Below are 72089 nucleotides of genomic sequence, written 5' to 3'. Positions count from 1 at the left end.
GTAGTTCATACTAAACAGTATTAATTTCATGAAATCCTTTTGTTTTATATGAAGAAATCCAAGGATATGAAATAATTGAGCTTGTTGATTTTTCATATTAGTGTTATGATTTGTTTAGAATCATATTTCCTGATTTTGAAAGGTATCCTTAGGCTCTTTGGCTTGGCATTGATTGCTTTCCCTCATTAATCAACCTTCCCTTTTTTTCAGCCCTTCATTGTTCTCCTGAAATTCCACATCCCTCCCTTTGTTTTAATTGTGTAGACCAGAGCTGGAATATGCCACTGCAATAGCACTATGTTGTTGTGTTCAAGGCCAAGTTCAGGCTCATACACTTAGCATTCCATGATGATCCTTCACCAACCTTTTTTTTTTTTTTAACCAGGGCTTGAACCCAGGGGCTCTCACATAGCATAGCTATATTTGAATATATCTATAGCCCTTTTTAGTTTGTTTTGAGACAGCATCTCGATAAGTTGCATAGGACTTCTCTAAATTGCTGAGGCTAGCCTTGAACTTGTGATCCTCTTGCCTTGGCCTCCTGAGCTGCTGGTATTATAGGCATGTGCCACTGTGTCCCATCCTTCACTAACTTTTAGTTTCTTTTCTTCCCTCAATAACAAATACTTGTTAAGTGAATAATAGAGGACAGACACCATTCTCAACCTTGGTAATATAGCAGTGAGCAAAACAAATTCATGTTCTCAAAGAGTCTTTATTTAAGTGTGGAATAGTAGTAAACAAACAAATAAATATCAGGTTGTTATAAATGTCAATAAAGAAAAATAGACCAGGGAAATGGGGACCAAACATGATGCTAAAAAGAGGAAGATATGCTATTTTATGCACGTGGTCATAGAAGGTCATATTGTAAGGTGACAATAAAGCACGTGTCCAAAAGAAGTACAGGAATCACAAAGAAAGTTTTGAGACAAAGTATTCCAGCTAAAGGTGTTAAGGCCTGTATTAACTATTTATTGCTGCAAAACAAATGATCGTAAAACTTAGTGGCATAATAAAAAATGCTCACATAGTTTTTGTGGGCCAAGAATTTGAAAATAACTTAGTCTCTGACTCATGTTTTTTGTTTTGTTGTGGTTTGTTTGTTTGTTTTTGTTACCAGCCATGCTTTACCCTGGAGCTACATCCCCAGACCTTTTATTTTTTTTTATTTTGAGACAGGACATTAAAATTCTATTAGCCATTAATACTTCAATAGTGAATGAACCCTCCCAATTTTTCCACATATGAAAGCTAGTTGAGATCACTTTGAATAAAGTTTGGTATCTGAATAGAAAAGTAAATCTAGCAGAGACATACAATGTGATGAGAGAAAGAAAAATGTGATTATTCCTACATTATTACCTATTGTTTTGGTGTTTGCTTCCAAATATCTAAATGACCCATAACAATCTTGGTCTTAGTCATAATATCAAAGCTAGTAATAATATGGGACAGGAAATAGAGCCTTTTAGCTGAACACATTGCCAATTTGGATAAAATCTTGGTTCTCTTGGAATGGAAGGAAAGAGTGCACATCAAGTAGGTGACCAGCATTCACTACCATGTCCTTATAATTAAAGGTATTTTTCTATTTTAAAAATTTTCTCCTCCTCCTCCTCCTCCTCCTCCTCCCTTTTTTTCCCCCTGATGTTGGGGATTGAACCCAAGGCTTCACACATGCTAACTGTGTGCTCTACAACTCAGCCACACCCCCAGCCTAAAACATTTAAAAAATATGTGTATAAACTACTACTTCTAATAATCTTACAGAAAACTATAAGGTTTTCAAAGTTGTTTCAGAGAATATTATACAAGTTGATGGTCCTAATAGTCTGGTGTAGTACATGTTATAATCTTTATTATATAGAGGATGAAATTAAGGCACAAAAAGAATAAGTATTTTCCTCAAGGTCACATGGCTATGAACTCTAATTAGTTCTCTAATATTCCTGCTTCAGCATTGTGTGGAAGCATTGTAGAAAGGAGAAAAGGAGACTCTTGCATGCAGGATTTTGGTAGTGCTGGGATAGAGAGAAGAATAAATACTTGCAAATAGGGTACCAATGTCAAAGCTATTTGCCTTCTCCCCAAACTGTTCTTTCTCTGAATCACTCTAAATTTGTCAAATAGGGCTGGAAGGGCCTGCCCCCTACCCCATACACACTGTTTGGGATCCCAGTCACTGTACTGTAGTAATAAATGTTTTCATCAAATGCTATTTGACAAGTATTGTGTGAATTTGTGAGCCTCAATAAGGGAAAGTACCAACTTGGTAGTTAGAACATTTGGTAATATTGTTAGTAATGTAAATGTTAGTAGACTAGTCTCCCCATCCATCTATCTACCTATCTCTCTATATTTATATTGCATAAAGAGAGCAACAAGAGTCAGGTTATTTAGAATTGCAGATTGTTCAATAATAAGTGATAGCTGGGTGTGGTGACATGTGCCTGTAATCCCAGCTACTCAGGAGTTTGAGGCAAGAGGATCACAAGTTTGAGCCTGTCTCAAAATTAAACATTTTAAAAGTGCTGTATGTATAACTCAATGTTAGTATGCTTGCCTAGTATGTGCAAGGACCTGGGTTCTATTTTAGTACAAAAAAATAAAAAATAGACAAAGTGAATATGAATGTAAGTGGTTACAATTATTGGGGAAAACTAAAATGCTATATACATCTTGAAAATTCAGATGTCTTGCAATTATGGCTTTTATTTATTCATTTGAGTTGTGCATGAATTAGAAACTTTGTTAGTGGCAGGTCTAACAAAAAGGAAAAAATTCAGTCAATGGTATTGTGCCTTAAGGGAAAATGTTATTAAAGCATGATAATTTTTAACTGAAACTTAACTATTTCCCTGGAAGGATTTGGCTAATAAAATTCTTTAAAACCTTTTGCACCACACTACCAAGTACCTAATCGAGGTCTGTACTATATAATCTTTAGTAAACAGTTAATAGACACTGAAGTAACTGACGGTATTTGAAATATAAGTTGTTTGTAAATTCAAACTCTCTCTCTATATAAAATATATCATTTAATGAATATATTAGTTGTATTTTATACATACATACATACATATTAAAATCACAAATAATCTCAGCTCATCATATATATATATATATATACATATATATATATACATATGTATATACACACACACACACACACACACACACACACACACACAGGTAATCTGAGGAAATGAAACTTTCTCCTTCAACCTCCAAATGTCTGAGAACCTATCCGTAGTAGTAACTTGTTTAGGTTCTCTCCAAGTTCAATATCAGTAAACATATATTTCATACCATATACATAGTACCAGAAGTATTTTGCTGACCTTGTCTTTCACATTATATAGCTTTTGGATAAAAGACAATTTAACATTTATTTTTTTGTAGCTTACTTTTAAAGGAAAATGTCAAGCATAATGAAAATAGAATAATGTGATGAACCCCCAGAGGTACCTATCATTCGGCCTCAGCTGTGATAAATTCTTGACTAATCCTGTTTCATATTTTTGTCTACTCTCTATTCCTTTACTACACTAAATAAATCCCAGATAACATAGCTTTCTATTAACTAAGGCTTTGGGGTACGTACATACCTCTAGAAGGTATCTACTTTTGAAAAACATCACCACTGTGGTGAATTGTAGATAGCATCCCATTGACACACTCCTGTCACTGGGAAGTGAAGTCTAATTCCCTTCACCTTGAATCTCAGCTCACCATAGAAAATTGCTTGATTAGTACAATGTGACAGAGTTGTATCATCCTGGCTCTTCAAAGTTAGGTCTTAAGAGACTCCAAGACCTTCCATTGGGCCTCTAAGACACATTCTCTGAGAATTCTGAGTTGCCATATAAAAATTCTGACAGCCCAGAAAGTGCCACACTGAAGAGGTAACTCTAGAGTGCTCTGGGCTAAAGTCTCGATTGAATCCAGTCATTCATTCTTTCTCTTCAAGGCACCAGACACGTAAGGCTATCCTTGGCCTTCTAGATCTGCCCTTCTGCTATGTGAATACCACCAAGTGATTTTAGTTGGTGCCCCACAAAGCAATGAATTGCTCATATGGACCCTCCTCAAAGTCCTGGTCCACAAAATTGTGAGATTTAATGAAATGGCTACTGTTTTAAGACACTAAATTTGGGGGCTTTTATTATGTTTCAGTATACAAAGAGTAACAACCACAAAACTATTATCACTCCTAAAATGATTGTCAATAACTCCCTAAAATATTTAATATCCAGTGTTAAAATCACAAATAATCTTTCTTATCGATTTTTTAAAATATTTTGTTTTAATTGGGATCTAAATAAAGTCCATACATGGTAATAGATTTTTATTATTCTTAAGTCTGTTTTAATTTATTGATTTCCTCTTCTCCTCACCCTTCAAATTGTTTAAGAAACTAGACTAGTTTTAAGAAACTGTACTTAGTTTTCCATAATCTAGATTTTAGTATTGTTTCATATATTCTTACCTCTCTTTCATATATTCTCACCTCTCTTTCCTGTAAATTGGTAATTAGATCTAGAGCCTTGATTTGTTTCAACTTGGATTTTTGGCAATATTGTTTCATAGGTGGTAATCATATCAAGTTGTCTCTTGTTCTGTGTTAACAGCCATTGATAATTATTGCCTAAATCCAACAACTAATTTAGGGTTGCAAAATGGAGATTGTGTCAGTTAGCTGTTGCAATGTAAGAAAGGATCAAAGAACCTTAGCAGCATACCAAAGTAAACATTTTTTTCATTTACCATCTCTCTCGCTTCATCTTGGCCAAAGCAATTGTACAGCCAAATACAAAGTCAAGAGGTGGTAAGGTAATCCTGCCTCCAGGGGGAGCTGAGCAGTCAGCCTTGACCCAAAATCCTACCTGTGATCTTTCAGACCTGAGCACAGGCCATGGCAAGCTTTAGCTGACAGGCCTCATTGGAAAGCTGCCAGTGTGTTGCAATTTCTGAAGGAAGTTATAGTAAAGGACTCTACCCTCTCCAGGCCAGCCATGTTCTTATGCATGTCTACATTCCTAACCCAGGGGCCTCCATTCAGAGCTCTCTTTACTCAGCTAAGGTAATTCCCAGGTGCAGCCCCCAAGACTCTCTTCTTGGTGGCTTTGGCTGAGGCATTTTTACACACTTTTATTCCATACTTTTACCTGTCTCTTCCACCCTTCTCCCAGTACCTGGGGTCATTAAAAAAAAAAGAAAAAAAAAAGGCAGGAGCCTTTTGCTTTTTGTTTCAAGAATCCTCAGCAACATGATAATTTTCGGTCTGCATTGCATTCATCCACCCATAATCCAGTGTTCTTTCATAGGAAAATTGGAATACCAAGGAGCTATTCCCTTTTACCTCTTGTGGGTATTGTCACAGTGAGTTTCAGTTTGCTTGTTAACCTAATTAACCACCTCAACACTAGTGGCTCAAAAGGATGGTATTGCAATGTTTCACAGAAAGAAAAATTATACCAGAAGGGGTGAAGAACTGGGTCAGTAACAAAGTCTATCAGAGTGAAAAACCATGATTGGTCTTCCTCTGTTAATTAGCTATAATACTTCTATAAAAAGAAGCTAACCAGTTTTTTTTTAAATAGTTAGCTGAAACTTAGAATTTTAGAAAATTCATAAATAACTTTTAAAGAGTTAAAAATAATTTATGGACTTCATATATATTTGATATATTTAAGTCCATTGTAATTACTATTCTGATTATTGCTTAAATAATTACTATTCTGATTATTGACCCATCTATTGATAGTGTGAGTTCGTGAAATTGCTCCTGGATTATTTTGATATGACCAGTCATCTTGGAAATCTTGCTTGTTTCTGGGAGGAAGGGTAGGATGTTTTAGGCTTGAGATTGAGCATTCAGCACTTATATTTATGTTATAGAAAGATCCAACAGTAGAGGAACAATTTATTTTTTAATATACCTAGAGAGAGTTTACTTTTAGTTGTTGAAAGATTAATGTTTTTACCAGGAAAAATGTGCTCTAAAAAATTCTAATAACTAGTGGACACAATTGTGCACACCTATAATCCCAGGTGAAGCAGGAAGATGGTACGTTTGAAGCCAACCTCGGCAATTTCGTGTGACCCTGTCTCAAAATAAAATTTAAAGAGGGTTGGGGATGTAGCTCAGTAGTAGAGTGCCTGAGTTCAATCCTAAGTACTATGGGGGGGAAAAAAATCAACTAATTTAGTATGGTGGTATAATTGTTTTCTTTCCCTCCCTCCCTCCCTGCTCCCCCCTCCCCCCGCCTTTCTTTCTTTCTCTTTCCTGTACTGGGGATAGAACTTAGGGCCTCTTGGATGCTAAGCAAGTGCTCTATCTCTGAGCAACATTTCCAGCACCGTCCTAGACCTCCTGGCTCTTTTTTAAACAAGAGTTTTACTAAGTTTTGCTAAGTTGCTGGGGGGCCTCAAACTTGTGATCCTGCTGGCTCAGCCTCCCTAGTAACTGGGATTCCAGGTGTGTACCACTGTGGCCATCTAATGTTTTCATGTATTTAAGAAGGAAACCCAAGCCATATTTGATGAGGGCTGACTTCAGAGACAGAAGATCACTGTCACGTTTCATGTCGGCCTTGGTTCCTCTATACTCTTGAAACAGGGATGTTCTGAGTGAAATCTTGCTCAATACCAAGGTCTAGACTTCATCTTTGGCTTTTTCAAGACCTTTGTGATAATAGCTACATCTGTCCTGTATTCAAGAGTACTTAATTCATTACTAAACTCAATTCAATAAGTACTAGTTGAATTTTAGCATTGAAAAAAGCAACTAGTTAGACTTCATATGAAATATAGAAGAAACAAATGAGAAGAATAAAATGTACTACTTTGAAGAGATAAATAAATTCAGAAGCAATTCAATTATGTCACAGAATAATATGTGTTCAAACAAGTAGTAAGTGATACTATTTAGTAATTAAATTGCTGTAGGATTTCAGAGGAGAAGGGAGAGAAATGAATTAGCTTAGATAGCGTGGTCAGAGGTAGATTTAGGGAGGAGCTATTTCTTGATCCAAATGCTGAAGAATGGGTTTCATCTCTGTGAGAACAAGAAACACATAAACATCCATAAAGGAGGTCGTAAAATGATATGGAGTCTAGTAGGAAAGCTAGACACCTTGGAATAGATGCCATCCACTTCTGGTTGGGAAGTTGGGCAGATACCTGTGGAACACATGGGCTGGAATCAGTTTCTTGGCAAGTTTAAATATTAATCTTAAGAGATTAGATTTCAGGACAGCATCTGTGCCCTTCATCTCAGCTGCCAAGGGCTTAACCAGTAGCTAGCATATTTATTTCTAGAAAAAATCCAGAAGTATAATTCAAGTTGGAAAAGAACTATTCGAGTTTGGTGTGATAAATGCAAGATATGCAGAATAGGAATTTAAATGAATGGCAAGAAAAAGGAAGTAGCAAATTCATAGAGGAGACTCATTTGTTCATTGAACAAATATTTATTTAGTGCCTCTATGTGTAAGGCACGTGGTAGGCACTGAGGATAGAGAACAACACTCTTCCTTAAAAACCTGTTAGTGGACTGAATAATTGAAGAAGAATCAATACCTTGAAGTAGATGGTTTAATAATTTAGTCCTTAAGAGTAGAATTTCAGCCAGGCGCGATGGCACATGCCTGTAATCCCAGTAGCTAGGGAGGCTGAGACAGGAGGATGGGGAGTCCAACGCCAGCCTCAGCAACATCGAGGCACTGAGCAACTCAGTGAAACCCTGTCTCTAAATAAAATACAAAATAGGGCTGGGGATGTGGTTCAGTGGTTGAGTGCCCCTGAGTTCAATCCCCGATACCTCCCCCCAAGCAAAAAAAAAAAAAAAAAAAAAAAAAAAGTAGAGTTTCAGATGAGGCCATAGTTCAGGAGAAAAGGAGAAGATATTTTTTGCCACAGTTGGTTTTCCTATCATCATAGATAATTCCATGTGTTCTAACGTGTAAAGCCAAAGCCAAAAAGTGAATGGATCCCCTTCAAACTCTGTCTCCCTCTCTCCTCTCTCTCTCTCTGTCTCTGTTTCTACTCTCCTCATATCATGGTCTTTAAAAGACTGTAGAAGGACAAGAAAGAAATGACAGCCAAAATTCTGGAAAGTTGAGAATATTAGCACCAACATATTAATTGTAGGCTAGCTTTGTGGAGTAGGGGTCTTCTTAAGAAATATTATCAGATAGCATGTGTCACACATTTGATTTGTCTTTAAATGTGATTCAGGTTCCACAAACACACAACACACAACAAATGTGTGTGATGGGAAGGTAAGGGCAATGATTTTAGATTGAGTAGCTTGGGGAAAACCTCTCTGAGGAAATAATGTTGACATGCATCAGAAATAGTGTAGGGAAAAGAATGGCAAATGCAAAGGACCTATGACAGGAAAGGCTAGAATGATGGAGCAAAAGCAAGAAGGTAGTGTGGCTGAAATGAAAAGTCAGTAGTGTGATACCTCCAGCTTTGTTGGTTTCACTCAAGTTTGCTTTGGCTACCTGGGGTCTTCTGTAGTTTCATACAAATTTTAAGATTGTTTTTTAAATTTCTGTGAAAAATGACCTTGGCATTTTGACAGGCATTTTATTGAATCTGTATATTGTTTTAGTTATTGTGGATGTTTTAACAATATTCATTCTTCCATTCCATGAACATGGGATGTCTTTCCATTTATTTGTGTTTTTCTCATTTTTTTTCATATAGATGTTTCATTGTTTTCAGTGTACAGGTCTTTAGCCTCCTCAGCTAAATTCATTTCTAATTTTTTTTTGGTAGATATTTTAAGTAGAGTTTTTTTCTTGACATCTTTTTTTGGTGTTTGCTGCTTTTGATACTTATGTCTTAGTGTATGCCAACTCTACAGATTTTTATACGTTGATTTTGTACCTTGCAAATTTACTGAATTTGTTTAGTAATTATTTTTCAGTGTCTATAATATTTTTTGTTTGTTTCTTTTGGTTTTGGTACCAGGGATTGAACCTAGGGGCTCTTTACCACTGAGCCATATCCCTAGCATTTTTTAATATTTTATTTTGAGACAGGGTCTTGCTAAGTTGCTTAGGGCCTTGCTAAATTGCTGAGGCAGGCTTTGAACTTGTGGTCCTCCTGCCTCAGCCTCCTGAGCCACTGGAATTATAGGCATGCACCACCATGCCCAGCTATAGTATTCTTTATAGCATTTTCCTTCAGACCCATTGCCTTGTTTTTACTTGTCATTTTGTGACATATTTCAAGCTCCTCATCTCTTCCTATCTCTGTGCCTTTATGAGCTTCTATGTTAAGATAGAAGTCTTATGTTAAGATACTGGTCTTTCATCCCTTATTTAAGTCACTAAGCATCAATTATTCAGCACATGTTATGTGGTTAACATTATATTAAGCTAGAGGAAGACAAAAAGAAATAGATATGAAATTTCCTACTGTATCATCTCTTAAAAAAACAATATTTCCATTTATGAAATTACTAGGTTATAGCTCCAGGGTAAACATAGACAAATGTGAAATCAGATGTAAATGCTCAAGGAATTGAGAGAGGGAAAGGATGGATGGAAGGAAGGAAAGAAGAAAGGCAGGCAGGCAGGCAGATACTGTAGGGTCACAATTAGCCTCTGGCTCTGTGTTGAGCATAGAGTTACTCTTCTTTACTAGAACTTTTGGTGTAACCTGGTCACCAAAAGTTTTTAAAATTCCCCTTATAATTCTATGGTGGCCCTTAGATTGAGAATCATTGTACTAAAACCTGAGAAACATTACTGTAAGCAAAACCAGCTGCTCATTTTTTTTTCATTTTTCTGACATTGGCTAACCTGTTTCGGTTTGTAATTTTGATATGTTTATATTAATCTCAAGCATTTAACTTTAAATGAGAGTTCCTAGGAAGTGAATTCCTTCAGAGAGGATTTAGTTTATTGTTCAGTAAATCTGTGAATACTGTAATTCCAGTCATGGACCAAGGAAACTCAGCCTTGGCCCTATTGACAGTGGATAATGCTTTGTTGTGGGAACTGTCTTATGTATTGTAGGATGTTTGCATCTTCTACTCCTCACTACTGCTAAATGTTAGTAGCACCTTCCTTTCTTGTTATGGCAACCAAATGTCTCCAGATATAGCCAAATGTCCTCTGAGAACTACCACATTAGTCTGAGCTCCTCAGAGACAAAGGTGATTTCTGATTTACTTATTGTATGTCACACACTGTATCTGGCACACAGTAGGTACTTGATAAAGAACTAATGAATCAAAACATGAAATTTATAACTTGCTTACTATGCCTACTGTATTTTCAGTGATTTGTATCTACTAGAAATTGTCCCAGGGATTGAATGAAGATGGGTTGGATTGGCCCATGTAATATTTATAATGAAACTGCATTTCAGTTAAAGTTCAAAGACCCAGTTGACCAATTATAAAGCATAGATATATCAGTATGCCATGCAACTAACTTTAGAGAGTTTATTCTTTCAATTTAAGGAAAAAGATAATTGACAGTTGTAAGTCTGGCAGGGAAGGTGGTGGGATGACAGCAACTGACATCCTATAAGTGAAAACTCATGTGATATTCAAAGGAGCTGGCCTTAGTGCCACTGGTGAAGTGATTGTCTTGCTCTGTGAAGAATGTTGAGGGTTCAGTCATGCTAAACTATTAGAGACCCTGTCTGAGCTGCAACTAATTTGCAATATGAAAAATAATATTTTAATTGGTTTATTTTTGTCAGACAAGGGAGTTGTGAAACTTTTTTCCTAAAATTACAAATTTTAGGAAAAAATTAAAAATTCTATCTTGACATGGTTTGGGATGTTATCATGGGATAGGCCCTTCTGGGAGTGGGGCAGGAGTAGCAAGGGACACATGGGAACTTTGGTTTTTCACTTGGGTTTTGTTATAATTTAAATTTGGTATCCCCCAAAAGCTCATGTGTGAGAAAATGCAAGAAGGTTTGGAGGAGAAATAATTGGGTTATAGCTTTAGCCTAATCAGTGAGTTAATCCAGATGGGATTAACTGAAGTGGTAGGGTGTGGCTAGAGGAAGTGGAACTTGGGGCGTGGTTTGGGTATATATGTATACCTGGCAAGTGGAGTCTCTCTCTGCTTCTTGATCACCATGATGTGGGCTGTTTCCCTCTGCCACCCTCTCCCACGATAATGTTCAGCCTCACCTTGAGCCCTGAGGAATGGATCCAGGCTTCTATGGAATAAGTCCTCTGAAACTGTGAGCCCTCAAATAAACTTTTCCTCCTCTATAGTTGTTCTGGCCAGATCCTTTAGACACAACAGAGAGAAAGCTGACTAAAACATGTTTGCTATGAACCTAAAACTGCTCTAAAAATAAAATATTTGAAAAAATATTATCTTAACACTTGCTAAATATTAATGCTAAGTTTGGTGGACTCTAAATGTACTTTTCCAGTTTTTCTATTTCATATGTCCTTCTCTTATAGTTAGTGACCTCAAAAATTATATTAATTCAGTGATAACAGCTGCTCCAAGAATATAATAATGAGGCAAATTTCTGGTAGGAGGAGAAGCTGAAGTTAAAGTCATTCTAAAATGAGGACTCTCTGAGAGATTTTTGTTGCCTGGTCTTCTGACCACTCACAGATTTCTAATTTTGAAAGTACTTATTTTATTTTATTATTTTAAATATACATGACAGTAGAGAGTATTTTTACATACTATACACAAATGGAGTATAACTTATTCTAATTAGGATCCCATTCTTGTGGTTTTACATGATACGGAGTTTCACTTCACTGGTGGTATATTCATATAGGAACATAGGAAAGATATGTCCAACTTATGTTGTCTATCCTATTCCCATCCTTCTCCCATCCCTTCATTCCCCTTTGTCTAGTCTAGTGAACTTCTATTCTTCCCTCCCTCCCTTATTTTGTATTAGCATCTTCATATTAGAGAGAACATTTGACCTTTGGTTTTGGGGATTAGCTTATTTCACTTAGCATGATAGGATCCAGAGCCATCCATTTATCAGCAAAAGTCATGAAATCATTCCTTTTTATGGCAGAGTAATATTCCATTGTGTATATATGCCACATTTTCTTTATCCATTCATCTGTTGAAGGGCACCTAGTTTGGTTACATAGCTTAGCTGTTATGAACTAAGCTGCTATAAACTTTGATGTGGCTACTTCACTATATTATACTGGTTTTAAGTCTTTTGGGCATATGCTGAGGAGGGGGATAACATTTGGGTCAAATGGTGTTTCCATTCCAAGTTTTCTGAGCAATCTCCATACTGCTTTCCAGAGTTGTTGCACCAATTTGCAGTCCCACTAGCAATGTATGAGTGTACCTTTCCCCCTACATCCTTGTCAATACTTATTGTTGCTTGTATTCTTGATAATTGTCATTTGGACTGGAGCAAGATGGAACATTTTTTTTGAATGTGTGTGTTAATTATATATATATATATATATATATATATATATATATATATATATATATATATATATATATATATCTCCTAGAGATTAATGCTCTATCTGAGGTGCAGTTCTCACTGATTTTCTCCCATTCTGTAGGCTCTCTCTTCATGCTCTTGATTGTTTCCTTTGCTGTGAAGAAGCCTTTTAGTTAGATACCATTGATTCTTGATTTTTATTTCTTGTGCTTTGGAAGTTGGTGCCTAAGCTGACATAATGGAAAGTTGGGCCTACAATTTCTTCTAGTAGTCACAGGGTCTTTTGTCTGATGTTTAGGTCCTTGATCCACTTTAAGTTGAGTTTTGTGCAGGGTGAGGGATAGAGGTTCAATTTCATTCTGCTATATATGGATTTGCAGTTTTCCCAGCACCATTTGTTGAAGAGGCTATCTTTCCTCCAATGTATGTTTATGGCACCTTTGTCTAGAATGAGAGAACTGTATTTATGTGGGTTTGTCTCTGTGTCTTTTATTCTGTACCATTGGTCTTCATGTCTGTTTTGGTGCCAATACCATGCTGGTTTTGTTATTATAGCTCTGTAGTATAATTTTATATCTTAATTGAATTCAAATACCTTGGAAGCACAATAAAGAGCACTTTAGATGGAAAAGCAATACTTAGGTCTTTTAGATTTTGCAACATTTACTTTTTAAAATATAGCTTGGGGGCTGGGGATGTGGCTCAAGCGGTAGCGCGCTCGCCTGGCATGCGTGCGGCCCGGGTTCGATCCTCAGCACCACATATAAACAAAGATGTTGTGTCCGCCGAAAACTAAAAAATAAATATTAAAAAAAATAAAAAAATAAAATAAAATATAGCTTGGGCTGGAGTTGTGGCTCAGTGGTAGGGTGCCTGCCTAGCATGCATGAAGCACTGGGTTCGATTCTCAGCACCACATATAAGCAATTAAATAAATAAAGGTCCATCAATAACTAATAAAAAAATTATAGCTTATCCATATAATAATATCCACATATACAATAGCTAACTATTTTAAAAAGAAAAAGGAAACCCAGCGGTATAAAGGTATTCCTTAGGGGGCAAGTTGAAGATATTTTCAAATCTCCTACATTTTACAAGTCAAGGCAGTTTTTTGGTTGGCATATCCCATCATTATTTAGTTCTCAACTAATTTCATTTTGAGTGTGCAGCAGCCACTCTTATTCTATTATTCTACTGCCTCCATCCTGGTATAGTTGACCACCTATTTTCTCTGTAATATTCTGTAATGGTATTAAAGTGACACATACAGTAGAATTTGATGACACTGTTCTATACTTATTTTTTTTGTTCCTATGTTTCTAGATCCTCAACAAGTTTTACTTACTCAATAAATATGTTCACATTGCTGGTACTCTTTAAAGCAGTACAGATATGCAGATTGTCTGAGATGATATTTAATAGTCTCCATGTTAATTCCACATTCTGTTCATTAGTTAATACCATTTTTAAAATCTATCTCAATCTGTCCACTTCTATAACTTCCTCTCAAGTCTAAGACACTGTGAATGAACTTGATTATTACCATGTCTTTTGATGAGTTTCAGGGGCAAAATCAGTTCCTTGAACTTTCCTGAAGGAAAGTTCTCTCAACATTTTCAGATTTCTATGGTACTCTGACCACAGAAGCAAGCCCCCTTCAGCAAAATCACTTCCTAGGAAGCATTCTCACATGGTTTGGGTGAGGAAGAGAGGTGAGATGGTTTTTTTCTTGTACTTGTCAACACTCTTGAGAGTAAAACAGGAAAATAAGTGGTCAGAAGTCTACATGGAGAACTGCAAGGTCAAGTATAAAATCTACCTTTTTCCTTAGAGTTCCTAGGATTATTTTGTTCAGTCTTTTATGAAGGTACTAATTTTACCAAAGGGGAGAGGGGCTTTTCCATGGCTCCAAACCATAAATCTGCCTCTACCTGACAATTGGTTTTCACAAGTCCACTGGGGCCTGGACAAATAGAATTTCTGTGACATGCACTACAAAGCAAGAACAGCTAAAAATTTAGGTGCCCTCCATCAGCCTGGATTTGCTCAAGCTTTCAAGTGGGTACACATTCATAGTAGTAGTTATACCTTACTTTCACTGGTTATACTCCAACTGGCATGCACACATGATATTGGATCTTGTCCCTCAAAAAATTTCCTATCCTTCTTTAATTATTTCTGGAGTCCCTAGATACTCCTCAACTGTACTCACATACAAGCTTTCTCTCTTTTTAACAATTATTTCATTTAAGTTTTGTTCTTAAGTTTAAAATCACAAAACATAAAATTAACCATTACATGATGGGCACTTTGGTGACATTTAGTACATTCATAATGTTGTGAAACTACCACTTCCATGTAATTCCAAAACATTTTAGTTACTTCTAAAAGGAAACCTCATCCCCACTAAGCAGTTCCCATCTCATCCCCTGCCCATGCTCCTTTTCTGCATTAACTGGAAGTCACTAAATTATGTTGTTTATATGGATTTACCTATCCTGGATATTTTATGTAAATAAAATTATAGAATATTTGACTTTTTTATGTCTGGCTTCAACTTAGCCTAATGTTTTTGAGATACATCCACATTGTAGTATACATCAGTACTTCATTCCTTTGTGTAATATTCTTGAATAATATTTCATTATATATACGTACCTCAATTTGTTGATTCGTTCATCGATTAGTGGACATTTGGGTTGCTTTCCTCCTCAATTTCTTACAGGATTTTCAAAGGAAGTACTCCTTTCTTTGTTACTAGTCTTCAGTATGAATCATTTTCCAACAAATCTCAATCTTCATGTACTATCAGGTATCAGTTTGCCAACCATTCCCAGATAATTCTGAATGCCTCTTAGACTCAAGCTAGAATTCCATCCCTGTCGAGACGACAAAGTTCACAAGAAAGTCTAACAGATTCGCAAAGTGGCACATCTTGATTTGAGATAACTGAACTATGGCTAATGCATGTGTATTTGTTTATGTATGCATACTGTTTGTGGTGAAAATATGTCCATAAATTTGACATATTTCTCTACAAAAGGTGGAGCCTAATCTCCCTCCTGTTGTATGTGGACTAAGTGACTTACTTCTTACAAATTTAATATGGAGAAAGTGATGGTGTGACTTCTGAGGCTAGATCATAAGGACACTGTGGTTTCCTCTGGGGAAAGTGATGGTGTGACTTCTGAGGCTAGGTCATAAGGACACTGTGGCTTCTTCTCTGCTCTCCCTCCTATACTTTTTGTCCTGGGAGAAGGCAGAAAGCTGCCATGTCATGAGGATACTCAAGAAGTCTGTGGAGGCCCTGATGGTGTAGCTCAGTGGTAGAACCCATCTTAGCATATGGTTGGCCTGAGCTTTTATCACTAGCACCAAAAACAAAACACAAAGAACAAAAAAAACGTCCTGTAGAAAGGCCTACATGGAGAGCTGCTAAGGCCTTGAGGCCTCTTGCCAACAATCAGCAAGGAACTAGTCCTTCCGCTGATAGCCATGTGAGCATTCTCTTTGAATTGGATCCTAAAACATCAGTCAAGTCTTCAGATGACAGCAGCCCCAGTATTCTTTGACTACAACCTCATAAAGAGACCTTGAGCAAGAACCACTACACTAAGCCCCAAATTCCTGACCCACATAAATTATGAAATAGTATTTTTTAAGCCATTATGTTTCAGAGCCCAATCTCTCTGCTATTGTATGTGGGCTAGACTTGGTGACTTACTTCTAATAAATACAATATGGGGAAAGTGATGGTGTGATTTCTGAGGCTAGGTCAAAAGAGACACTGTGATTTCCTTTTTGCTCTCCCTCTTATACTTCTTATTCTGGGAGAAGCCAGTAAGCTGCCATGTCATGACAATACTCAAGAAGACTGTGGAGAGGCTGGGGGTGTACCTCAGCAAACACATTCTCAGGATACACTTCAGAGAAAATTTCTCACAGAAATATAGAATCAGGGTGGTTTTTTTTTTTTTTTTTTTTTTTTTGTTTCATTTTGCAGTGCTTGAGTGCTATACCACTGAGCTACATTCCAAGCCCTTTTAATTTATGTATTTATTTGAGACAGGGTCTCATTAAGTTGCTGAGCCTGGCTTTAAACTTGCAATTCTTCTGCCTCAGCCTGCCAAGTCTGGATTATAGGTATGTACCACCATACCTGGTTTAGTATATGTTCTTGAATGAACAGGACTTTGTAGGACACAAGCAGAGAATCATATGTTTTTGTTTCCCAACTTTCCCCCTAAACACTTACTTGCCCTATTTGTTCTTTATAGTCCTGAGATGAAAGAGTAGGCCTGTTGCTTTGCTTTACTGGGTACTTTAAATATCAGAAAGTCCATTTTAGTCTTATGGTCTTACAACAGTTCTTCCATTAAACTTCACCTCTCTGCCAGTTTAGGTCTTTTTCAGGCCTGAAAACCTGCGGTTGAACTTAGCTTACTTTCTTTTTTTTTTTAAACTGGGGATTGAACCCAGGGGTGATTTGCTACTGAGCCACATATCCAGTCATGTTTATGTTTTGAAACATACCTTCACTAAGTTTCTGAGGGTCTCACTAAACTGCTGAGGCTGACCATGAATTTGAGATTTTCCTACTTCAGCCTCCTGAGTTGCTCGGATAATAAGCATGCGTGGCTTGATTTCTTTATTCCTAGTCTTCTTCTATTTCCTTTCTCCCATTCACTAGGCTACGTCTGCTACTTCCATGGGTAGGAAACAAAGTAGAGGAAGGAAGCCACGTAAGAAGGAGAAAAGTATTACTTGATGGACTGGTCTGATTGTGATCTGGCTTTCATGCCTCTGGTAATGGTACAGTTGTATGCCAGAATCTTCCTGTACTGACTCACAAACACTGGTTGTTAAATTATCAGGAATTTTACAAGGTGGTGATTAAATCACTAAAAATTAAATTACATGTAAACTTATAATTAGATAAATATATTAAACACAAAGGTAGTAAGTACTTATTACCTCCCAGTTATTTAACTATTGTATACTTTACCATTATCTGTATTCTTGCGCTTACTTATATTTTTTATGTATGCATGATAGAAATACTCTAATATGGTGTCCTACTGTACATCTTTTTTCAAACTCCATGTTCAGTGATGTCATATTGGTAATTTGGAGTAGGCCTTGGTAGGAGTTGGGAACCATGAAATCACACCACAGAAATCAGACATACTAAAAATTTGGGCTTTTTACCTGGAGATCTGGTTGTTAAAACCTTTACCAGAATACTGAATAACAACCTATGTTCTCATGAATGCTTCTGCTGAGAGATATGTTATATTCCAATGCAGACCTATTTCTGCTGGGAAATGTAGGTCTTGTTTCCCTGACCACTTACAAATTTTTCAAGTAGTTCTCTATTAGAAGTATTATATCTCTGTAGGCATCCCTTACTGAATAAAATCCATGTAAAGAAATCCAATATGGCTTCTTTCCATGGGATCCATTTCTGTCCTATAAGAAAGTCATCTTGATTTGTTCTGCTTGAAGTATACAGATCATTCCCATCAGTGTTCCCTTTCCTTATTTTGTTGTCAAAGCAGCAAGCTTCCTATAGGCTCCCAGATCCTGTCACACTCAGACCCAGCTATTAGATTTGTTTTTTGTTTATTCAGGCATGTCTATTGGTTGTAAGGATTTTAAACTATATTCAGAATTTTGAGGCTTTTCTCAATAAAAGGTGGAGCTTAATCTCTCTGCTATTGTATGTGGGCTAGACTTGGTGACTTACTTTTAATAAATACAATATGGGGAAAGTGATGGTGTGATTTCTGAGGCTAAGTCAAAAGAGACACTGATTTCCTTTTTGCTCTCCCTCTTATACTTCTTATTCTGGGAGAAGCCAGCAAGCTGCCATGTTGTGACAATACTGAAGAAGACTGTGGAGGGACTGGGGATGTACCTCAGCAAACACATACTCAGCATACACTTCAGAGAATATAAGCCAATATCTTTGAGTGTTCTTTTGAGGTGGCTATTCAGGTCACCAGATGACTATTTTTAAAAAAATCCTCTCTTCCATCTTTTCAAACCCCTTTATAGATTCCTAGTTTACATATACAGCCTGGACATGAATGTTGTCCTGATGATAACACTGGGTTGAAACACCCCCTTTATAAATCTCACCTGGATTTTATAACACCTCACCTTAGACCATGACTATCTTTGCCATCTATTGTTTTTTTTCTTTGTTTTGGGGGTGGGGGAGGTCTGCTCAAATGAGTAGACAACAGGAATAGTCACATACAACAACTTGCTACATATATGGCTGGTTACTTTTGTTTAGATGTTCTTTTTTGAGAAGCAAATCTAGGCTGTTCATTTGTCACATGGGGTTGGGAAGGGTTCCAGGGACTATCCAGCTCAGGCCGGGTTTTTCACTTAGCAACTAGAAGAAGATAAGAGCTCAGGTGTTGATTGATGCAAATGAGAAAAGAGAGACAAGGTTGTCCTGGGCAAGCATTATCAGATATCAGGAGCAGAGTACATGGGAGGTAAGTGAACAGGTTAGAAGCTGAGGAGGAATAGAATATGCTGGGAAATAGGTGTGGCTGTAAATGAGCTCCTTAGTACTGTGTTCTTCTTTGCTTACATGGGCCTCTCAGCTGAAGAGAATTTGATCAGCTGTTTTAAGGCAAAAGGTAGACACGGGGCAATGCTATTTTAAATTGTTCAGGAGTCAATCATATGTGCCTTTTACTTTCTTACCCAATTTCTTAACACTATGCCTTCAATATTAAGATATAAAAGAACGTGATTCTCCAGTGACCATTTTCAAAACATCCACCAATTTGGTGTCCTGCATGATACAGAGTGCTAAGAGGATACTATGAAAGGCATTTAGATTCAGTATCTCCTAGCTTAGCAAATACTTGGCCTAATTACATGATCTGTTTTATCTATAACACAATTTGAGGGCAGGCCCCATGGGTACTCCTACAACACTACACTGGTAGACATTGGGCAGATAACTAATAATTTCTGGTTTACTTTATTTCTCTTTAGCTGGGGGTATAGGTTAGTAGTTGAGCATTTGTCCAAAAGTGTTTCTCTTACCTAAAATCCCTCAGCTTTCTGACTGCAATAAGAATTAGAAGTCTGAACTCTCTTGCTTAGTTTCCATTTCTCTAAAACTCACCTAACCTGTCTTATTTCTCATTACTTCACTACATACATAACTGTTCTCTGTCAAACCAGTTTTATAACCTATCTCTGTATACACCTTTTTCTCTAGGTCACGAATTTTTTTTTAACCAAGAAAAAAAAAAATTTCCTCTCCTGTATTTAAATCAAGGCCAGATTCCACTTCTTTTCTGAAATCTTTCCTGTCTATACCTACAGAAAGACATTATGTCCTCAGAACTCTGGTTCATGCACTCAAAACATGACAATGAGTCAACAGGGGAATCAATGCCTATTCTATGGAACTTTTATTTAAATATCTGCTGCTATCTTGCCCTTCCAACTTGCCCTCTAAATCTATAGAGTTTAATTGCATATTATAACACTAAACTTAACCTTAGATATCTCAGAACCTCCCAAGTTTATGATTTGTACCATAGCATATGATTTACTCCATAAAATGAAGTTTCAAATTTAAAAGAAGTCTTTTACACATGTATTTTTTAAAATTGTTAACCTCAATCCATTTAACCATGTCTTAGAAGCAAATCAAGTCAACAAATATTTATCAAACCAACTATGTTTCCAGCATTCGGGTAGGTGTTGCAGAGAATATGACATATGTTTTACTCTTGCAAGAGACCAAATATACAAACAATGGATCAAGCACATATAAAAATAGAACTCTGACCTACGACCTGTGCACTAACCAGTTCATTTATAACCTATTATAAGTGAACAGGACTTGGTACCTGAATCTTTTTCTTTAGTCCACTATAGTTTTTACATTGCTCTGCTTGCCTTTGAGTTACTGCCAAACACAAGTGATGGTGGCTGTCTGTATTGGCAAACTGCAGATCCAAGTCATCCTTTGGTATCCCTAGAATTGGTCTAAAGAACCCCTGGATTCCAAATTTTAAGGATGCTCAAGACCCCATATGTAAAATGGTGCAGTACTTGCATAAAACCTACATATGTCCTCCCATATACTTGAAATAACTGCTAGATTATTTGTAATACCTAATAGAAATTAAATGCTATGTAAGTAGTTATGTTTATTCAGGGAATAATGACAAGAAAAAGTCTTTATGTGTTCAGTACAGATGTGACTTTTTTCTTGATACTTTCCATCTATGGTTGGTTGAATCCATGAACATGGAACCCACAAATACAGACTGACTGTACATACTCTTTGCTTATTCTCATTTGGATGTTCATTTATTTCCATACTTGGAATTCACATAATTATTATAGTTGGTTCCAACTATTAACTTAGAGACCCCAAAGATTCAGGATGTAGTCATTTGCAATTTTACAAGGGCTTGAATTTAAATCGTTGTCTTATTTAAGAGTGGTATACTAGTTAATGACTAACCTGTATACACACACATATTGATTTTTCTATTCATATTGTGGCATATGTACTTTACTAGGGAAGCTACATTCTTTAGACTGCATTTCAGGTTGTTGTTTTTAATGTGTCAGATTTATAATATGATGTATTTTAAGAGACAATAGGGATTTCAAAAGGACCTGAGGAATGATTAACTTTGAAGAGTAAAAAGAAAATTAATCAAAATAAAAGATAAAGTCTATGAGAATAGTAAAACTGCTACCAATCTAAAAGAAATGGAGATTTGGGAAAGGAGTTAGATACAATGAAAAAGGCAAGAGACAATAGGATGTTCAAGTTCAAAAAATATTGACTGCCAATTCTGTAAAAGACAGTTATAGATGCTGTGTATATACACACATATATGCATATGTACCTATACATATACATATGTATAGGTACATACACACATATACAGTGGAGAATAAAAGTCCTTACTCTTGTACAACCCAGTTCAATACTAGCCTGGGAAACTAGCCAGACAGTAGAGTGCTTGTCTAGCATGTTCAAGAACCTGAATTGGATCCCCAGTTCTTGGTGGGCGAGGGGTGGGGAGAGTTGACTTTATCAGATCAGACAGCAATTTCAAGAACAAAATTTGAGGTAACTGAGGACTTAGCCTTTGTGAGAGAAATGAGAAAAATGTCATGTTGGTACCACAACACAGAAACCATACCAGAACCTATTTTAATAGAATACTTCCATGGAACTTCCTTCACCGAACCCAGGGAAAAAACATTAATACAAGAATTAAAATAAGTTTTGAAACTACTTGAAATCAGTCTGCCTAGAAATATTTTATCCAACATACAAACATTGGTATCACTGACCTTTAGCAGATACTTTGGAAATGCATGGCAATAATGGTAACTTACACACAAAATACTATTGCTTGCATTATTTGAAGTAAGAGGCCCATATTTATAGACGGAGACACTGAGGCACAATAGAATGTTGATAATCTTCAAGATTACATAACAACCTGTGGTCATATTAAGAATTAGAACCCAGTTTTTAGGACTCTTAGATCCTGAGAGATATTCCTAACACTATTTTTTTTCCAGACTATACATCATACATGTAGCATAAAAAATTCTTATGCATATTATGAGCCTGATATCCTAAAGAATGTTAAGAAAAATAATCTAATTTTGGAATACTTTGATTAATGCCTGCAAACAAATTTTCCCAATAATTTCAAGTACATGATTATAGTTTTTCTACTCTGCAAAATAAATTTCTGAATGATTTATTAGAGGTGCTTCATGCTTTTAATTAGAAACTGATTAAACCAACACAAAACTTCATTGATACTGTCACTAGAGCATGCATATAATTATACATACCAGAGTATGCTACATACATAGAGTATGTATATAATTTCATACACGAACAATAAGATTTATTTACTTTGCATTATCTGATTAAAATGTTAAAAATGCACTTGTAATAAACATTTTCAGTTAAATTACAGAACCTTTAAGTCTCGTTTTTGTTTTCTAAATACAAATCAGGATGCTGGCCAAGCCTCCTTTCTCACTGGATATTTAAGGTATTTAAAAAAACTTTAATAAGACTAACATTTGTGAAGTCCTTACTACGCATCATGAGGTTAATCCTTTACGTTTGTAAACACGTGTGATATTGTGCACTGTCGCGCGAGCGCGCACACACACACTCTCTCGGTCTCTCTCCAGTTTTTAGATGAGGGCCAGGATAATAAGGAGCTTGCCCAAAGGCACACCTTGAAACTCCAGGAGTTAGGATCTAGTTCACATACAAAAGGCTCCAAGAATCCAAAGCCAACTTTGCTTGTCTTCTCCAGAAAGGATATTTTAAGTTTCCTGCCTTCTTAAGAAAAGGAGCTGCCAGGGCGGGCTTAAACCCTCAGTCATTTCCTAAACCCTTCGCACTTCCCCAGCCAACGGCCCCGGCTCCCACCTTTTACCCTCCTATCTCCTCCCTTCACTGGCGCGCCTCCGTGCTGGGTTCCCTGTTGCGGGCAGAACTCCACACCCTGCCGCCAAGTCACCGTGGAGACGCGCCCCGCCGTAGTCCGTCGTCGCGCCAACGTGACGTAACCTGTGCGCCGCCGCCATCGCCGGGGGCGGGGCCGCTGGGCGGGCTGGCCGGCCGGGGGCGGGGCCGGGGCCAGGCCGAGCTCCGGGCCTCTGCAGCCATCGCTTCCTACGCAGTCCCTTGGCTTTCCTCACTCCCCGCCCGCTTGGGCCCAGTGGAGTTGAGTGGCATCGACGGCCTCGCCCTGAGGGGCACGGCTGCTTCAGAGGCTCTGCCTCCTGCGCGGCGCGATGTCTGGCGCCGAGACGACCCTCTGAGTCTGAGGCCGCGGCCGTGGCGCTAGGCGGCGGCAGGGCCGGGCCGGGTCCGCTCATGGTGCCGCCAGGACGCCATCGCGGGGCAGGAAGGCTAGGTAAGCAGGCAAGGAAAGGCCCGAAGTCACCTGGGGCCAATGCCGGAACCCTGTGCTCTCGAACTGCCCCGCCTCCGGGCCGCAGTGGCAGCGGTCTCTGGGGACCGGGAGCGCCGGAGGCTGATGGGAGTCCGAGCAGGGTCTAGACTGGCAATAGGGGAAGCTGCTGGTGATCGACGCCTCAGATTGACCACGCTCCCTGAGGAGGCGTCACCCGCTACCCACCAACTCCGAAAGAGGAGGATTCCTTTTAACAGCTGTTTCCCCACCCTCCTCGTAAATCGCTGTGGCGATCCGAAATAACTAGATGTAGTGACAGGGTAGGTGGGGGACCTTGGGGCTCCTTTTCCTTTACCATGGGCGCTGAGCGGAAAGGTTCCTGCAAGACCCACAGCAAATCACTTCCTCTTAAATAACCACATTTCGCTGGAGATCAGGGACAGAAGAAACACTTAGGTAAGGGCACGTGTCCACACACTGTCCCTGGGGTAGATTCCTCTGGAGGGAGAAGCCAGTGGGAGTTCTGTTATCTGTGAAACTCTCAGAATCTATTTTTCAGTAGTTAACTATTCTTAAATATTTCTTTCCCACTATGTCATACACTAATCTGAATATTAATTTGAACTGTAAAATGGATTGCATGAAAGTCTACAGAAAAGTATCGTTTGTATTTTAACACATTTTTGGTATTTTTCTTTCCTTTTCTTTCAATTTGAAGGTGAGTAAAAAGGTGATGATTCTTGAGTTGTCAGTGTTTTCATAAGCAATTTGTGGTTTTTAGGTGCCCTGAGTTCTTCACCTCCTTTTAGACTGAGAGCTGCCAAGTTTTCAGGATTTGCTTTTGAGAAACTAAGAGAGGCCATTAAAACCAGGTAAATTCTACACTTTTTGTATGCTGTATCACTTTCATACTGAACGTTAGTTAACAAATGTTAGATGTTTCTATTACATTCCTTTTCTCATTTTTTTAATATAGTTTCTTTTGGAAGTCATTTTTTTTCTTCTTTTTTTGGAAGTCATTTCTAATTAGATGTGTATTTTCAAAAAAACAGATTGCAAATGGTGTGTGTATTTATCATGAACCGAATGAATTCCCAGAACAGTGGCTTTACTCAGCGAAGGCGAATGGCTCTTGGGATTGTTATTCTCCTGCTTGTTGATGTGATATGGGTTGCTTCCTCCGAACTTACTTCGGTATGTACCTTTTCTCCAGGAATGATGTTATAGTAAAAGTGTTAACGTTAAAAAAAAAAAAAAAGTATTTCTAGGCATTACTAGTTCATGCTCATTAAAACAGTATTTTAAATATCGAATTATTATGTTTTCTTTAATACTGGATTAGTGTCATTTCAAGTTAAAACTGAAAGCGTGTTCTTTGTTGTCTTACACAGTTTTCTTGTGTAATGTAGGGAGGGTTACATAAAAGGAGAGAATATATATATATTTTAATATATGCAGGTGATTTTGTTGTTTTTTTTTCCCTTCCAAATTCAACTTCTTTCTCTATTAATATTATTTTGTAGTGAATAACTGTTCAGGATACAAAGCAATCAATCTTTCAGCATTTAATAGAAAGTAAGACCACTTTTAGGCTGGGGTGTAACTCAGGGGTAGAGCACTTGCTTAGCATGTTTGGGGCCCTGGATTCAATTCCTAGCATCACGATTGTATGTGCGTGCGTGCACGCGCGCGCGCACACACACACACACACACACACACATATAATTTTGGACAAATGAATAAAAGTGATCAGACTTTTCATGTACAGGTCACTTATGTGCATGCCTGGGTACATTTACATTAACATATTTGCTGATACAAACATTATATGAAGGAATAGTATTCAGTGATTGCCTTCAGTTAAATTTTGTGTTTATTGATGGCCTGTTGTTGGTCGTAATGTATTGTGAGTTCACAAGCTAGTTTTTCTTTCTACTTGTAAACATAATTCTGTCTGGTTAATAATCCCTATAAAAAAGACTGCAACTTTTTATTTTTAGAATAAACTCCATTTCAACTCACATCAAGTATGAAAGAGGAAATGAGTATTTATAAAATGAATTTAAATGTCAAAAGGGGCACATCTTCTCACATCATAACTAAAGGTGAATAGTTGACCCTGGCATTCTATCCTGTGAATAAATAATTTTTAGCCTTTCTGGAATCAGGCTTAGGAATACAACAGGCCATTTGTTTTTCACTTTAAAACTTTTCTATAATCTTCTTTTAGATTAACATTCTGTAATTTTACCTCAAAGAAATCTAATGTTGACAGAGAATTAAACCTAGCTATTAAATTTTATAGTTTCAAGTAAATTATTTTATTTAGGACAAAAGAGCACCAGTTTAGCAACTTGTTAGAAAACCCCAACCAACTTGTTTTGGTAGTAATTTCACAATGTGTGCATGTATCAAAACACCATATTGTACACAGTAAATATAATTATTTTTTCATTCAACACCTCTAGCAATCAGAGAAATGCAAATCAAAACTACACTAAGATTGTAACTCACTCTAGTCAGAATGGCAATGATCAAGAATACACATAACAATAAATGTTGGTGAGGTTGAGGGGGAGAAGTTACACTTGTACATTGTTGGTGGGACTGCAGCTAGCACAACTACTCTGGAAAGCAGCATGGAGATTCCTCAAAAAACTAGGGATGGAACCACCATATGACCCAGCTATCTTACTCCTTGCTATTTTCCCCAAAGATCTAAAATTGGCATACGATAGCCATACACCATATCAATGTTTATAGCAGCACAAGTCAAAATAGCTAAATTTTGGAATCAACCAGATGCCCGTCAGTAGATAAATGGATTAACAAATTGTGGCATATATATCAATGGAGTTCTACTTAGCCATAAAAAAGAATGAAATTATGGCATTTACCAATAAATGGATGGAAATGGAGAATATCATGTTAAGTGGAATTAGCTGAATTCAGAAACTGAAAGATCAAATGTTTTCTCTTATATGTGGAAGCTAGAGTAAAATAAAGGAGAGGGGGAGGGAAGGATAGGATAATATGAAGAACCAAATATAAATTAATAGTCAAATATAAATTAAAAGGCAAGTGAAAGAAAGCTAGTAGAGGAAGGGGAATGGGAGTGGGGAAGGAGGATTGGAAGAAAAAGGGGTGGGAAAAGGGAGGATTATGAACTGAAATAGATTTATTTCCATTTATGTATGAGTTTGTCGGGATGAACCCAACTACTATATATAACTGGAAAGCTCTAATAAAAATATACAGATCATTACTTTTTGTCAATTATACCTCAATAAAGCCAGAACACCCCCCCTTTTTTTTTTAAAAAAAAGCAAACTGTTTTAATAAGATTTTATAATTTTCTTATCCAAGAGCACATGCAATATATCTTAATTCTTCAACCAGATAAGCTTATTATACTTTTCAGATAAATTGTGTATTTCAAAAAGAAAACCAGTCTTTTCATTATGGAAAAGTTCTAACTCGCAAGTAGATAGAGTGGTATAAAAAATTTCTGTGTATCTATCATTTACCTTCCGAAATTTTTCTGAGCTTATCAATCCTGCTCAAAACTTTTCCTTGAGTACTTTTTTTTGTTGTTCTTTGTGGTATGCGGGATGAAACCCAGGAGTGCTAAGCTATACCCATAACTTTTTATTCATTTGAGAGACGATCTTGCTAAGTTGCCCAGGCTGTCCTTGAATTTACAATCCTCCTGCCTCAGCCTCCCAATTCACTGGGATTACAGGAATGTCCCAGCATACCTGGCTGCTTAGAGTATTTAAAAATAAATTCCAGCTGTATAACTTTTTTTCTGTTTCCCTCAAAAATAAAAGCAACTTTTATTTTTTAAAAAATACAATCATTTGGGGCTGGGGTTGTGGCTAAGCGATAGAGTGTTTGCCTACCATGTGCGAGGCCCTGGGTTCGATCCTCAGCACCACATATAAATAAATAAATAAAGGAATTGTGTTTAACTACAACTAGAAAATAAATTTAAAAAAACCCTACAATCACTATACCATTAACATATCTAACAGAATTAACAATAATTCCTTAGAATCACCAGATATCTAGTTTATATTCACTTTATTTTCAGCTGTGACAAGGATTTTTTTTTTTTAGGTGTTAAGAATCTAAACAAAGACCACATGTTGCTTTTGTTCTATCATTTAAGTCACTTATTTCTCAAGTGTATCTCCTCTTTTTAATTTTTTTTCTTATGCCATTGGTTTGTTGGAGAAGCTGGATAAATTTTCCTATAAAATATACATCTTGATTTTGTTGATTGCCTCCTTGTGGAGGTGATTACATTTTTTCTTGTTTCCCTTTTATGACACGTAAGATGGTAGTTAGTTGTAAGGTCTTGATTTAGGTTGAGTTTTCAGGAAAGAACTGGATACTTCTTAAAACATCACAAAGGCCCATAAATACTGAGTTAGGCACATAATGACTGTAGGTCTCATATTGGGTTATTTAGATTTATGAGCTATAAAATTCTTCATTAAAATTTAGGTGATGATTGAATAAACATATGACTATTGCCCTGATAAGAGTATTTCATTGGGTTGCAAAATAATGATCTTTCTAAGGACCATTTCTTCTGTATTTATTAGTTGGAATTCTTTAAGTATTATTTTTCCAAAACTACTAATTATCCTTAAGCATGGTTTATACACAAAAGATTGGGTAAATCTTGATTTTTTTCTGCCTTTGTTTATTTTAGAGTAGAATTACCTTAACGACTTCTGGTAGTAACAATTGAGAATTTTTTGGCATCATTATAAGCTCATAGATTTTTATGTATTTTATATATTTGACATGTATTTCAAAGTATTTTAGTTAAACTTCTTTTAAAGCTAAACTGTCCTATTGACAACTGGGAACCCTTTTGGGTTGGCTCTGGGATTCTTTTACTATGACCCAGGAATGGTCCTATTTGCTTTTATTATTATTATTATTTATTTATTTTTAATTCTAATTTGTATATATGATAGCAGAATAAATTACAATTCATATTATACACACAGAGCACAATTTTTCATATCTCTGGTTGTATTCAAATTAGAGTCACACCATTTGTGTCTTTGTACATGTACTTAGGGTAATAACGTCCATCTCATTCCACCGTTTTTTATACCTCCATGCCTCTACCCTTTCCCTTTTTCCCCTTTGCTCTATCTAGAGCTCGTCTAATCCTCCTACACTGTCCACCAATCCCTTTATCAATCATCATCAGAGAAAACATGGCATTTGGTTTTTTGGGATGGCTAACTTCACTTAGGATTATATTCTCCAACTCCATCCATTTACCTGCAAGTGCCATGATTTTATTCTCTTAATGCTGAATAGTATTCCATTGTGTATGTATACTACATTTTCTTTATCCATTCATCAACTGAAGGGAAGCAGGGTTGGTTCTACAGTTTAGCTGTTGTGAATTGTGCTGCCATAAACATTGATGTGGCTGTGTCCCTGTAGTATGCTGTTTTTAAGTCCTTTGGGTATAGACTGAGGAGTGGGATAGCTGGGTCAAACAGAGGTTCCATTACCGATTTTCCAAGGAATCTCCATACTGCTGCACCAATTTGCAGTCCCACCAGCAATGTATGAGTGTGCCTTCCCCCCCACATCCTCACCAACACTTAACCTGTTTGCTTTTTGACACAAGATGCTTCAGATTCATTTCCTGCCTCATACCTGAATTTGGTCATTGTCTATAGGAATCATGTTTCTTTAGTGCAAAATGGCCTAGAGTTTCTTATTCCTCCTGCTTTGTCATCTTTTTCTATGCCTTTTCAGTGTATATAACTAGGATTATTTTTCCCCTAGAAGACAAAATGGTAAGTTTATACTGATACTTCTAATTCAAAGGAAGATTATAGGTTTTTGTATAGGCACCTAAACTAAACTTCATATACTTTTCTTCATATACTCTTCTTTGTTGATGATTTCATGTTGTTTCCTCTGGGCTGACTCTTCTTCAGTCCTTCATGCACAGCTCAGGAAGAGTCTCTCAAAAAACTTCTATAACCTTCCTATTCTTTCTCTTTTTGGTGCTTTCATGGCATCCTGAACTTCTGTCATTGTACTTTGCACATTATACTGCATTTTCTTTGTATATACGTTTTAGCCCACGACCCGCGCCGGCTTCATGAATGAAGGTTCGAGTTGTGAGAAACCGCTAGGGAGTTTTGAATTAAAGAGACAAAACTCTAAGGGAGTTTTGAATTAAAGAGACAAAACTCTAATTACCTTTAAACCAGCTCTAGGATGGCTCCTCCTAGCTCCAGCCTCCAGCTACCTATTGTGGTAGCTAGGCGAGAGAGAGAGAGAGAGAGAGAGAGAGAGAGAGAGAGAGAGAGAGAGAGAGAGAGAGAGAGAGAACGAACACGCCAGGGAGTGGACTTTCATTGGGGAACAAAAAATTCTGGAGAAAATGAGAGAGAGAGAGAGAGAGAGAGAGAGAGAGAGAGAACGAACACACCAGGGAGTGGACTTTCATTGGGGAACAAAAAATTCTGGAGAAAATCCCATCCAATGAAGATTAAGGGGGCAGGGGCGATAATTGGGTCTTCAGGGTAGTGGCCAGACAGGCCTCTGCACGGACAAGCCCTTGGACCTGAGAAGGGTGGGGAAAACTCTTACACAGCTGTGCCTAAGCACCTCTCACCCAGCCAGGGAAGTAACCCAAATCACGTGTGGGAGGATGGCCTCCCACAATGTGTCTTCTCTATTAGATTGTAAACTCCTAAAGGGCAAGAAAGTTTTTTAAAATTTTCTTTAGCCCCTAGCATAGGTCCTTTGCCTAATAGGTTGTTAGTGGATGTTGAAAAAGCTTTTTTTGAATGCTGTTGCTACTTTGTTTAGCAATGTTATCCCTTATAGGTAAAGCAAATGCAATATTCAGAAATGAATATAAAATATTTTTATAATTCCTTTTGGCTTTTCCCATCCAAGTGAACTTCTAAAGTTCTTAGTTTTTATCATTTTCTTATCTGGGTTTATCTAAAGAGATAAAAATCATATAATGGTTTTATTTTATTGTGATGAGTAGTAGAGTTTAAGGTCATCTCATAGTTGTCTATGTAACTTTTTCTTCTGCAGTATGTTTTTACTCAGTACAACAAACCATTCTTCAGCACCTTTGCAAAAACATCTATGTTCGTTTTGTACCTTTTGGGCTTTATTATTTGGAAGCCATGGAGGCAACAGTGCACAAGAGGATTTCGAGGAAAGCATGCTGCATTTGTAAGTTTTAAATTTTATTTGTTGGAGAAGGGTGTATTTTTTCTTTAAGGTCATTCATATTTTAAGTTTGGTAAGTGGGTAATGGTAGAATAGAAGAAAAACCTAATTTTGTCAAACATAAAATTTAATGTACAAAAATCTGAATGTGTATTACTTATTTTGGAAAACCAATGCATATGCTTATAGAAATGCATATACAATGTAGTATATTCTACCATTCAAGGATAACTACTGACAGTATTTTGGCACATATGTCCAATCTTTCTTTTCCATTTTATTTTTTATAAAAATGGAATTGTACAGTTTTCGGCCTATTTTGTAACTTACTGTTTCCATTAATAGTATATGATGAAAAACTATATGATTTAGTATTACTAGAACATTTTTTGTTAAGTATTTATAATTGTAACAGTTATAAATGTTTATTGTTGAAGATAAATTATAGTAACAAGAATAAGAACAGTCTGTTTATAGTTCCATCATCCCAAGATCGCTGTAAATATTTGATTTTATCTATAGTTATATACTTATGTGTATTATATTAAAAATTCTGTATAAAAGAAATTGACTTAGTTTTTACCATTTTCTTATCTGGTTGTATTTTATTTATGAGTCATGAAGCTTTCCAGGCAAATAAGTAAAATTTATTACTTTTCCCCTTTTATTTCATTCTCAACATATTTTTCCCACTTTTGCTTTTATATAGTAAGTAGGAATATCCTATACAAATCTATAATTATTGGAATAAATTTCTGAGAGTATAATGCTGGATAAGAGGAATGCCATTTTTAAAGCTCTGATTCTTATTGTTAAATTACCATCTGCAATGTTTGCACTAATTCATATTTTCCTTAGCAATGTATGATATTTAACCCTTACTAAAATCTGAGCAATCTGATATGTTGATAATAATGTATTGTTTAATCTGCATGTTTTGGGTTACCTTTTCACATATTTGTTGGATAGTAGAATTCTTTTGTTTGTTTGTTTTCTATGTCTTGCCCATGTTTCTGTTTTCACTCCATTTTAAAAAAAATCGATTAAGAGCTTAGTCTCTTATGTTTGAATTGTGTTTTGTCATGTTCTAGTTAGTAGTGTGATCTTGGGCAAGTTATTTAACCTTTTGGGAAATTAACACTGTGTTTTAATTTGTTTTTTCATTGCTGTGACCAAAAGAGCTGATAAGAACAATTAGTGGAGGAAAAGTTTATTTGTAGGTTCATGGTTTCAAAGGTCTCAGTTGATAGAAGGCTGGCTCCATTCTTTGGGGCTCAAGGTGTGGCAGAACATCATGGCAGAAGAGTATGGTGGAGGAAAGTGGCTCAGGACATTGCACCAAGAAGGAAAGAGAAAGACCAAACTCAGCTCATCAAATATATACCCCAAAGCCATGCCCCCAGTGATTCACTTCCTCCAGCCACACCTTACTTGCCTTAGTTACCAAATGCCACATTAGATCAGTGATTTTCAAAGTGTGTTCTAGTCCCTGAGATTCATTCAGTGAATCCATAAGGTCAAACGTATTCTCTAACAATACTGTGATATTACTGTCTGTTTAAAACTGACCCACTCATCCTTTCCCTTCTTGAAATAGTATAATAGTTTTGTGAAAAAGGCATAAACTTTAACATTAGACAACTAACTTGGGTTTTTAAATTTTTTTCCTTTCCCCCTTTTTTTTTAATTGATGATATTGAAAATTGAAACCAGATCTTAGCACATGCTAAGCACGTGCTATATCACTGAACCATGTCCCTAACCCTCTAACTTGGGTTTTAATCCTTGCCCTGCTACTTAGATGAAATCTCTTAACCTCTATTTTATCATAAAGAGAAAACGATAATACCTCCCCTGCATGGTTGAGTACTTGGCATTTGCTGCTGTTAGTATTAATAATAGTTATATTCTTATAGGTTTATTTTGAATTTTTGGTTCAATTTGTTTGAGCTGTGAGTTTAATTGAATTTTATGTCTTGTTATCTGTATGTAGTTTGCGGATGCTGAAGGTTACTTTGCTGCTTGCACAACAGATACTACTATGAATAGTTCTTTGGTAAGTGTGGCTTTTCTTATTTAGTGTGGCAGGAAGACTCAAACAGCTCTGATAGCACCACAGCTATATTAGGAGACATAGCTCAATATTGGGTGCCCTCTATGAGAGTTGTAATTTGCTATTTTCTTTCCAGGGAGACCTAGGGCCTACAGATAAGCTACCTCTAAAGAGAGAGGGGAAAGGGATATTAGTTAAAGAGTAAAAATAATAAAGGACTATCCTTTGTTTCTTACAAACTTTTCAACTTCGTGCTCACTGTTATCATCATTTGGGAACATATTTTTTTTTGCTTGACATTGAGACTATATAAGCAAATTGTTTATTCATTTATTCCACAATTTTTTTTAAAGTACCTGATAGGTGTGACGCACATGTTCTAAGTTCTGAAAATATGGCTTATGTTAACTATTTATAATATAATCGAAGAGAATAATATGTTAAAGTCCATTCTTTTCAGACTATCTCTAAAGCATCTCTTTTAAATGCCTTTTTGACAGTACTCCTTTTCAAATGTGAGAAAAATTTTAAAGTCACTGTAAAATGTAATACCTATTTGTGAAGCACTCACTATCTTGGTGACCTAATTGACAGTACAATCTTTTTGTTTTTTGGTACCATTGGTGCATGCTGAGTAGGTTATTAGATACTATTAAGAGTTTATGAAGTTTGGAGAAAATGCCATTTCTTTTCTCTGGGATCTTAAGCATTGACTGGATAGTTTAATATTAATTACTTTTTCAGTACAAAAGGTGGAGTTGAGATGGCAGCCTTGTTTTTTTAACTACTCTTACATCTTGCTATTATCTCTAAGATAAGTATGTCAAATTGCTTTAGGCCAAATGTTACAAATGAAAAGTTCAATATAACAAAAAGATTATGTCTATTTCCACACCATATTGTCTCTTCATTTACTGAATATGCTTTATTATAAGATTTCTATACCAAGAGTTAAAAGAAAAATTAAAGAAAATTTTAAAATCTACTAATGTTTAAGAAACAGCCTAGTGGGGAATTGTGTTTTAAATACAGAACATCTGAAGAACATTTGCCAAAACAATTGAGGCATTTAGAATCACCTAAAAATATGGACATTTAGAATCACCTAAAACAATCAGGCAAATATAAATACATATGGTATATTTGATTATCTGTTCATTGTCTACCTTCCCCTTTAGAATATATGATCATTGAGGAAGAGACTTTGTCTTTTCTCATCCTTGTCTCCAGGGCTTAGAACAGTGTCTCACAAGTAGAAGCACAGTATGACAGTATTTTTTTTTTCTTCTTGGGAGACAAGGTATTGTTTATGTTGCCCAGGCTGTTCCCAAACTCCTGAGCTTAAGCCATCCTCCTGCATCAGCCTCCTATGTTATTGGGACTACAAGTCTATGTCATTGCGCCTGGCATTCAATATGTATTTTTTAAAAGAATGAATGCAGAGACAGAAGATAATCTGTTAGTTGAGACAAAGGTTTCCTTTTATGTCATTTATGACATTTTATGACATTTAGTTGTCTTACTGTGCCAAAGTTTATATTTCTAAACTTTAAAACTGATTCTTTCCTGTCATTGTACCTGTGTGGATTGGTTTTAAATTTTTAACTTGCGTTTTGGCAAAGTCATACCATATAAACATACTGATTGAAGCTATGTTTTGGATGGTATCTGTGTCTGTTGTACCACTCATTTGTATTTAGCCAATATATTAGCTTTTATTTATGTTTATATTTGTTTCTGTTTATTTTACTTCCCAGAGTGAACCTTTATATGTTCCTGTGAAATTTCATGATCTTCCAAGTGAAAAACCTGAGAGCACAAATATTGATCCTGAAAAGAGTGAGTAAAACTTAAAATTTTATGACTGAGAATGGATGAAAATTTTGCTTCATTAAAGCCATCCCAGAACTTAGTGATTTTGTGGATTGACTAGGTCTGAAAGTTTGATTGGATCATGAATCTGATACAGGATAGATTTTATATTAATTCAATTGGAAATAATTTCCAAATACCATAAATCTCTATGATTTCATCAAAGTATATAATAAAACACGAATAATTTTCTTTCCAACATGCCCCGAAAGACCCTACTAGTAAATTATAGTAGTTTTTGCCAGTTCTGTGAACTTACTAAATAAAAAATATTAGTTTTAATGAAATATACAATATTTATCCATAAATTCCTTTGCAAAGAATTAATCTATATAGAGAGAAATATTCTGCATACTTGTCTAGGAAAGTAATTCTTATAAGTTGAATATTCCTGAGAAAATTCAAATAAAGTTTTATTATTAATGCTAAAATAGTAATCATACTAAAATCCTGAACCAGGTGATTGTGTATGTATACAAATGCAGAAACTATTTTTTATATTTGATAATGACTCTATTGAAATATAATTTATGTATCATGTAATTCATGCATTTAAAGTATACGGTTAAGGGATTTTTAGCATGTTCATGTCACTAATTGAACAAACAATAACAGTCAATTTTAGAATTTTTTTTTATCACCTGTAAAGAGAGTTTGTACCTTTTAGCCATAAACCCTAACACCTATCTCCTCAGCCATAGCCAACCACAATTTTACTTTCTGTCTCTGGATTTGTCTATTCTAGACATTTTATATAAATGGAATCATATAATATGTGGCTTTTTGTGGCTGGTTTCTTTCACTTGGCATAATATTTTTGTTCATGTTTTCATTTGTAACCAGATAGTGCTTCATTTTTAATGGTGGAATAACATTCCACCTATATGTATATACTATAGTTTGTTTATCCATTCTTTAGTTGATGGACATTGGATTCTTTCAACCCTTTTGTCTGTAATGAACTGTGAGTATTTTTTGATAGATAAGTTTTCTTTTATCTTGGATATATATGATTGCCAGGTCAAATGGTAGCTCTGATTTACACTTTGATGAATTGCTGTGCTATTTTCCAGAGTGGCTGTGCCATTTACATTCCTATAAGCTTTGTATAAGTGTTTTGCTTTCTCCACATCCTTGCCAGATGTAGTTATTTCTCTTTCTTATTCTGCGCATCCTAGTGAGTATGAGTGGTGTTTCATTGTGACCGAAATCCTTATTGGATTTCACTGGATATGTATTTCATTGGAGAAATCTGTATTCAAATACTTTGCCCATATTTTGTCTTTTTGTTACTGAGTTGTGAAAATTCTTTATCTATTCTAGACACAAGTCCTTTGTCAGATACTTGATTTGTCAGTATTTAAATGCAGAAACTTTGAATGTTGGTCTCATTTAAAATTTTTAAAAACATTTTATAGATAAAATCATTTGTTCCTGTTAACTCTTGAGTAAACAAAACTACTCGAGGTAATAATATAACTGGTTTTCTTTGTCTTACTCTGATTATAAATGAACTAAATAATATGCGTTTATTATTAAAAACTAAAACTGGCTTTTGTTGGACGAAAGGATACATTTAATGATTTTGTACTATGATTTCTTTTTAAGCTCCCAAAAAGTCTCGGGTAAGGTTCAGCAATATTATGGAGATTCGACAGCTCCCATCAAGCCATGCATTAGAAGCAAAGTTGTCTCGCATGTCATATCCTACTTTGAAAGAACAAGAATCCATATTGAAAACTGTGGGGAAACTGACTGCAACTCAAGTAGCAAAAATTAGCTTTTTTTTTTGCTTTGTGGTAGGTCTTTTCTTTATTATATATTGGCACTTCATTTTTTAGATGGTGTATATACCAACAATGTAGTGTTGAAGTATAACACTATTAGTCTGTCACTTTAAGCAGCTAACAGCATCAGAGAAGTAGAATATTAAAGTTAGTAAATGTTAGTCACACTTCAAAGAATTGGAAAGTCAATAAATCCTATAATATTATATCTATTCATATACTTATACATATATATGTGTATATGAACAGTTTGGGAAGTTCCTTAGAATGTCTTTCCATTGTTTTAGGGTCAGAAATATGAATAGAATTATTTTACACTGTGATGTATATTAGGGCTGTTGAGTAAACATCCAGATAAGGGTTTATTGTATGCTTTGCTTTTTTTCAGATTTCTACAGTTTTACTTTAAATTGATGTTAAGTGCTGTCAAGTATTATTTCAGCAAGTACTGGTAGTGAATATTTCTATAGAATTTTGGTAGTAACATTTATAGTGTATTATTTTAATATAGAAACTGAAAATTGTACTTAAGATTTCATATAGAATAATGATGTAATAACTAAAGTATTATTATTTTGGGCTAAACTAGGATTAGAGACTTGTCTGAGTGAGAACTCCAAAGTATAGAATTAAAAAAAATTAATTTCAGGGCTACTTTGTATATACATATCATTGAAAGTATTTGAATCCAAGGTTGTTTAATCTGAGCTTTTACGATTCAGATTTATACTGAGCATTGTAAAGCACTAGTGTGTGCCAGTGTAAGTATAATTGAAATGATTGTTATTTCTTAATTTTGTGTCCTGATTCCACTCAGTATCCCATTTTTATCCATTCCCTGGCCAAATAACTTCAACTTAAGTGATATCTTGATTAAAATATTCTGTTGCATAATCAAAGGAAAATCTTTGAGAATTGTAATCTGCTAATTACATATGTAATAAAAATAATTCCAAGGCTTATATTTTGGGGTTATGTTATTAGTTGTGATTTTTGTTTGCTTGTTTTAAATAACTGTAAGGCAGACTAAAATTTATTAATTATATGTTTCCCTTCCAAGGAGACCTTAGGTGACCTGTGATAAAAGCATTTATAAGATAAAAGTTAAAACAAAGGTACAAAGATAAGAGCCAGTTAAATATGTACTAGGGGTAGGAGCTGGCTGTGGAGTAGGATGTTATATTAATAACTTTAGTTTAATGCTACTTAAGGTGGGCATAGTGTAGGCAAAGTGACAGTATGGTAAAAAGGAAAATCTTTGAGTTAAACACAGCTTATTGTCTCATAAAAGAAAAGATTTACCTTCCTTGGATAAAGCAAACTGTCTTAACATTAAACATGGAGAGAAATGTACTGTGATGATAGGTTCCAAGACCCCTAGTGGTCTGAAGCCATGGAGAGTATAGCACTATGTGTACTGTTTTTTTTTTCTCTACATACATACGTTTGATAGTATAATTCATAAACTAAAATAAGCACAGTAGGAAGTTAACAACAACAATAATAAAATAGGACAATTACAAAGATACACTTTAAATAAAAGTTATTTAAAACTTATGAATTGTTCATTCTATAATTCTCCATTTAATACTTTTGGACTGTGGTTCACCACTAGTAATTAAAACTGGAGAATGAAACCATGAATAAGAAGAGACTATTGTAATATGTAAATTCTTACATATTATACTATTATGTAATGTATTACCATTGTTCTTATGTATCATCACTATTCTGTACAGCAGGTTTAGAGATATGTGCAGATAATACCCTTTTTAAAGAATTTTTAAAAAATTATAGTAAAGGGCTGGGGATGTGGCTCAAGCGGTAGCGCGCTCGCCTGGCATGTGTGTGTCCCGGGTTCGATCCTCAGCACCACATACCAACAAAGATGTTGTATCCGCCGAGAACTAAAAAATAAATATTAAAAATTCTCTCTCTCTCTCTCTCTCTCTCTCCTCTCTCACTCTCTCTTTAAAAAAAATTATAGTAAAATATAATTTTAAGCTTATCATTTGAACCATTTTTAATGTTACTGATATTACATATATTCACATTTTTGTGTAACATCCATCTGTAGAACTTTTTGTTTAATTATAAAACTGGAACTCTATTTATTAAATAATACCTCTTCATTCCTACATTCCTATCTCTGGCAATTACCATTGTGCTTTCCATTTCAATGAATCTGACTAGTCCAAATATCTGTCATGAGTGGAATCATACAGTATTTGTCAGTATTTGACTGCTTTATTTCACTTAGCATAATGTCCTTTAAGTTCATCCATATTGTACCATATGTCAGAATTTCTTTTGAAGGATGATTATTATTCCATTGTATAGCTGTACCACATTTTATTCATTCTTCTGTCAGTAGACACTTGGGATACTCCCATCTTAACTACATTAAAAAAAAAAAAAATCAACCTGAAATACATGTTGTTCTTTAGTAAAGGCATTTCTGTAGGAAGTCAGAATAATATAGTCCAGGTATATAGCTTTTTGGAAACCTGACTTGATAGAATGATAAGCCTAGATAAGATCAAGAGTAATGCTGTTCAGTAGAAATATAACATGAGCCTCAAATGCTGGCCACATAAATAACTTTAAATTTTTTAGGAAACAAATTTTTTTAAAAGATTAAAAAAAAACCCAAAACCTAGAGGTGTTAATTTTAATGCTATATTTTAATTTCATGCACTATATATGAAATATTTCAATGTGTTATCAATATAAAAATTATCAATGAGATAGTTTGTATTTTTTGTATTACTATTATTTTCTAAAACTAGTGTGTATTATACCCCAAATACGTTTCAATTCAGACTAGCCAATTTCAGTTGCTCAATAGTCACCTGTGGCTTATGTCTAATTTATTAGACAGAACAGGTCAAAATATTGGTACATTTTCCCATTTTCTTTGAATATCTTTTGTCTTATTAGGACTTAATGGTACTATTTTTTTTTCTGTAAAATATTATTTAGGTTATATTGACTTTATCAAGACTATCTCCTATTATATATCCAAAGGAAATGAAATCTGTATCTTGAAGATATCTATACCTCCATGTTCCTTGTAGTACCTCCATATTCACATCAGCTAAGATAATGGGAAAACCTAAGTGTCCATTGAAGGATGGATAAAGAAAATGTGTATGTGTGTGTAATATATGTAGCTCTATATATCAAATATATGTGTATATATTTATTTATATACACACACACACAATGTAATATTTTTCATTCACAAAAAAGGAGGGCATACCATCATTTGCAACATGGATGAACCTGGAGGACATTGCTAAGTGCAATAAGCCAGGTACAGAAAAACATACATTTGATCTCTCTTATAAGTGGACTCTAAAAAATTTGAAGTCAGAAAAGCAGAAAGTAGAATGGTGGTTGTAAGGGACTGGATAATAGGGAAATAAGGAGATATTGGTCAAGGGGTAAAAACTTTTAATTATAAGATAAATAAGTTCTGGAATTCTAATATACAGCCTAGTGATTATAGATAATAATACTGTATTGTTTACTTGAAATTTGATAAAAACAAATTTAAGTGTCAAGATCATTTACACACATATACACACCATGCTAACAATGGGTAGTGATGCTAATTAATTGGTAATCAGTAAACTGTATTTATCAAATCATCATGTATACTTTGAGTACAATTTTTGTCAAGTAGCTTTTAAAAGACAATTAAGATAATTATTATCCTTTCAGATAATTTAAAAATGAATTACTGTTGTAACTTTTTTGTTCTATCCACAGTATCACAAGGAAAAAAAATACTATTTTCCATGTAATATGCTTATCTTTTACATTGAAATAAGTAAGATTTCAAAGGGAATAAAGGCTTGTACTTATCTTATTAAAGCAAATTTTCTTAGATAAACAAAAAACAAAAATTAATTACTATTCATGAAATAATGAATATATAAATTATTTGCTACAATTATTAGTAAGATATTTTCTTCAGTTCTGGAATAATAATATGATTATTATTGTATGGAAATTTTTATTGGAGGATAGTGGAGATGTGTCTTTTTTTTGTAATGAGGGTGCCTTGGGCTTGAGAGGGAATAGGAACGTCTTTCTGGAAGGAGTTTGTAGCTAGTGAAGAATTCTTAAGATCTTTGAATGCCTGCCACCATAGGGATTTGTTATTTCCCTACTTTGCATTTGTAGGAGCCAGTGAGATTGGTTGGGTAATGAGTACAATATTTAAGTATTAAGGTAATAAGAGAAGTGGGTCAGGAAAACTAATGATCATCCTATAAGCAGATGTTCTTGCAGAAAATCTCCAAAAGATAATTAAGGGCAGACTCTGCCTCTTTTCTAGCATTTCAATTATAGGCAGATTGTAGCTCCTATTTTCATGTATGTTTGATATTTCACATCTTACCAGTTGGTACTCATTTTCTCATTTAGATAATCGAGTGAAATTATCCAAGAAGCCAGGATTACAAATTAGAACCACTTTTGCACAGTTTCACTTTGGCTTTAGCCTTCAGCACAGTATAGATCAAATGCAGACTACTGCACTCTCAATCATTTGTACCTTTTGGTGCCTGAAATTATGTATCTCTGGTGCTTTGAAGTGAAAATACTAATAATTTTACTACTTATTTCACTGCCAGTCCTGAGATAATTCAAAAGATGTCTCTCCCTAAATAGAGGCAAGTTCTTTGGTGGACTAATTCTTCCAGTCAGTCTGTGTAAGTAACTTACTGGAAACAGACTAGCAGTTACTTTGCTTTAGTTAGTTTATTGGGCAATCAACATCTTAGAATGTACTTTTGTCACACTCACACACATTGAATATGTGTGTCCTAGAATATTCAGAGTAGCATTGTTTAAAATAGTTTAAAAAAAATGTCCACTCACCCCCACACCTCCGCAAAAAAAAAAAAAAAAAAAAAAAGAATTATCAGTGAAAGTAGATGAACTTTGGACATATACACACCCTAGGGTTCACCAAAAGGAGGTATTTTTTCTCATTCCTTAACTCAAAGCAGACAGATGTTTGGGAATGTAAGGGTATCCTAAACACAGATGTGCAAAGGAAAGAAAAATGAAAAGTCCTCATAGTTAGAAAACTTCCTTCACTGTGTACAAAGTTACAAGAGCTTTTTGGGTTCTGTCTCTAAATGGAGAACCAGAGAAACAGTCACAATTAGCCAATGACAGTTTTCATAGTATATTTTTAATTTTCCAAAGTAAATATAATATAGCCTCTTATGTATCAGTTTAGCTGTCTAGCTGTTTACATCCATCGCCATGGGCATCATCAAATTTATTAGAGTTTTCATTATGTTTTTCATCTGTATATACTTTAATGTTTGAGAATTTTCCCAAATTCAAATTTGATTTAGATAAACTTAGATTGCTGACTGTACTTGAATAAAACAAGTTTTTAAAGTTGATGATACTCAGTTTTATCCTCATATTAAAAGCTAAATACTAATTTTTTTCTAACTTTTGTTAATTTGTAAGGGAAATTGGATAGGGGGTGATTGGGTTTTTGTATCTTTCTTTTTTTTTTTTTTTGAACCTGGGGATTGAGCTCAGGGCTTTCAGGCAAGCATTTTACCACTGAGCTACATCCAAGTTCCCCTACTTATTATACATTTTTGTCTCTTTTTGGGGGTCTCTGATTTTTCATCATTATACAAAGTGGCTTCTAAAAACCTCTTATAGTAACAGTTTTGAGGAGGAGGAGGAAAAAAGGGGACTGTAAATTGTAACGAAAGATATAAGCATGTCTCTCATTAGATTTCACTTTTTCTTTTTTTTAGTGGTTTTTGGCAAATTTGTCATACCAAGAAGCACTTTCAGACACACAAGTTGCTATAGTTAATATTTTATCTTCAACTTCTGGTAAGAAATTTGTATTATAAATTGAATATATATTGAATATATATATGATATATGTGTGTATATATTTCTATTTGTTATTTCATTAGTTCTAATGTACATTAGTATATTATAACTCCTTCTTAATATTTGTAGTTTCCTTCCTTAGTTTTGGGCTATTTATATTTCTTCAAATACTTTGCTGTTTTTTTTTTTATGCAGAAGTATATTAAAAGTTTTATAGGCTGGCTCTTTGTATTGTAGGTGTTTTATCCTGTACATTTCCTTTCAAGGATCTTTTTCTGGAATCTTTGGCTAAATGTAATTGCTTATTTCAGAACTGTAATTTGCACTATGGTAGGTGTTTTATTTTTAAAATTAAACCACCTTCCAAATCTAGGAGATAAAAGAAGTATTTTTGAAGCTGTAAAAATAACTTCAGTACACAGGCTCAATTATGACGAGGTTCACAATATGTGACTTTGAATGTTCAATTTAACTCTTTTATTAGCATAAAAATAGCCAGGCACATGGATCATGTCTGTAATTCTAGCTACTTGGGAGGCTGAGGCAGGAGAATCACAAGTTTACTTAGAAAGACCCTGTCTCAAAATAAAAAACAAAAGGGCTAGGGATGTAGCTCAGTGGTAAAGCACCCCTGGATTTAATCCCTAGTACAGGGGTAGAGGGGATGAAAGAAAAAGGAAAAAGAAATAGGACTATTCTTGGTTTCTGTTGTTGAAATAAACATGGTTTTGTTTAGAGGCTATTTTATTGTCTTGAAACATTTTTAGCCTAGGTAACTGCAGATCTCATTCTTAGTTATTTAAATATCACACACACAAAAAATCTGGTTTACTTATTTAAACAATGTACCTGCTGTTAAGTAATGTTGACTGTATTTAAGTTCATTTACTTTTTTTTTGGTCCTTTTCTCCCCATAGGACTTTTTACCTTAATCCTTGCTGCAGTGTTTCCAAGTAACAGTGGAGATAGATTTACTCTCTCTAAACTATTAGCTGTCATTTTAAGGTAAGAATATAGTGTAAGTTAGTTTACTCTGTTTAAAAATGTGATGTTGAAAATATTTTTGGTTGTGATACAGGATAGTTTATTTTACACAGCAACACAGGCAAAGAGAGAGGAGGATAAAGAAGGTTTAAATGGACTTTATGCTACCCCATATCACATGCTAGAGCAGTTTTCCAAATCTTCCTGGATAGAGTAACCAGAGGGAAGCATCCCCAAACAGTATTGGTTTCCATTCATATAATTGTAGACTTACTAAGTATTATGCTGAGATTCACATTTAACTTAAGGTGCCAATGTAGTCATTATATCTTCCCAAGTATCTGTTTCATTTTCCTAAGGCAAGTGCCCTTTTTTGTTTTGGCTTAGATTTCTCCTCCTGCTTCTGGAAATCTAACATTTTGTCCGTTTTAATTGTTTCAACCTCCAGTGATTTCTTACTTACTTTCTATATAATTCATTTGGAAATTCTTTATTACTTGCACTGCAGGAGTATTGTCAGTAACTATACTTAAATCTTTATTTAATTCTTTGTATGTTTCTTTTGTCTTCCCTTCTGAATTGTAAACCTTTGAAGGTTGAAGTCTTGTTTTATACTTCTTTGTGTCACCAAAGCCCTAACACTGAGCTTTGCCCATAGACTTTACTTAAAAAAGATTTGTTGATTTGATAAAGTTATTATTTTTGTGAGAGAAAATTAGAAAGCAAAGAAGGTAGCAGAATGATTTAATGGCAAAAGTAGTGCCATTACTTCAAATCTGTCAGAGCTGGGATTGAATCAGAGCTCTGTTATTTGCCCTTGTGCAGTTCTCTTAAACTTTGAGAGGGTTTCCTACTTGAGAAAATCATGAAAATATTACCTGCTTTTCAACCTTGTTTTAAAGTTTGGCAATGTAAAGAAAGTGACTGTCCTAGAGATTGATAGTTGGCAATCACATAAGACTGGTAGTTCTTGCTATATGTTTTTCTTTTTTTCTTTTTAAATATCTTTCTAGTTGTAGGTAGACACAATACCTTTTATTTATTTATTTGTATGTGGTGCTGAGGATCTAACCCAGTTCCTCACATGTACTAGGCAAGTGCTTTGCCTTTGAGCTACAACCCTAACCCCGTGTTTTTCTTTTAAATATAAAGGAAAGTTGACTGTGATAGTTTCATTGAGTAATCTGGTTGACTCAACTAGCTTGCCATTTAGACTTTATAGTCATCAGGAATTTATTCTTTTGCATAGTTGGCAAGTGTTTTAACCAAGCGTGTTTTTATTTTGGGCAAATACAATGTATTTGTATTGGGGAAGTAAATGAGGTTTTATTAAATTTTATTTCAACTATGTGCTAATTTCTAAATTTTCTTAGCACTACTTAATAAAGAAAGGTTCAATAATGGAAGGGATGGATATGAAATGTTGAACTTGAAAGTATTTTTACAGTCTGTTACTCCTTTTCAATAAAATAAGTCTAGAAATGGGGTTGGGGTTGTGGCTCCGTGGTACAGCGCTTGCCTAGCATGTGTGAGGCCCTGGGTTCGATCCTCAGCACCACATAAAGATAAATAAGTAAAGGAATTGTGTCTATCTACAACTAAAAAAAATATTTTAAAAAAATATAGGTCTAGAATAGAGACAGGCAAACTAAGGTAGACTATCTGCCAGTTATAGTTTTTGCTTTTGTGGTGCCGAGGACCTAACCCAGGGATTTGCATGCACATGCTAGGCAAGCAGTTTACTACTGAGCTTCATCCCCAGCCCTGCCATTATTTGCTAATAAATGAAGTTGTATTGGAACACAGCCGTTCTCATTTATTTGCTTACCGTCTGTGACTGATTTAGGGCCACAGCAGCCAAGATGAGTTCTAACAGAAAGCATATGGCTCACAAGTCTAAAATATATATTTTCTGTCCCTAAAGAGAGTTTACTTGACATGTTGTCTAGATAAGTTGATACTTAGAAATATTTTGTATATTATATGTTCTTACAAACACTGTATTAAACATTGTTTAACACTTTGTTTTTGAACTGGCTTTAATGAGATTGACTTTCTGAGGTTATGAGAATAATTTGACAGAGCAATAGACTTGAAGGAAATCTTCTGATGAGCCAAGAAATCTCATTTCACCACTTATAATCCAATCAGTTCCATCTTCATCACTAATTTTGAGATCTTGGGCAAGTTTTTTTTTTTTTTTTTTTTTTTTTTTTTAACCTCTTTGCCTATTTCTTCATCATTAAATTGGGGATGATGGTAATAGAATTTGTCTCATAGTATTATGAGGATTAAATGAATTAAAACTTCTAGATAATGCTAAGTGAAGTTAGCCAATCCCAAAAAAAAAACAAATGCCACATGTTTTCTTTGATATAAGGAGGCTGATTCATATGGGATAGGGAGCAGGAGCATGGAAGGAATAGACTAACACTAGATAGGGTAGAGGGTTGGAGGGGAAGGGAGGGGGCATGAGGTTATTAATGATGGTGGAATGTGATGATCATTATTATCCAGAGTACAGGTATGAAGACACAAATTGGTGTGAATATACTATATATACAACCAGAGATATGAAAAATTGTGCTGTATGTGTGTAATAAAAATTGTAATGCATTCCACTGTCATATATAAATTAAAAATAATATAGTCTTATTTTTATCTATTAAAATCACATATATGAATATACCACAGTAAATCTCCACATCATATATAACCATGCGACTGGGATCCTGATTAATATTTGTATAAATATGTCAAAATATATTCTACTGTCACGTATAACTAAAAAGAACAAATATCTGCCACATCTACACTCAGAAAAATGAGAAATTATATCCCATCTATGTATGAATATCAAAGTACATAAATGCATTCTACTGTCATGTATAACTAATTAAAACAAAAATTTTTAAAAATCATGGGATTAATGGAACTATTTACATATGAAAGGATAGCTTACTGTTAATTTAGGTTTTACTAGTAAATAATAATAGTGCCATTACTGTATTTATTTGGGTTTAATTTATTTATACCTTCAAAAACAAAGATGAGCAGAGGGATAACAATTTAGTTTATTTTTCTGTAATTGAAAGATACTCACACCGGGTTGCCTGTGTTTCATTCTCAGCTGTGTGATATTGGTCGAGTTATTTCATCTCTTTTTTTTTTCTCATGTGAAATGGGAATGGCAATAGTAATATCTTCCTTATAGGGCAATATTAGGCATTTTATAGTACAATTTTTGTACTATCCTATTCTGATAGTATTGTTAGCTTTTAATCATTAAATTCTTTGACACTTTTATCCAAAGTTGAGATTAGTCATGATCACTTGTAAATCATTTGTATCTTTATGGTTAGTCTCTTAAGGAGTATATTATTTTGTTCATTGCTTATATCTCTGATTCTCATAGCATTGGCGGTGTTGTTCTGGTAAACCTGTCAGGGTCTGAAAAATCTGCTGGAAGAGATACAATAGGTAAGTTCCTGACTTGATTCTCTGTTATAGTAAAAAAGTAAGTTTTGTGTTTATTGTCATGCATGCACACACATGCATCCTCCTTTTTAATATTTTCCTTTGGAAATAGCAAAATGCAAAAATAGTTCACATAATTCTTATATAACCTTCACCCAAATTCTCCAGATATTAACAACTTATATAAATATACCACAGTTACAAAAGTTCATTGATTATAATACTTTTATCTACTCTATAGATCCATTTTAAATTTACTCATTTTTTTCATTAATGTTCTTTTGATCCAGGATCATTTGTTGCATTTACTTGTGATAGCTCCTTAGTTTCCTTTAATCTGAAACTGTACTACAACCTTTTTATCTTTCATGACCTTGACACTTTTGAAGGGTACTGTTCAGTTGTTTTGAACTGTGTCCTTCAGTATGTGTTTGTTTGGTAGTTCCTTGTGGTTGAATTGAGTTTGTGTGATTTTTGGTAAGACTATCATGACCATAATATTGTTACCTGATCTGATCAGTGTATTTTGTGTGATGACACATGATGTTGATTTTGCCCATTATTAGTATACTAATTTTAAGGTGGTGTCTGATAGGGTGCTCCAATGTGTAGTTATTAATTGTTCCCTTTTTAGGGAATAAGCATCTTGTGAGAGATACTGTGAGTCCATGCTATCATACTTTCACCCACTAATTTATTCACTGTTGGTCCTTGCCTAAAAGTTACTCCCTGGTGAACACTTTGTTTTTGATCCTTTGCCTAGATTTAACAGAAACAAAGGTATATCAGAACCCAGCTTAATGGTTTCCTTCAATATTTGAAATTTATTGAATAGAGCAATGTTTTCCAAACTGTTCCTGGTTATTACTCTGTGAACTGTGTGTGCCTTGTACTGCTTCACTTCTCTCTCTCTGAAGCTTCTTTAGTACCTGAGGCAATACATGTGTTTGTGTGTCCCAAGATTTTGTTGACAGGTCTTTTTCCCATTGCTTATAAAAAGGTTTGAAACTAATTTTGAAATAGATTTAATAATACATTGGCCTTTTGAATAATTGATTAAAGTACTGAGTGGTCAGTTGACAGAAGCACATCATTTAGTTGTTTTTAAAAGCTTAATTTTTCAAGAGTTAAAGAAAAGACCCACTATTTATTATGCACATACTGTGTGCTCCACATTAAATTAGGTATTTTGGAACATTTATAAATTGTGTATTTATAGTGTTTGAGCTGTTCTTGATTTGAAATAGAATATAAGATTATGAAAATAAAATTACTAGATAACAAAATATTTAATTATTAAATTAATTGTTAAAAATTTAATTGTTAAATTCTCTAAAACAGAAGACAAACAGGTTGGAAATTCAGCAGAGTAGTGGGAGGATGCCTTGTGGAATAGGTGGGCCTTTAACAGAACCTTGAAAATGGGCATGGTAGTGGAATATATATTAGAAATGATACATGGGTTGAGAAAAAATATATTAAGCTATAGCTTAGGGTAGAAGCATTTGGTAAGTTGGTCAGTAAAGTGTCCAAATTGTTTATGTAGGGAAACAAAGTATGCATTCCAAAATTAAAATGAAATGTTACTAATATGAAATTTATTGTTAACACATAAGTGGTTAGTTCATTGAAGTGAATGCTTTTGCATTATTTGCTTACATGATACCTTCATGTTCTACTGGAGGACATGGATGGGATGAGTTATACCATATATTTTAATTTTTGTATTCCCACATTATTCAATTTTAAATAAGTGTATATGGAATTAGTTAATGGAATGAATGGGTATTTTAAATAATTATATTGGTTTTTTTATAGGTTCCATTTGGTCTCTTATTGGAGCCATGCTTTATGCTGTTTATATTGTTATGATTAAGAGAAAAGTAGACAGAGAAGATAAGCTGGATATTCCAATGTTCTTTGGTAAGAATATAGTCAACTATGAGACTGTTTACTTTAAATGTTTATTTAAGATTTTACTTTTGTGTTTTGGAAGGAAAAGGGAAGTTTTTTCTTTATAATCTTAATGTTCACATGTACATTGTTTTATATAAATGTAATTTCTATAATAATAATAGCTAAGTTTATTAAGTGCCTACTATATGGCAAGCAAGCATTTTGCTTTATCTTCTCAGCAATATATTATTATTTCATATTTATAGACTGGAAAACAAAGGCTTCAGAAAGGGTTCTCCTCATCTTGCATAGGATTTACATTACTAGCAAATGCCAGAGTGGGGTGGTCAGACTATGGAGCACAAACTTTTAACTGTTATATAGCATAACTTTTTCTTCTAAGTGGTCAGTCTATACTTACTTCCCATGTTGAATAGCTATTTGCCATATATGTGTTATCTCACCAACTAGTGGGAAGGCAGGAACAAATAATTTTTTGTTCTTCGGAACTTTCCACCATTATTCCTAGTATAGCACAGGTGCTTAAAAAGTAAGTGCAACTTAAATCAGAGAGCAAACCATCTGATTCCTTATGATCAATTTAAGTTGAATACACACACACACACACACATCCCTACCACTTAATTCTTTTAAGTTCTAGGATACTATGTTATTAAGGTTAACAACCCTTTGTTTTTAATTGACTTAGTGATTTATTCCATAGTAGTTGCTCTCTTACAATGTGAATCATTGAACTTCACAGGTGGTGGTCACCAGTTGTTTAATCTAGTATTGCTCATTCACAAAATTGACTTAAAAACAATTCAATAAGATGGGCATGGTGGTGTACACCTGTAATTACAGTGATTTGGGAGGCTGAGGCAAAGGGATTGCAAGTTCAAGGCTTACTTCAGCAATTTAGTGAGACCATCTCAAAATAAAAAATGAGAAGGATTGTAAAGCCCCAGGGTTTGATCCCCAGTACCAAAAATGAAAAAAAGGAAGGAAGGAAGGGAGGGAGGGAGGGAAGGAGGGAGGGAGGGAGAACAGCTAACAGAGTTGTAGTTACAGAAACCTATTGGAATCCTTTGTACAAATTCTAATCTTTTTAAATTTTAGAGTATAGAGTTTGGAAAATTGATACAAATCACAATTTTAACTTTTGTCTTTTTTTTTTTTTTTATACATACTTAGGTTTTGTAGGTCTGTTTAATTTGCTACTCCTGTGGCCAGGTTTCTTTTTACTTCATTATACTGGATTTGAGGACTTTGAGTTTCCAAATAAAGTAGTATTAATGTGCATTATTATTAATGGCCTTATTGGAACAGTTCTTTCTGAGTTCCTGTGGTTGTGGTATGTACTATTTATTCTCCTATGTTAGTTATTTTTATTGACTTTTAGATAGTTTAAGTATTTATTTCTTCTGTCTTCCTGTAGTCCCTCCTATGCACCTTTCTCCCATACACACTTATTTTTTTTTTATTGGTTGATCAAAACATTACAAAGCTTTGACATATCATATTTCATACTTTAGATTCAAGTGGGTTATGAACTCCCATTTTTACCCCGTATACAGATTGCAGAATCATATCGGTTACACATCCACATTTTTACATAATGCCATATTACCATACACACTTATAATAATTGAATGTATTAGCTCCGTTATATCATGGACTTTAATTTTTAACTTCTTGGTGCCCACTGCATAGAGTAGTGTCTTACACATAAAAGGAGCTTAAAAATACTTGTAGAATAATGAATGTTTAGATATGTAAATTAATGAATAGGAATGTACTAAATTTGTAAAAGTATTTAGAATGTTATGCAAATGAAAGTAGTCATTATTTAATGGGCATCCAAACTTAGGAGATGTGTGTACCAAGTATGAATTTATGAATTATGAGAATATAGAGGATGTTGCTTTACTTAAGAGACTTTGAAGTATCTGTTTTGTTCTTAAGCTTTTTTGTTTTATTTATTCATTCTTAAGATCTTTTATATGAGTAAGTTCGATAGGCATACCATAATTGAATTGAGATGTTGACATTTTAATATATTTGAATATTTGACGTTAGTTAATATGTTGATATGTGATAACTGGCTTACAGTAACTTTGAACACAGTATTATAGAGTTTGTGAGACCTTTCAAATACAGTTTTGTACTTTGTCCTGTTTCTGTCCAATAGGAATTTTAAAAGAAATATAAATTATATTTAAACTCCAAAATTACTTTCATTACATACAAGTGAAACTGCTGGCTAGTTTTCCCTTGCAGAAGACTACAACAAAAGTAGCCTTTTCCGTGAAGTCTTCTTTAGCACTCTGCCTATACTCTCCTTCCACCTCTGCCCAGTTAAGGAAATGGCTGTTTTGTTGATAATATTCCATACTCACTCCTTTTTGTGTAGTACTTAAACATTTAGTTTGTTGTCTAGTAATTTATGTACTTTTTTCTGGTCTAAAACTCTTTGATAGCAGAATTCATTTACTAGTTCATTGTTCTTTCATTACATGCATTTTAAATGCTGTTTTTTAAATCTGAAATATTAATAGATGACAAAAGGATTCAAACATTAGCTAAATAAAAAAAAGCTAGATTAAGTTAAATAAGTTTTTTAATGAAGTCATTTTAAAAAAATAATTCTTTGCATGGTAAATATCAAAAAGTATGTGCTAATTTTAAGAAATGATAATTACTCATCTGACCCTGAACCCTCTTTTCACAGAGCAGCTCGTGAGTAGTATGAACACTAGTGGAAACATTAGTATTTGTGTTCCCTCTCATAAGTAGGAATTAATTGTCTAGCTTATACTGATATTTGTAATAATACTTTGTCAAAGTGATAGCCTTGTACATACAAGGTTGAATATTATCTGTAAGCAAATCTTGAAAATAGCTTAAAGTGCTTTTAATTTTTTATACTTATCTTTAATTTATAAGTATATATATGTAAGTATAATTTTATGCTTATATTTATTTTCTACTTATTATTTATTTATATTTGAAGGTAAACTTTGGATTCATCTTAAAAACTTCATTATTTTTTGTGTTTCAGTCCATCCTAATCTTTTATTTTTGGTCCTGATCTCTCAAGCCTATATTATAGGATAGAAAAATCTTTCTTCTGTGCTTTTCTTTTATAGTTTTCATATAGAAATGTATGTTTTCTTTCTTTTTAGGGGCTGCTTTCTTACCTCATCATTGATAGGCACACTTGCACTAAGTCTTACAATACCTCTATCCATAATAGCTGACATGTGTATGCAAAAGGTAAGGCAAACTATGAGATGTTTTAGGTATGTTATTGAAACAAACCTAATAAGAGTTAAAGGATGTCTCTAAATTAGGATGCAAACATAAAATAATACTTGACACCTTCTCTCCCCAGGTGCTTTACTAAATGAAAATATAAAATGTACTAAAGAAATAGTACATTTCTATTTTCAACTTTTTAATTATTTTCTGAATTTCTAAGTCAAGGGTAATATCTTTATGTGTAATTTTCTAGTTTTTTAATTGATTATGTTCCAGAGAAGTGTAAGTTAGTGGTATATGGAATAGAGTATACATTTCATCACATACATAGTAGTATTTTGGTTTCCGGACATTCCTCAACACTATGATAATACTACCATAAAAATGAGCAGCACATGAGTAATGTGGTTTCTCAGCGAATGTTCATCTCAGCAAGTCGAGTGTCCCTTTCCTTTTCTATGAAATCCTGGTCTGGAGTAGGAATTCTGGTGATAAATACTGGCAATGATAACTTCTCAGTAAGAAGAATTTAGGGTGTCTCTAACCAGCAGTCTAGAAAGGAGAGGTTTTGCTAGTGTTCCCAGTGACAAGAGGAAGAAAGAGGTGTACCTTTGCCTAATGCTGGAAGATGGAGTGGAACCACTTAGCTGCAGTCCAGTGTTTGTAAGCTTTTTACTCCCAAATACTAAGAAATAAAAGTATATGTCTATGAGTTTTTATTATTTTTCTTGAGGTATTTGTACAGTTTGGGGGATAAAGGCAGAATATTTTCCGTGAAGTATACCTTCTATTTAAAAAACAATTCTGTGCTGATATTTCTTGATTATTAAATATTGTGGTAAATGTTACAAGAAAATGTTATAATTTAGCTAGAATTTGGTAACAAAATGAAGACATTTTAATTTCTCTTAATGACTACTCTTTCTTGGGTGGTGTTTGGCTGACTTGACCCCTATGAGTTGGTATCATACATATAGGGTATTTGTATTAAAAAATTTCCAAGTGATTATTCTTGCTTTATGCATTGTTGAGTATTTCACAAATAATTCTCACAAAACCCCTTTATGTCTGACTAATGTTGCCATTAAATGGAATAGTGTATGTTTTCTACCAGAGGGAGTCTTGCCTTTGATTGTAACCTTTTTTTATTTTATTTTTTAACTCTCAAAAAGGGCAAACAGTTTTTCTTCCCTATTTTAAAGATAGGAGTTACTATTTTCATCATTATTTTTAAAACAAAGGACCAGTGTGCTGTTTCTAAATCTCAGTAGTTAATCAATATAGGCTTCTTTGAAAATCATTTTTGATACCTTGTAAGTCTAGATGGTAAAGGTAAATTAGTGAAAAGGAATAATGAGTTTTTTCTTTCCTTTTGGTAAATTTGTGGCATCTCATAATTTTTAGTTTTCTTGACAATACTGATGAATGATGGATTAGAAGATCACACTTGGTGACATCAGAGAGTTCTTCACTTCTGAGGCTTCTCTTGGTGCTTGTCTTTTCTGGCTAACATTCTTAGTCAAAATATTCCTATATATTGTCTTTCTTTGGTCGTTATTTTATTTTTGAACTTTTTTCATTTGCAAGAACTTATTGAAAATTGTTAATAAAAGGTTTTTAAAATTTGTGTTTAGGGTTTTATTTGGTTTTAGTAGTTTTAAGAGCTGTCATGTAACACAATGGCAAAAAATATAACATTTTTAAAAATTGTGAGTTTATGATGATGACTTCAGAAACTGAGGGGAGGAATCTACTTGAGAATGGATAATAATCAGTAATAAAGAAATGAGCAATGTAGTATGCAAGACATAAGTTTTACTTATAAATAGTACGACTTTTGATATACTGTGCCTAGTAAATCATAAGTATGCCTTCTTGATTTTTCTTTGGCACATTTTCCAAGCAAGAAGTATTGGTTTTGGTAATTTAGGCAAATGGAATCATAAATTTTTATATTTAATAAAATATATTTAATAATATATTTTATATTTAATAAAAAGTCCTGGAAGCTCCAAGAACAAATAAGGAGAATTTGCCTCTGAAAGGTATGATTGTCCCAAAGGGTGCCCCAAGAAAAGGACAAGTTTTAATTGATCACTTCAGCCATAAAGAATTACTGTGCTGACATAAAGCTAAACCATGTCAGAGTTTAAAAGAGACCACTAACCTTTTACCAAAAGAGCAATGATTTGATCATCTTAGACCATCAGATTTGTCCCAAATGAAGAAGAGAGTTAAAGAAACTGTTTGAATTTAAAGAGTAAGTTTGCAGGAAGAAGTTCCTGTGAATGAACTCTCCTAGTGAGAGAAAAAAAAATGTGCATACTATATCTGTGTCATTATTATTACTGGACTTTAAAAAATTCAGATAATGGCAGATGTATTACTAAAATCTGGAATGATGAGCTGCCCCCAAATCAAGGGAAAAATAAGGCAAAATGTTCTCATAATAAGGAACCCTATATTAAACGTGCAGTTTCTTTGTCACACTCTAGGATTGAGTTACACACAAATGTGAACTTTGTTTAAAGACGGCCTTGGCAAAGAAAACTCAACTGTACTTTAAAGCATAAGTGAAATGATCTTGGTTTTCTGTCATTAAATAACTGGGGCTTTGTACAAATTAAAAAAAAAAGTCCTAAATTTTTATATTTAATAATGATATACTTAGTGTATTTTCAAGGCTTAGTGTTATCTTTGAAGTATTTTAACTTTTTCCTGCTAGTATTTACATATGGAAATCATGTTAAAGGGAGAAATTGCTTTAATGAAAATTGAGTTTTGGGGCTGGAGTTGTGGCTCAGTGGAGAGCACTTGACTAGCATGTGTGAGGCACTGGGTTTGTTTCTCAGCACCACATATAAATAAATAATAAATGAAAAAAAATAGAAAAGAAAATTGAGGTTTTGTTTTTTTTTTTTAACTTTTTTCTCCTCTATCTTCTTATTTTTAGGTGCAGTTTTCTTGGTTATTTTTTGCAGGCGCTATCCCTGTGTTTTTTTCATTTTTTATTGCAACTCTTCTATGTCATTATAATAACTGGGATCCTGTAATGGTAGGAATCAGAAGAATTTTTGCCTTTATATGCAGAAAACATCGAATTCAGAGGTAGGTTTAGTTCCTATATAACTTTAAAAATAATGTTTGCTAAGTAAATTAAGAATCATATCATGCTGACCTGCCCTTTAGAGATTTTGCAAGGAATATTTGAAAGATTATGTTATTCGTGTGTTATGTCAAAAAAAAAATAAAATATTGGGCTGAGGTTGTGGCTTAGTGGCAGAGTACTTGCCTTGTTCATTTGAGGCACTGGGTTTGATCCTCAGCACCACATAAAAATAAATAAACAAAGATATTGTGTCCACGTATAACTAAGAAAATTTTTTAAAAAAATGCTTTAAAAAATAAAATATTTATTCAGATCCTTTAGGTGATAAGATAGTTTCTTCATTGCTATTTTTGGAAAAAAAAGTTCTGAATCACAGGTAAAACCAAAATGCTCATTGTTCTTCTGTGATGAATTTAAATATAGAAAACTTTTGTTGATTTGAACATAATTCATAATAGAATATGTTAGTGTTGCTTCAAATTTTTTCTTTCTTTTTTAAAAATATTTATTTCTGTTAGTTGTACACAATGCCTTTATTTATTTATTTTTATGTGGTGCTGAGAATCGAACCCAGGGCCTCGCACACACCAGGCGAGTGCTCTACCACTGAGCCATAACCTCAGCCCTCAAATTTTCTTTCTTTTTAAAGAGAGGACACTTTACATTTTGTTATAAAAACATGGGGTAAATTGTTGAAGAATCTTACCTTAGTCTTGCTTCTGCCACTGACTTGCATTCTGACTTCACAGTCTTAGTTGGTGGAATAGATAATTTTTAAGGTTTCTGTTCATCTCTGAAGCTTTCCTTAACTGTTGCTTTCTTTTATTAAGAGTTCCAGAAGACAGTGAACAGTGCGAGAGTCTCATTCCTATGCACGGTGTCTCTCAGGAGGATGGAGCTAGTTAGCTGTTGTTGTCTGTAGTCCAGGTTTGTATGTGAGTGAATATTGGTGTTGAATAGGTTCTTATTCTTGTAGTATACACAGAATTGATTTTCTGTAATTAGTGTTTGAGAGGCAATACAACATATAAAGGCAGTATATCCTCTGGAGTTGAATGCCTGGGTTATAATACCAGCTTTACCATGTTCCTGACTGTGTGACCCTGTGCAAAGTTCTTGGTCTCTTTGTGCCTCAGTTATTTTATTTGGAAGTGGTGTTACAATAGAATTACCTTCATAACATTTTCCCTAAATACTTGGTAAATTCTAAGTTTGTACAGTAGTGCCCAACTCAGATTAGTGATTACTAAATTTTAATTCTTATTTATATTTATGTTACAGGTTATTGTATTTAATGATATGCTTTAGAAAACCTATTTTATCTGATTATAAAAGTAAGAAAATATATAATACTTGAGTAAATATTCAGTCTTTTCTGTATGTATGTGTGTGTGTGTGTTTTTTAACTGGCACATTATGAATCCTGATGCTCTGTGCGTGCCTTTTCACTTTGCAATGTTTTAGAGACATCATTTTCAAAATTTTAAAAGATTTAAAAATTTTTAAGAAATATTATCTTATATTTTTTAGAGAGAAGAAAGAGTAGATTATATTTAGTGATTTGCAAATTAAACATTTTTTTGGCAGATTAAAAAAGTGTTTAGAATAAGAGAAGATGGTAAATTACTAGAATTCTGGAGATTCAGGTTCTTCTGAGATATCATTAGGCAATTTTTATTGAAATGTTTCCTGATTGCAACTGGGTTTTCCCTCCCAGTTTTCCTAGAACATGGTACAACTTCTGTCAATTTCTAGCATTCTCTTTGGCCCTAAAGCTTAAATTTCATTATCTTCAGGGTAAATTTGCATGTAATCTAAATCTAATCTTGGTTTTGTGTTTCTTTTTGGTGGGTTGTTTTTTAACCTAGTTTTTATTGCTGTGATGGTTATACATGTATATAATTTGAGTAAAAATTTTACAAGACTATAAAACAAAAGCCCTGTCTTGCCCTCCTGCTTTCATTCTTTTCCCACTCTGAGGAAATCACTTTAAACTTAGCTGATTCTTTTGGTATTTGCCTCTCTGCATCTCTACTTATCATTTTTATACTTCTGTTTGATTTTTCAGTTTTAGGCATCTTCATTTGACTTTTTCACTAAAGTGGATGCCAATCTCTGCTCCACATGCCTACATCCCAATCACATATCTTTCCTACCTTCCCATCATCTCTGTATAGTTGTTAAATAATTTCAGATAGATCTATATTCAATGTTTATATATATATATATATATATATATATATATATATATATATATATATATATATATATATTTTTTTACTAAATAAATGTTAATTATAACTGAGCCATGTAGGATTTCCAGAGTCCCTTTCTTACTACCCTTTAGAGAATAAACCGTGAGTCTTCTCTTGGGATAGAGAAGAGGTTTTAGACCAGCTCTAAACATTAGGGGCAGGGAACCTGAGTGCTTAACTGTTTTTTTTTTTTTTTTTTCTCTGACATTGTTCCAATATTCCTGTTTTTAGTTGCTTCTTCACCACTCCTTACAGAAATACCTGTTTGTATTTCTTCATTGCTAGCTAAGAGTGGCTGCTATTTTGTTGTCTCTCAGTTCTTTATTTTTCCAGGTGGGTTATTCCTTTAAAAAAAAAAATCTGTTGTTGTCTATTTAATGAGGTTTTGGGGAGGGAAAATGGGACTAAATATTACGTTTATTTGCCATCTTCAAATTAAAAATTGCCACCAGAAACACAATTGTTTTTAAAAGTTTGTTTTGGTTTTGGTTTTGGTTTTGGTTTTGGTTTTGGTACTGGGGATTCAACCCAGGGGTGCTTTACCCCTGAGCTACATCTCCAGCCATTTTTATTTTTCATTTTGAGATAGGGTCTCACTAAGTTGCTTAGGGCCTCACTAAATTGCTGAGTCTGGCCTTGAACTTGCACTCCTCCTGCTTCAGCCTCTCAGGTTGCTGGGATAACAGGCATGTACCATCATGTCCAGCTTCTTTAAAGCTTTTTAATGCCATAATTTATGCATTAGCCTTCTCTGCTATGTTGTATATTACTCCCATGCTCACATTCAAACCCATCTCCACCCAGGCAATATTTCAGTAGTTTTGGGAATGAGAGCTGGATAAAAGGGAGAGAGTAAAAAACTAAAGATAGAATGCATTCGAATTGAACAGTTTGGCAGGAGTCTGTCTCTATAGGGGTAATGGAATATACTAGCAATAAAACTGCTAATACACAATCTTTAGGTAATATTGGCTCTCAGTCTTTGACATTGCTATAGAACTTTTTTTTTTTTCCTTAGTTCTTAATTGGGTTTAAGTATTCAGTATATATCCATATGAAATGTATTTCAATGTTAAGATAATTATTATGCTTTAAAAATATAAACTATAGAACATGAAAACTGTGAAAATTAGTAATCTAATCACCTCTGCTTTTTTTTTGTTTTGCTTTATTTTTAGCTTGATGATGGAAAATTATGCAGCGAAGAGACAATCTCTGGCAAGTTTTTGTAGAAAAATGTTTCAGTGCCTAGTCTGAAAAATAACAGTTTCAGTTCTTTGAAACTCTAAAATATATTTTCCTTATGTCTGTTTTCTTCATTTTCATAATGAAGTACTTTACTATGTAGCTGTGTACATATCACTACAATTATAGGAAGTTCCAGTCCATAGTCCATCTAAAGGACCCACCTGCCTTACATATCTCAAGGAATTCAGTTGATGAAATCATTTGAACTAATCAAGAAATAAAATCCTAATGTTCTCAAGACTTGGTTTTCACATATTTGTTCCGTGCTAGACTATATTATGAAAACGTTTCCAAGAAATCACGTATGTATGTAGAGCAATGCTTTTGACAGATAAAATGCTAAATTAAGCTGCCTGTAATAGGTACAGATTGTAATTTTCAGTTTTGTAGAATATTGCAAATTAACTACACAGAAAAAAAATGTTTAATTTATGTAACAACCATGTTCATGCAAATTTGGTGGAACTTTAAAGAGAATAAATGTTTGAGAAAAGATCTGGTACACTTACACTACATATACTGTATTATTCTTTCATAGCATTAGGTGCCTTGTATTTTAAAAATGTGATAAACCATGAAAAAATTTTAAAGGAGAAGTATTGTAAAATGAAGAATTATGTATTTCTAAAGGCTGTATTGCTGTAAATTTCATCGATAAAGCTCTGTTTAATTTAGAGTTTTAAAGAAATATTCTCTTCAATTAAGAAATTTTCATAATGGAATGATTTAAATTGAAGTGATAAAAAGTATTATTAAAATAAAATGTTTATATATATTTGTGTATTACAGATGTATCAAGTGATTTCATATTTTTTCACATTATAAATGGGTCAAACTACTATAGAACTAAATAATTGTTTTCCTAATTTTTTTTGGGGGGGGGTACAAGGGAGTGAACCCTTGAGGTGTTTAACCACTGAGCCACATCCCCAGCCTCCTAAATTTTTAATGGTTAAAGTATCAATAAAGGAAGGCAAGATGGGATTGCACTTTAAAAAATTACATTTGAATTTTTTCTGTTCCAAGATAAAATTAAGATATTCCTAATAGCAAATCTTAAACTTAGGTGTTACATGTGCTTCTTGTATGTCTGCTCCTGGACTCTTATTTGCTATCAGTAAAGATATGTCCCAGGATTCGTAGATTTTTAAATTATGATTCATTCCCTTTTCAAGTTTTGTGAGAATAGTTTAAATTAGTTGTCTTCTGAATTTCTTAATGAATCTGATTTTTTAAAATTCCTTTTGCAGGATTCAGCTTCAGTTTATCCTATTCACATTCTTAAATTGCTTTGGTGTTATAATGAATCTAAAGTGAAGTTTTAGATTCTGTTTAGTCCTGAGAACTTTTATATTAATGTAAAAGATTGCTCTTGTATTAAATTTAAAAGCAGCTGTCTTCTCACTTGGTGCCTACAAATAATTCTTTAGGTAAAAATAATGTCGATTTTATTATACTTTTGACCTATTTAGCTTGATAGCTAGCATATTTACGAATGTCCATAAAAGAAACGTGGACTTCTAAGGAATTTTCTTTTAAAAATAACTTGCTGAAATAATTCAATTAGCAAAAACTAATTTTGGTTGAAATTTATTATTTAGATAATAATATAATTTATATATTATTTAGGTAGTATCTAGTTTTCTGTTTTTGGTGTTTGTTCACAAAGATTGAGCAATTTATAAAGTAAAATAGTAGAGACAGTGGAGAACATACTGAAAATTTAAAATATTCTCTAACTGGTAGGAAAAGAGGTTGAATTTAGTATTTTTTGCTATTCATTTTATCCATATAATGTGTTATTACTTGGAATGGAACTGGTTAGTGAGCCTTAGTTAACATGCTGAGTGGACAAATTTTCAGCAGGGTTTCTTCCACTAGGCTGCTTGTTTTTTATGGAAGACCTTCTTTAGAAGGAAGCACAATTATATTGGTTAGCTGACATATGAATTACTTCTGCGTTGTTACTCACCCACGTATTACCTTTTCTCTCAAGTTTTATCTATCTGGATGATTGTTGATTTTGAATACTGTAGCCATGGGAAGTAAGCAGTTGAGGACTTTCTTTTTTGCACCTTTGTATTTACCATTTCTCTTTTCAAGAAGTCAAATGCTGGAAGTCTGGTGCTATGGTGCATGCCTGGTAGTTTAGCTATTGCACAGACTGAAGCAGGAGGATCATTGGGGCCGAGGAGTTTGGGGCCATTCTGGGGAGCATAACTAGATCCTCTCTTAAAAAAAAAAAAAAAGGAAAAAAATCCTTTCTGTGGATTATTAGAAACTAGACAGTAATCACAGTGCCTTCTTTACATGCTCAAAAACATGGTTGGGAGAAGTCCCTTTCAAGAAACTGCTAATGACCTTCCTCTTTCAGAACAGTATTGACCCATGATCATATTTTTCAGAAATCTAAAGAGAATTCTGATACCTTGCTTTCAGTCTTCTATTTTTCTTCCCATACATAATTTAAGTTTCATTATTACATAATGTTTCAAATTATGACCTTGATTGAAGGAAGTAAATTTTTTCTTCAAAGACTTTCTATTAGATGAACATCAGCATCTTTCTATTAGATGAACATCAGCATCAGTAGAACAAAACTGAAGAATGAGGCAACTTTAAACGTATTTAGATGAATGTTTTTAAAGCTTAGAAAGGACATTAGGTGTGTGTAATGCACCTATATTTATTCCTTTAAATAAACTTTGATTTTTTAAATTGAGATGTTGGCTTCTGTCAGCCTGACTAAATTAATTCCTTACATTAAACTGATTTTTCCCCCTGGCAGCTGATTGCATTGTTTCTGTAGGTGAAGCTCTGTAAAAGTGAGCTCAGAAGGTTAAATGTGAATGTTCTCAAAGGTATACAGCTCGTTTCAAGAAGAATGTTAATGCCTGCTTTAAAATCAATCATGCAAAGCCAGTTTGGTGTTGCAAGGTATGACCCTTTGGGAAACCAGGTTTTCTTGTAAGGCACTAATCCTTAGTGTGCTGGTTGAAGAAATAAAATGTCTTTAAAGAAGGATAAAGGTGCAATCAATTAGAAAATACTATTTTCCCACAATCTATTAGCAAATGTTATTTCATTTTAAGCAATACTAGTTGTTATAATCCTGCTTCATTTCTCCCTATTCTCCTTTTGGAATATTATAAGGATATTTCAGGAATAATTTGCAAAAGTATGAGATGACTATTATCTGACATTTGCAGACTTATATCACTAACATATTGTCTGCTGTTTTTTTTAAATGGTGATATACCATTTATGAGAGATTCAGTTTACAGAATTTGAAATTAGACTTCTATTTTAATGTCTTTTATGTTCTTAGAATTCCATTTAGATAAACTGTGGTACTTTTTTTTTACATAGACTGGGAATTTTTAGACAATATCTGTCATTTTTTATAATATCAGCCTTATTTGCTTGGGTAATAATTAATAATACCATGTTCCATGGGTGTGCTATTTGTGTTTTGTGCACAGCAAATTTTCCTTTAGATCTCCAGAGCCTTTAATAAATAGAACAGAAAGGTTCATTATAAATTAGAAACAAATGACTTTTGAAAGTGTGCATTTTAATATGGAGCTTTTTCTGTTTTGCTATCAGGAGTAAAGATTGTCTAATGATTTGAGCATTTATTTTACTTTTAACTCATATTTGATTACTGCATTTTCATTCATTTTTGGGTACCTAAAACTTTGTGGTTTATATATCTTAAAACTACCATTTTAATGTCACTACATTTTGAAAATAATACTTTCCTATACTCAATATGTATTATTAACCCTTAGATGCCAAATAATGAAATTAGTGACCTATCTTTAGGGAAAAGTTACATATGAAAAGTTATTAATACTCTGGTTAGGCATATTTGCTGAAATATTAATGTGCATGGCAACATCTCCAGTGAGACCATTTTTAATTTATAATGACAAAAATGGGATTTTTATATTTGAGTTAGGGGTTTGGGGCAGGGAAGCACTTTGAAGACAACATTTTCTTCATGCATTTTTTAGAAAAGTAAAACTTCCAAACTGGAACTTTTAAACAAGTCATTTCATGAAATTTTTAGTTTTTAATTTAGTATGTGGTTTCTTTCTTAAGAGCTACTTTTATTAACTTTCATTAGATCCTTGTGTGCTAAGCATTCAGTATTTTTCTACTTGGTTTTCCTGTGCCTAGTTTTAATTATGGTAAGTAATAATAAAGTCAGTCATGTGAAAGTATCTATTAATTTCAGTGGATCCTTGCAAGGCAGGCAGAAAATTTCTGTTCCAAGAGTCTTATTTTTTACCCCAGGTGAAAATAATGCTTTAGATTTTTACTACCAGTATTTGCTTACTTGGAATAGCTCTTATATTAATTTTTCTTATGAAAAAAATCCAATGTCAATTAGTTATACCATGTAGGATCCAAAGCAAAACTGTAGTGAATGTTATGATTGTCTTAATTATTTGGGAATAAAGCATAACCCATTAAATTCTTTTGACCTTTGTAGTAGTGTTATGATATACAGGCACTCCTTGACTTATGATGGTGTTATTTCCAATAAGCCTGTCATAATTTGATACTAAGTTGAAAATGTATTTAATACGTCTAACCTGTTAAACTTCATAGCTTAGCAGCATGTTACATTGCAGATCATCAGTTTACCCTGCATCGCTGACTGGGAACTGTGGTTTTGCTGCTGCTGCCCAGGATCAAGATAGTTATACTGCAGATAGCTAGCCTGAGAAAATATCAGAATGCAAAATTGGAAATACTGAATGTGTATTGCTTTCCCACTGTCATAAAATCTTAAAGTTGTTAAGTCCAGTCACATTAAGTTGGGGACTGTCTTTATTTTAATAAGCATGTTCCAAATAAAACTTTAGGGAGACAGCAAACTCCCCAATTTAAGCTTGTATCAGCACATCACTTGGCAATCTTGTTAAACAGATTCCTAGGGTCACCCTAGAGTTGATGGTTTAGTTTTACTGAGGTTGTGCCTGGGAATTTGCATTGCTGACAAGTGTCCAGGTGATGCCTCATTCCCAAGGTCACATTCTTGTGAGTTGTTACTCTGCAGGAGAGTATTAGTTGGATTCCTTCTCTTCCCTATTAGCAAACTTATTTGGGGGAAATTATTTAAAGCAGTAGAACATTTCTTAGCTGTGAGATTCATGTTAATGTTACCTGCCTAGAATCGTGAAAAGTGAAAAAATGCTCAACCCAGCGTAGCTGGGTACTTGAAAAATGCTGACTACTTTGGTCAGTCTTCCCTTACTATCCTCTACTGTAAAGTGAGGAGCTAAAGTCAATATCTTACAAGGTTTCTCTCAGCTGTAACATTCTGTGATTCCAAACCTATGTGTGTTTAGTGCTTTATACAGAGTGGTAATAATAGAGACCATTGTTTTTTTTTCTTTTATTAGAACATCTAGACGATAAAAAGTTTTTAGTCTGATTTATAAGGCAGTATATTTAAGAAATATTTGAGTACAGTTTTATGGAAGCTGAGTGTATCAGATACATAGGCAAACTTAGAGTTATTGGCTTTATTAGACTCTTTGGTGTGTGGTATCCTAGTGACTTAATGTATGTTCACAATATGTGGTTTTCTTCACTGCTTGATTTTAGCATAAAATTAAGGGTCAGATCATCAGTTTACCCTGCATCGCTAACTGGGAACTGTGGTTTTGCTGCTGCTGCCCAGGATCAAGATAGTTATACTGCAGATCGCTAGCCTAAGAAAATATCAGAATGCAAAACTGGAAATACTGAATGTGAAGCAAATCCAAGCTAATGATTTAATATAGCATCATTTTCCAGTGTTTTATTTAAAAATCACCATTAAGGTATTCACTATTTTTAATTTATAATCTTAAAAATCATGGGTACTAAGACTACCAGGCTTAAATACTACTAGATTTTCTCATCTTTTAATTCTATTTCTTTACAAAATGAAAATAATCACCATCAGGCTCCTTTTGCCTTTCCCCAGATCTGCTCTACTGTAAATATGGTAAAGAGCGTACACAGTGGAAAGCATATGTAAGATTGAGGTCTGAAGACATGGAACTTCAGTATTTATATGCATCCAGAATGGTCTCCTTGAAGTACAGATAGCTGGGTGTTTGCAGAAAGAGTACCAGTGATTTGAATGGAAGGCTTTCCCCACACATTGGACCCTGCAATTACATTTGAAATATGTTTTTTTTAAATCTAAGAAAACAGAGTCTACAATGAATGTAGACAGACATTAAAAATGCTTTTTCTCTTTATTAGTATAATGTGAAATATCTAATAATGCCAAAAATTTAGAAATTCCAAAATTCAATGTAGGGCAAAAGTTTTAATCTGAGATGAGTCTTAAAATTAGTAATAGAAGTTAGATAACAGTACTTGTGTGGGACCTAGTGTGCATTTATTTGTAGTCATAAATCTTTTGAATACTTTCATGTAGGAAACATCTTGGATTTTTTAGTACATCTTTAATCCTCTTTGATGAATAAATTAAAGCTGAATTTGTCAAATATTAGCATACTGTGACTCATATAAGACAAGAGTGCATCATTCTGGTCAAGTTGCCACATAAATTTTACCTGATAGGTCTATATTGAGTAATCAATGGCTATATGTGAATACTCCCAGGAACAGTGATGGTTAGTACAGAATTCAAGTCAGCTCAATTACCAGACCCAAAAGGCCAGAGGTAATGAAAGAGTACTTTAGAAAGATGAAATGTTTATGATAAAACAGTGTTTGAGATATGTATTGCCTTGGTGTGAGTAATTTAATGCAGGTTTTTAGCCTCAATTTTGTGATAAAACAATTTTATTCCTCATCTACTTAATAAGATGAATATTTTCAGATTCTGGGGATTTAAAATTTAAATAATTTTTTAAAAATTGTAATTGCTACTTAATTTTACTAGTTAGCTTCTGATTTAGGGCCAAAACTGTCCTGGTTTAGGATGCAATTTGAAGTATTGCTTATTTTTTTATGTATAGTATGGGAAACATTATTTTACAGATTATGAATAGCCAAATGTGAAATATAAGTTATTTTAATACATTTTTTTGTACAGACTCATTTGTATATTTTATCCTATTTTCTATCTCAGTAAAAGTATGCAAAAACTTCAGACTTGTGCAAACAGGTAATTTGACTTCGAAAGTTTCCTTGTGTTAAAACATTTCAATTTAATCTTTTTAAAATTATTTATTCTAATTAGGTACATATGACAGGAAAATGCATTTTGGTTAATTGTACACGATTGCAGTACAACTTTTCATTTCTCTGGTTGTACACGATATAGCATCGCACCATATGTGCAGTCATACATGTACCTAGGGTAATGATGTCCATCTCATTCCACCATCTTTCCTGCCCCCATCCCCTCCTTCTCTCTGCCCTTTACCCAATCACAATTCTTCCATTTTTCCAGCTCCCCACCGTACCCCATTATGGATCAATATCCACTTATCAGAGAGAACATTCAGCTTTTTTGGGGGGGGGATTGGCTTACTTTGTTTAACATGATAGTCTTCAGCTCCATCCATTTACCTTCAAATGCCATAATTTTATTCTCTTTTAATGCTGAGAAATATTTCATTGTGTATATATCACCATTTTTTTTTATCCATTCATCTGTTGAAGGGCATCTAGGTTGGTTACACAGTTTAGCTATTGTGAATTGAGCTGCTATAAACATTGATGTGGCTGTGTCACTATAGTATGCTGATTTTAAGTCCTTTGGGTATAGACTGAGGAGTGGGATAGCTAGGTCAAATGATGCTTTCTTTCCAAGTTTTCTGAGGAGTCTCCATACTGCTTTCCAGAGTGGTTGCACCACCAGCAATGTATGAGTGTGCCCTTTCCCCCACATCCTTGCTAACACTTATTGTTGTTTGTATTCTTGATAACTGCCATTTTGACTGGGGTGAGATGAAATCTTAGTGTAGTTTTGATTTGCATTTCTCTAATTGCTAGAGATGTTGAACATTTTTTCATGTATTTGTTGATTGACTATATATCTTCTACTGAGAAGTTTCTGTTCAGCTCCTTAGCCCATTTATTGACTGGGTTGTTTGTTTTTCAAGTTTTTTGAGTTTTTTATATATCCTGGAGAGTAGTGTTCTGTCTGATGTGCGTGTGGCCAAAATTTGCTCTCAAAATGTATGTTGTCTCTTCACCTCATTGATCGTTTCTTTTGCTGAGAAGAAACTTTTTAGTTTGAACCCATGCCATTTATTGACTCTTAATTTTATTTCTTACACTTTAGGTGTCTTGTTAAGGAAGTGGGGGCCTAATCTGACATGATGAAGATTTGAGCCTACTTTTTCCTCTATTAGATGTAGGGTCTCTGGTCTAATTCCTAGGTCCTTGATCTACTTTGAGTTGAGTTTTGTGCATGGTGAGAGATACAGGTTTATTTTCATTTTGCTGCATGTGGATTTCCAATTTTCCTGGCACCATTTGTTAAAGAGGCTGTCCTTTCTCCAATGTATGTTTTGGTACCTTTGTCTAGTATGAAATAACTGTATTTATGTAGGTTGGTCTCTGTGTCTTCTGTTCTGTACCATGGGTCTACATGTCTACTTTGGTGCCAATACCATGCTGTTTTTGTTACTATAGTTTTTTAGTATAGTTTAAGGTCTGGTATTGTGATGCCTTCTGCTTCACTTTTCTTACTAAGGATTGCTTTGACTATTCTGGGTCTCTTATTTTTCCAAATGAATTTCATGATTGCTTTTTGTATTTCTATAAGAAATGATGTTGGGATTTCAATTGGAATCTCATTGAATCTGTATAGCACTTTGGGTAGTATGACCATTTTGACAATATTAATTTTCCTATCCAAGAGCATGGGAGATCTTTCCATATTCTAAGGTATTCAATTTCCTTCTTTAGTGTTCTGTAGTTTTTATTGTGGAGGTCTTTCACCTCTTTAGTTAAATTGATCCTCAAGTTGTTTTTTTTTTTTTTTTTTTTTTTTTTTTTTGAGGCTATTGTGAATGGGGTAGTTTTCCTAATCTCTCTTTTAGAGGATTGATCACTGATACATAGAAATGCATTGATTTATGGGTATTTATTTTATATCCTGCTACTTTGCTGAATTCATTTATTAATGCCTTTAAGATGTCTCTCAGGTGTTTGATAAAGTAGATTCTTCTGAGGAGTGCATCTTCAGCTTTGATAAACCAAATGTTAAATGCAGTTAGTTGCATTTTATGCATGTTAAGATCCAAAGCTAACATAAAAGGTGAAGCTTTTGAATAATTAAATTACTCTTGGAAATGTTCCATGTAGGAGATATACATTCCATCTCATGATGAGGCCCTTTCAGTGAGTTTTTCCTCCAGAGTTGGTATAACTCACCATTTTATTGATTATTATAGCAGTTAGGTTTCCACAAAGGGGGAAAAAAACAACTTGTGTTTTAAACCTAGGGAATTTAAAACAAAATTGATGGCTCAGTTATTGAAAGAGATATTAGGACAAGCAAAGGACTAACAGTACTCAAATAAATATTAGCAGAAAGCCAGTGCTGTTGGGCTGGTGGAGCAAGGGGAAGAAGAGTTCAGAAAGCCCAAGACCAGTGTTGCCCGCAAGTAGGGGCTCCACAGCAGTGAGAGCTGGAACCTTTGGGGAAAGACAGCAAAGGCAAAAGAGGAGAGGAAGACTATTCTGTTTTTTTTTTTTTTTTTTAATTTCCTGGTTACCATTTGCAGGATCTGCCTGGAAGCCAGCTGGCACAGGAGCCTTGTAGTATCAACTTCCCTGAGGTAGAGTGGACCAGGAGATGATCGCAGGTGAAGCAGGTCCAGAACTGGCCCAGGCTATGTCTAGCTTGCACTGGGGAACCATATTGTAAAGACAACCATTAAATAAAAGAATCACAGCTTGTAAAGATGTCACAGTGCAAGGACTATTCTAGAACAAAGATTGATTTTGTCCATTTCAAATGCACTCCAGAAAATAGAATTAAGGGAAATTTCCCAATCTGGACATCTATTTTTTATTCCTGTTCCTCCTCCTCTTCTATTTATTCCCCACCTCCCTCCTTTTTATTTTCCTTCTCCCCACAAACTGGGCTAGGGAATTATGAAGGATGGTATCACCTCTTTAAAACCAAAAATCTATGGAATAGAAAAATATTTTTTTAGAACTGAAAAGGAGGAAAAGCATTTGAGATAATGTATGCAAGGAAGTGTTGGGAATGAGGAAATAAGAATGATTTCTTAATTCCTTAAAAGAGTCATGAAAGAAAGAAAATCAAAATCTTAAGGAAATAGTGGTCTTAAATCCTTATTTTTATTACTTGAAATTTCTTTATCCACTAATTATTTTTAAAATGCATCTTAAAGGTGAGATCTAACAACCTCAAATATATTTAATATCAAGGGTTTGCCTTTTTGCTAAACATCTATCTAGTCATTTTTCAACCCTAATGTGTAGGGTTTAAAGATAAAAAATTTAAAGCTAGTTCTCTGATCATAGCATTATTCTTTAACCACTAGAAGCAGCTCTGGAGAATATCTTGTGGCAAAACTAGGGTAATGCCATGAGCCAGTTTGATAAGAACAGTCTCAGTTTACATTTTTTTTCGCCCTTGTCCTGGTGTAATCATTAAAAGAGATATTAGGGCAAGCAAAAATGCCCCCCTTCACTTTTAGAAGTGTCACAGTTTAGACGATAAATTATATGATTATATGAGTATCATATGTACAGTTTCTTGACAATTAGGCCACTACCAAAATTTGTTTTCTCACACTCAGTCTAGGGTCTTGATACTATATTTGTGTACTTCCATAAAGGAAGCAACTGGCCAGCAACTCTAGGTGTTTTGATCAATGTTATGAGCCCTCTTTTCCCCTAGAGCTGACTTAATACAATCAGTAGGTTACTTCGGATGGAAATGAAGATGAGGTCGCTCCTGCCTGCTCTTGGCCCAAATTCTTCCTCCAAAGGCTTTACATCAGTTATTGTCAGGTAACAAAAATCAAGCAATGGGGAAGGGAAATACGATCAATTCTCTTATACCAAAGGGCAGCAAATACCTTGAACAATGCACCAAAACCCTGAAAACCAGCACAAGTCCTTTGCACTTAGTTCTTTAGATCGTTACAAGCCATGGCAAGTTTTTAGTTTTCAATTGGCATTAAGGACATCTAGAATCAAATCTAGCCAAATAGACCCAAATCATCCCAAAAGCTGAGGACATCTAAAATATGTAATGGTTACTGCTTTCACAAAGATTCAGAAAAATTTTTAACAGGCAAATTGTACCTTCAAACAAAAATGCAGCAGGTCACCATGCTTTTGTTAAAACAAATAGCCAATTATACCATCTCTGAGTATCTAATATCATCCCAGAATGAAGATGATGAGTCCTTAAAGAAATAGTATGTGATTTGGTCATTGTTTAATATTTACAAACCAAACACTCAAGTCTTGAGCGTACTTGTGTGTGTGTGTGTGTGTGTGTGTGTATATTTTCAAGAGAGAATTTTTTAATATTTATTTTTTAGTTTTCGGTGGACACAACATCTTTATTTTATTTTTTATGTGGTGCTGAGGATCGAACCCAGTTCCCCATGCATGCCAGGCAAGCACGCTACCACTTGAGCCATATCCCCAGCCCGTACTTGTATATCTTATAACCTGAGTTTTGATCTCAGATCATTTTGGGAGGGTACTGGGGATTGAACTCAGGGGCACTAAGTCACTGAGCCACATCCCTGTTATTTAGAGACAGGGTCTCAGTTGCTTAGCACCTCGCTTTTGCTGAAGCTAGCTTTGAATTTGTGATCCTTCTGTCCTCCCAAACCGCTGGGATTATAGGTATGTGCCACTGTACTGGCATTTTTTTTTTCTTTACACTCATTTTAGATGGACAATCTGTGCTTAGCCTACATGAAGTTATTTATCATTTCAAGTTCTGCTCAATGCTAGTGTCCCAGGAGATTAAATTAATGGGTATTACAAAACAAAGCAAAAGCTGATTCTGTGGTTGAATAAGTTGAAGATGTATTTACATGTTCCCGTTTCACTTTAGCTTTGCATATTAAACATTATTTTGTGTATGTAAAGGTGATTTTTAAGAGGATGAGGAAATTTTAAAGAAGGTGAGATCTAACAACCTCAAATATATTTAATATCAAGGGTTTGTCTTTTTGCTAAACATCTATCTATAGATATTGCCATTTCACAGAATATGGTTTAGAAAATACTGAGGAAAGATCAGGAATCTTTATGTTAATTTTTGTGTCATTTTGAGTCTTTGGTAGAAGAAATGTTTCTTCTGAGATAAAGAAGAGGCTGAATAGATAATGTGTTTCCTTGACACAGTTGGCAGATTAGAAGTGGTCTGGCAAGTAATTTTATGTCCTTAATATATAGGAAGTATCTTCACCTTTAGCTTGTAGAAAAATATCACACAGCACAATATCGACAAGCAGTTCAAAAATAATGTCTCCTATCCTTTTTAAGTTAGATTCAGAAAAACCTGGAACAGCTTTGCTATTAGTGCTAAAATGTCTCTGAGGGTGCTGGGTTAATAGAAGTGGGAGAAGAGAAGATGTAGCTGCTTGTCCCAGTTGTCCCAGAGAATAAGGACTCCACTTGTTACAAGGATTTGTAGGGGCAGCACTTTGCTGTTGGGAGTTACTAAGTCTTTTGAAATTGAAATTATATTTTGTTGAATTTTAATTATAAATGGGGAAGTACATTTTCCTAGATATAAGAATGTACCTAAGCTAGTTTGGACCATAATTAGAAAAATCATTGCTCTTAGCATATGAACTGTCACAATAGAAGCAGTAACTTAGGATAAATGTGACATAGTTTTTCCTTGGTGAAAGTTGGCCTTCAACCCTTTTGGACTAAGGGAAAGAAAGAGCTGAAGATCAAGAGGTGTTTATTTTTTGCAGATGACTGGGAATGTATGCATGGGGAAGAAGGAAAAGGGAGGGGGAGAGATTGATTTAATTCTGAGCTATGTTTCATTCAGTAGGAATCTTTGCTATTAGAAATAATTCTCCCAGCATCTTAATTTTTCTTCCTCAATGAGTATGTTAAATGTTCTTTAAAATCTACCTTAAAAGCATCATAAATATATTAAACAGCAGTTCTCTCATTGAGAATGCTAATTTAATTTAACAAATATTTTTCATGGATACCATTTGCAAAGCTTCAGGGAATACATTGATGAATAAGATAGTTCATCTCAAAGAGTTCATGAACTTTGGACGCAGGGAGTATGGGATATGAAAGATAAAAACAATGAAAATAAATGGGTTATAGTAGTTGCCATTATAGACGGTTAATAGGAGAGGATGCTCCTCCCCATCAAAGGAATGAGGAAAGGCTTTATGCAGAAAGTGACATTGAGATGGACTTTGAAGGTTGAGGTCAAATTTTGAGAGGTGTTGTTGGTAGGCAGGAGAAAATAATAAACAAGTGCTTAGAGTCACAGGAATTTTAGTGGAAACAAGCAAGCAGTCCATTCTGGAGTTGGAACCAGCAATGGTTAACATTAGAAAAGCAAATTATGAAGTACTTTGTGTCACCCTACACAAGGTCAGGTTGTCCAAATCCCAACAATACCACAAACTTATTTCTCCCATACAT

General features: G+C 34.3%; 1 protein-coding gene across 2 annotated transcripts; it reads left to right on the top strand.

Annotated features, from left to right (window-relative positions):
- Positions 1-23075: 23075 nt before the first annotated feature.
- Positions 23076-59258, top strand: SLC35F5 (solute carrier family 35 member F5). Of its 2 annotated transcripts, XM_081262406.1 has the most exons (16): positions 23076-23402; positions 24184-24274; positions 24455-24596; positions 30504-30647; positions 32638-32700; positions 34455-34536; positions 36178-36368; positions 42158-42239; positions 43160-43247; positions 46642-46706; positions 48522-48626; positions 49794-49953; positions 51785-51875; positions 54814-54968; positions 55800-55896; positions 58403-59258. In XM_081262406.1, exons 1-15 carry the CDS (start codon positions 23363-23365, stop codon positions 55873-55875), a joined length of 1575 nt encoding a protein of 524 aa, XP_081118532.1. In that variant the 5' UTR covers positions 23076-23362; the 3' UTR covers positions 55876-55896; positions 58403-59258. The 2 variants fall into 2 exon arrangements, with proteins under 2 accessions (XP_081118532.1, XP_081118533.1); XM_081262407.1 differs by lacking the exon at positions 55800-55896 and having other exon boundaries at positions 23231-23402.
- Positions 59259-72089: the final 12831 nt, after the last annotated feature.

This window comes from Spermophilus citellus (assembly GCF_964194105.1).
Source record: "Spermophilus citellus genome assembly, chromosome: 11".
NCBI lineage: Eukaryota > Metazoa > Chordata > Mammalia > Rodentia > Sciuridae > Spermophilus > Spermophilus citellus.
Note: the sequence above shows the minus strand (reverse complement) of the source record. Positions and strands in the feature narration are given on the sequence as shown.

Coding starts and splice junctions, on each gene's coding strand:
- SLC35F5 (XM_081262407.1), top strand. CDS start 23,363: ATGGTGCCGCCAGGACGCCATCGCGGGGCAGGAAGGCTAG. Junction 42,240..43,159: donor TATTTTATCTTCAACTTCTG/GTAAGAAATTTG, acceptor TTCTCCCCATAG/GACTTTTTACCTTAATCCTT. Junction 49,954..51,784: donor TCTGAGTTCCTGTGGTTGTG/GTATGTACTATT, acceptor CTTTCTTTTTAG/GGGCTGCTTTCTTACCTCAT.